We start from the raw sequence: 72,089 nt of genomic DNA on the forward strand, positions 1-72,089 counted from the left end.
GCATATGACACAACGGTAGACAAGTATATGAACTTATTATTTAAGTTTACGCAAACAAAACTATATAAAATCATATCACAACCCCTTATCACATGTTACTAGTATAGACACATTATAAATCATTCATCCTGCAACATCATTTTTCATCATTCTCATATACTTTTCCAGCAATTCCAAACAACATTACAAACCAACTATCATGCAACATGCCTATTCACAACACTTTATCATTTACCACATTCCTCATTCCACCATAATCATTTTGCAACATTTCTATACAACACATCATTCAACATACGCAATAGAATATTAGCAAACACATAGAGATCCCATGACACCCCCTAGTGACCGGTTCAAAATTGTAGGGCGAGTTCGCGACTTTAGGAGGTCTCCCAAGTCTTTGCATTAGCTCCTACAACTTCTACCCGGGTTCATTTTATTTTGACTCCCTATATTCATTAGGTTCATTGGTTTCAGGTTTCAGGATCGTCGCTCTGATACCACTTTGTGACACCCCCATACTCCAAGTGCCTTACCAGGACCACTCAGGTATAGGAACGTCACCATCTCGGTTACCCGAGGCAATGATAATCATAAGACAATAAAGAAACGTACTTTAAAAGTAAATACAGTTTAAGTAATTACATGTCCAAACCAAAACTGTTAAACTGAAATACAAGTACTCAAAAATGTCTACTAGCCAAACCTGTCACAACTATAAGGCATCGTCTAACACAGCGGAAGACTCTTCTAACAGCCACGTGATGACTCATCCCAGCTATCCCATATGCGTCATATCGTACCTGCTCAATAACTGCTCACCACTCCCGAATGTATCACCACATTTTTTAAACCAATTAAACGGGGTCAGTACTAATTACACAATACAAACCACATTGAAACAAATGCCAAACAGCTCAACAACACAACAATCCTCCAAACTCCATAATCAATCTCCACACAACTAACTACACACTAGTGTGTAGTCCTGCCAGAGTACCCATCGCAACAGATACTCCACACCGCCAGTGGGGGACCGCAGCCATACCCACCTAAGCCCCGCTCATCTCCATCGAGCGATAAACCCATGTTCATTAATGTGCACATCCCTCCTATGGCGGTTCCACAGAAGGCGAATCAAGGGCGTGAAGCCACTCCCGCAAGTGACCCCACTCAACCAGGGATGCACCCCGAAGACCACAGACAGATATAACAACAGTCAACGATATTAATCAACAATACAACCAACAATATAACCAACAACCGTCACAACCACCAACAATATACTTTAACAATAATCACAATGAAACCACCAAACACATCATGTAATTAATATTGAGTAGGGAAACCCTACCTGGAACAATAATCACCAAGATCGTCACAATCAGCTAATCAACATCGTCATTCACTGAAATTACTTCCTATCAAACATACAATCATACAATCACAATCTAACATCAACAATACTCCCCAAAACCCCCAAATCACCCAATTAAGGTTTAACCAACTTTAACAAAACAGTATAAAAATTATATGTAAAGCTTACCCTCGACACAAGGATCACAACGGTGTAAAGAACGATGAAATCTGACACCTCTAGCTCCGGGATTTGCTAATGATACGATGACAAACAAACTACGTAACTCCTTTTATCCTCACTTAGGTTTTAGAATAGATAAAAGAAACTAAGAAAAGTGATGTACAACCTTTTATACTTATCTCGCATCATTAATAAAACCCGTCAAACTCAGCCCGTAAAACTCACTTACTCGATCGAGTAGGTCACTTACTCGATCGAGTGACCCTTACTCGATCGAGTGCCAAGCTTACTCGATCGAGTACCCATCAGGCAGACTACTGTTTTGCGTAAAAACATACTTACTTGACAGAGTAAGCCCCACTCGATAGAGTACCCTAAGACATATAAAACCGTAGTATTACAGGACATACTATCCAACGACTCATTAGGCTCCATTATGAAAAGCTCATATTTTTGCATTAGCAAATCTATACGGTGCTTCCTAACAATGGAAGTACCTTCATAAGCTAGTTCAAGCCCATACCATATCTCCTTGGCCGTTGAACGTGAAGAAAACCGATCAAACTTTATAGAGGTTATGCCGTTTTGCAATAGACTTATTGCTTTAGAGTTCTTTTCGGCTTTCTTGTAGTCGGCCTCGACATAGTCGTCTTCCTTCTTCTCATAGCTAATGCCTTCTTCGGATGCGACTAGAATTTTGTGCGGTCCGTTTTGGATAATCCTCCAGCACTCCCAATCATGACCTTTTACATAGTGAGTCCTCATGTTTTTCCATAACTCATAATTCTTCCCATCAAAGACGGGACACTTGAGGTATTTGGAATCCATTTATCACGTGATAGGCAGCGGAATATAAAACGATAAGATAAAATAAGAAAAAGATAGATCAGCCTCTTTGCGGTTAGGCAATCAAGAGCACGAGGCTCTGATACCAATTGAAGAGTCTATCGATCCAAAATACTCAAGAGGGGGGTGAATTGAGGATTTAAAAACTTTTTAAAACTTTTTCGATTGTATGAATATAATTAATTATTTAAAGTTTATTGATTAAACTTTAACTAATTAACTAATGATCAAGTATGAACAAAGTAAACAAACGAACGAAAGAGAAGGAGACACATGGTTTTTGAAGTGGTTCAGTTTCACAAATCGAAACCTACGTCCACTATTCTCGATTAATAAATTTAGTACCTTTCTACGGATTACAAATTTACTAACCCAACTCGTACAACTAACTCTAACTGAAACTCAATGAATACCGTTAAATACTCGAGTGACTAACTTACGCTAATAAGAAAGTACTAATGATTCTTGCAAAGGTTCACGTTAATGAACAAGTAAGAAATCTATTGAGCACTATTATCTTATAACGATAACTTAACAAATGATTATACGAGTTTAAACACACGACCTTTTGAAAATAGCAAATCGGTTTTCTTGCTTGAAACACGCGGTTTTGCTTTGAAAGATTAAATCAATTTTATGCTTAAGGTCTCTAATTTTAAATGTTGCAAAAGCAAAGTATTTATAGGAAAGGAAGGAGCAAGGCTAATCGGTTTTCACGAAACCCTAATAGCCGAAATAGAGATATGTAAACAAATCATATCTTCTATTATTTCTTTCCTTAAAGCCTTAAAGATAATAAAGAATATTCCAAAAGATAGAATATAAATTATCCTACTATTATCTTTTCCATAAATTCTAAGATATGATAAGATTTTCCCAAATAAAAATATCTTTATCATAAATAACCATATCAAGTAAGATATAAAAGATATGTAAAGATATTCCTAGAGAATAAAATCTTTACAATAAGATCTTGTTATATCTTAGGTTACACGAAATATCATGGCTCATATGCCTCGTGATTCGTGCAAACCCTGACTCAATATTAGGTTTAAAATTTAGGTTTTAAGAGTAGCTATATTAAAATCCTAATTAGTAATATGGTCCAACTCATAAGTTGACCCAAAACAATCACTAATTAACGTTCAACATAAAACCGAACTCCGCACTAAACCGGGCTTTACTTTAATAAATACTTTTACTAAAACATTTAAAATAAACAAAAACGTTTTTCAAAAACAATTTTGAAACAATTTAAGTCGTGTAATAAAAACTCAGCATCTCAATGTTATAGTAGAAGAGCTATAACATTGAGCTCTTTTACTAGTAATGTTATAGCTGTAAAGCTATAACTTTACCAATACAAGAAATTCACTCTTAGTTATCATTACGAGATAATCACCTATACTATTCTAATCTTCATAGAAGATCTTCGAGCATAGGCTACTTCATCATCCAAGCTTGATTAATCTTTAGACGGACTTCGTCTTCTCATAATACTTGAATGAATCTCAGATAACTTTGATCTTCAATTGAGGCTTGATCACGATATACTTTCATCACAATTATTCTTTTATTGCTTGTAATAAATAAGTTTAATCTAAAAGACTTAAACAAACGATTACGCGCAACGAGTATATAAAATATAAAGTACCTTGATATCATCAAAACATAAACATATATACTATATGGTTCAACAGGAACCATCGGACAATTCCTCATTTTCAACAGTTGTTGGTTAGTGAACGGAGGGTTGGTTTCCTTGATGGTCAGGTTCATTTTCGGTACTACCACACCTCTTCTCCAAATTAGATACCCGAGTGTTCAAATCATCGATAGCCACTTACAGCTTTGAGAATATGTTGTTGATAGAGACGGAGAGCATCATTATAGCGATTTGTATGCCATCTTCAGCAATTGCATGAATTTTCTCATCGTCAGGAGAGATGAGGTAAGAGCAGTCTAGGAAAGATTCCTGACTGTGTCCAATAGGATTTTCTGGAGGGTTGTTTTTGTTGTTTGCTGAGGGAGGTAATGGTAACTCTCCCTTTTTTATCATATCAAGGATGGCGCCTTTTAGGGGGAGACACATCTCGGTGTCATGTCTGCGACCTTGGTGATATTGACAAAACAGTTTTCCATCCCATCTACGTCCTCGCTTGTTTGGTAGAGGGTTTAGAGTTGGACCAATTGGTTGGAGTTTTCCTTTGGAGATTAGCCTTTCCAAGGCTGTGGCATAAGGCATACCCAAATTAGGGAAGGACCTATGAGGTCGTCTGGTTTTGGTTGGTGGAGCACCTAAGGAATTGGCTTCAGTGGTTTTGGTAGCCCTCCAACTAGGGTTTGTTTTGTCGTTGGCAAGTAGTCGGCTTTCAAGGAGCTTAACCCTTTCCTCAATATCAGAAGAGGGAAAATTCCCGGTTATTATTTTTTCCTCAACTTGGGAAAGACGAGTGCTCAAGTCTTCCACGATAGCTAGGAGTCGAAGGACCATGTTGTTGGTTTCAGCAGAAGTCATGGCGGATGAAGATTGATCGGCTTCCTGAGTTCCTTGTTGACGATTGATGGCACCCAAGGGATTCCTATTTTAAATAATGATAGGCGTTATAACTTGTCTTGGCGGGGCATTGCACAAACAAAGGCAAGTGCGACACATATGTATAAAAGGCAGTTATGTAGTGAAGACGCGACGGTGTGACTAGGTTATGAGTTCATTAAAGATCGTGAATGACCTCTTGTGTTTGAACTCTTGGTGCACGACGTTGAATTTAGACTCGAATGTCGACTTTGGCATAGTGATGCCTAGACAGACAACTTCTGAAGAGATTTGGAGGTTTGTTGCTGGCGTAACGCCGTCAAGACATGTACAGAAACTTGACCTTTGACCCGTAATGTAAGGGAAATGCGGGTTTAAAACCCGACAGGTTTTGACTCTGCTAACGCCATTGGAGATGTCTCGACAATTAGGCGACACGACCTAGACCCGAAGGTAGGTACTGACTTCGGGAAAGACTTGACGTTATATAGATGACTTGACTTGAAATCGACTGGACTCTAATCGACTCGAGGTTGAATCAGAAAGGCTGACATTTTCGAAAATAGAAATTTTCAAAAAGATTCATTTGTCGTTTTATGGACGGCTTCCGAAGAGTAGGGATTTTTAGAAGGTCGTCCAGTTGAAAGGGTTGTCTTAGGTTTGTTTTCAAAAGACGGTTTAAGTTGAGATTGCGGCAGCTCTGAAAACAATGTGTTGTTTCCGAAGATGGTTTTTGAAATTCCGAATCATGGATTTGAAAATCGAGAATTGAAAATTTTGGAATCGTCATCACAATGGCCATGAAAACGGTTAAATTTGTTTTCAAAAGCTTTTGAAATCGTGTTAAAAGTTTGAAAACCGTTAAATTTGTTTTCAAACGGTTTGATTTTGAATTTGAAAACGGGTAAATTTGTTTTCACAGATTTGATTTTGAATTGAAATTTGAAAACGGTTAAATTTGTTTTCAAAGATTTGATTTTGAATTGAAATTTGAATACGGTTGAATTTGTTTTCAAATGATTTGAAATCTGAAAACGGTTAAATTTGTTTTCAAATGATTTGAATTTGAATTTGAAATTTGAAAACGGTTAAATTGGTTTTCAAAGATTTGATTTTGGATTGAAATTTGAAAACAATTAAATTTGTTTTCAAAGATTAAGTTTTTATTGGAAATTTGGAAACAGTTTAAATTGTTTTCAATTATTTGAAATTGGAAATTATGAGGATTGAATTCGTCATTACGACGGGTTAGAAAACCGCTTTAACCTTTGAAAGACGGTATGCAAATCAAAAAGTGTGAGAATTAAAATCGTCATTACAACGGTTTAGAAAAGCCAAATTTGATTTCGAAAACGAGATTTGAAATTTGGAAAGTTGCACGGCTTGAAATCGTCATTACGACGGTTTGAAAAAATGTTTTTGTTTGAAAACTGATTTCGAATTTAGAAAATTCGAGGGTAGAATTTGTCATTACGACGGCGTAAAAGGGCGCTTTGAGAATGCAACGGTCGGCGAGGGACCGAGGTTTGAAATGGCCATTATGACGACATAAAAGGGTATTTTGAAATGGTTTGTGAAAACCAAGGTTTGAAATCGTCATTACGACGGCACAAAACGGTGCATTTGAAATGGTTATAAAAACCGGGTTTTGAAATGGCCATCATAATGGCATAAAAAGTTGTGCAACGGTCGGCAAAAGACCGAGGTTTGAAACGGTTGTGAAAAACCAAGTTTGAAAATCGTCATTACGACGGCCTAAAAAGGTGCTTTTGAAACGGTTGTTAAAGCCGGATTTGAAAATCGTCATTACGACGACCTAGAAAGGCGTGTTGTTTGAAATGGTTGTAGAAAACCGGGTTTGAAAATCGTCATTACGACGGCCTAGAAAGGCGTCCAACGGTCGGCGAAAGACCGAGGTTTGAAATGGCCATTATAACGATGCGAAAAAGATGTTTTTGAAAGTTTGAAATGACACGGAAGGACTTATGATCACATAACACATAAGCACTCGCAATTTCATTATATTATGCTTAATGCTGACACGGGTTTTGGCTTAAAAGGGTGGGTTACACACCAAGCAATCAAACCCCGATTTTCGAGAGGGATACCAATCCAAACAAAATGTGTAAGGAGGGTGCCCTAGCCTCGTGCTCGAAGGTGATGAAAGCTCTTTGACGAAACAGAAATGTGTATCGTCAACGGTATGCTTGACTCAATCGAGATTCGAAACGCGGGGATGAGAAAACTCACGCCGACGGGATGAGCCAATTGGTCGATAAAAGTTAGGTTATGGGCCCGGACAAGGAACCCGACTTATGAGCGTAATATCAATTAATGCACTTTAACCACGACCTCGTTCGAGTTTCACCTCTAAGGATCACAAAGACACAAGTGTCCTAGTTTTCCCCAACAGAGTCGTCAATCTGTGGACATGGGCCACAAGCCGGTGTGCGGGCGCGATGCTGCCTACCGGTCCGTAGTCACGGGCCACCTGCACACCAAGCCAATCTGTGGACGTATAGCGGTCTGAAAGCTACGCTCGGTGACGTAAAAATGCTTTCGACCGGATCGCTTTAGATCGGTCGGTTTCGTCTCGGCAAAGGTCTCAAAACGATGCAGAGATTTTCGGAGTCGCCACCAAGCATTTATGGGATGCTTGGAACCCATTCGAATCCACTTTATACCTAGGTCAATCAAGGCAAAAAGCGATGTTTGACATAGGTACTAAAGATAAGGACTCGTCCCCCCTTTAGCATTCCATGCCTAAAATGACTCTCGTGCGCCCTGGATAAGGCCATCCACTATCCAAAGGTTCTGAGTAAGGGGTGAGGGTACGTATTGGGAAGCCATTTAATCGGACACCCAATCCTGCCCGCGTTAGCGGCCTCTACTGATCGATCGTGGTTGTTTAAGTGCAAGAGTTGATAAAACGGTTTAAATGCATGAATGCGCATCCAAAAGTTTAACCTAACATGTGAATGTTTGCTAACTCGGTTTGTTTATCCACATAGCATGAAATTGATGTCAAAGTTGGATTTAGATTGATTTGCATGTGAAAACATAAATTAAACATCCATTTACCAAAATCGGATTATGATGCTTAACGCGATCCATTTATTTGAAAAGTGTGTCAAATGACAAAGTGTAAAAACGTAAACTTGTCAATCTGATCCGTCATGTATTCGGATTAACCGTAATCGGGATCGTCCTAGACAAGTACCAAAATGGGACAGAACAGTGCCAAGCAGCCCCATTGGGGCGCGAGCCTATTGGCGAGGGGAAGGGCTCTGCCCAGGTTTTAAAATATGAAAACAGACGGCCTCTTGGGGCGCGAGTCAGACGATGACCCAAGGGGCGTCTCCTAGTTGTTAAAAGGTTATTTAAAACCGTTTTTCGTTATTAATGATTTGCAAGTATTTGAAATGGTAAAAACCGATTAAAAATAAGAAATAAATAAAGAGGAAAGACGATAACAAACACGGATGAGTCTGACCCGATAACCCACAAGAGGCGCGAGCCTCTTTGCATAGCAAAGGGCTTCTGTCTTGGGCCAAAACTCGGTTTTGGCTCGTCTAACCTATATTTGAATCGTGTTATGCATTGTTCATGCATATAAACTCATAAAACAGTAAAGATATGAAATAAATGAGATATTTACACCCTCAAACTTACGTTTTTGATTTTTGCGACGTAGACGACTTTAGAGACGGTTTTCTCGTAGCGACTACTCACGATCAAAGAAGTTTAAAAAAGTGCCTTAAAAAAAGATTTTGTTTCGAAAATATGTTGAAAATATGTTAATTAAAACATGTTGATTGATGAATTGAGTTGGTCAAATGGGTCGGTCGAATCCACGGCGACGGTACCAAACAAAATGTGTAAGGCTTGTGTTTCGATCGGTAGGTCGTAAACACGTGTCGATTTTGTGACTTAGGAAGTCAGGTCTAGAAGTTTAAGAGAGAGGTGAGGGGGCGGACGCTCGAGTGAGTTTTGTGGTGTATGAAGATTGGTATTTATAGAGAAATGGGGGTGGTAGCAAGTCGGTTAAGTTTGCTTGCTGGCCAAGGGCATGCCTAAAGAGGCGCGACCTACCTAGTGACTAAAAGGGGTGTACTGTCTCTTTCATAAATTTGGATTTTGCATTTATTCTAACCAATGTTTTGTTGGTTGTAATTTGTGGTCTTTGATGGTTGCTTAGCCGTGTAAGCTTGATCTTGGGTGATATTTGGGCTAGGTATTTTGTGTCCTTGACTCGGGTTTGACCCGTATAAGTCGGGATTTGAATTTCGAGTCGGTTTTTGGCCCGGTGTCGGTTTAGACTCTAATTAGGGTCATTTTAATAGAAATGACATGATAAAAAAAATCATGGCATCATTTTAGACATTCGAGATTTGAGTTGACTCGGGTTGACTCAGGTTGACTCGAGTTGCGGGTTTCTGAGTCGGTTTTGGGTCCGAAGACGGTTTTAACTTTAAATAGTGTTATTTTAATGCAAATGAAATTAGAAAACTTTTGAAATCATTTTAATACCCGATTAGTGCATTAAACCATCTCATGTATAACCAATCCACGCACGCATATCAAAAACACGTTATAGTCCGATCATCATCGGGTGATTTTTGGAAGGTGCAGATACTGGGTATCTACAGTGAGCGACTATTTTTCTTCTTCTCTTACAATTTATATGCCTACCCTCTGCTTCATGAGAGAAGAGTGGCCTGTGAGAGTCCATTTTTAAAGGTCTTGCAAGGTCGACAATTCAGCTCTATTATAAACCTCCTACAACTCGTTTGCATTTGACAGTTTTGGCTATAAGTGTTAGTTTGTTTGCATTAAACCGGTTTAAGTGGACAAATTGTAGCTAGCTCTGAGTTTTCTATTCTGTTCCATTAGTTTGCATACAGTTTGCTTGGGGACAAGCAAAGGTTTGGTTTGGGGAGGTTTGATGCGTGCATTTTATATAGTCTTTATAAGCCTTATTTGCACGCATTTCTATGCATCTTACGTAGTATTAAGCTACAAATGTCCCCCGAATTGTCTTCTTTGGTTTCTCTTGTCCTATTTGCAGGAATGAACCAAAGAAAAGCGGAATCAAGCTTAGAACATGTCCCTATTCATGCATTTAGGAGATGAGTTGAGTCGAAGCTTGGAAACTACTATTTGGTGATGCGCGTAGAAGTAAGGAAGCTAGGCGAGCAAAAGAAGAGCTTCAAATTACTAGTGCCTACTTTGAGGAGCCATATCTCGAGTTACACAACTAATATTCAAGCAATTCTAATTGGATATGAAAGCGTATCCTCTTAGCTTTCCAACTCCATGAAAATCGCTTGTTTCCGACAAGTAACGAAGAAATGGTGGTCGTTTGAAGTTCAGTGCGCGAAGTAGGAATTACACGCTGGAAACCACTCGATCGAGTACTATAGTGCTCGATCGAGTACTTTTTCTGTTCGATCGAGAGGTGCCTTTTTGGTGGTCCTCGATCGAGTACTTTTTGTGCTCGTTTGAGAGGTTTTTTCTAGGAGTTACTCGATCGAGGAATTCTAGTGTCCTCGATCGAGTACTTTTCTATCTGACGCAAGATTTTAATATCTTGTTATCGTATCTTAGGTTTAATAAATATCTCTCCTATAAATAGGAGAGACTTAATTAGGTTTGGGAGTCCCTTTTTATCTTTTTCTTCTGTTGGACGTCACTCTGCTCTTCTAATTTTCCGGATCTCGTTTTGTGTAACTTCTCTACTCTCTTCCTATTTTATTTAATTCTCTTTTGTACATCTCTTTATACCATCTTTAGTATTATTTTATCTTTCATTATTGTTTTATTTACATTTATGCTTAGCTAAATTCTTTAATGCTAGGATTAAGGGAGCCATGATAGTAAAACGATGATGCTTTAATCGGTTTAGGAGGTTTACATGTGAGGATTGTTTGATAGCAATATAATTGTAATTATTAGGTTGAATGCATGCAACTGAAGTAATTAAGCTGGTTAAATTCAGACCTAGATTGAAAGATTGGAATGAATAGACCTGTTATGGACAATAGACTATACTAATGAGGGTGAAAGCTAAGTTAGTAGTATTTTAGGGCGGATAACGGACCGAGAGGACCTTTCCTTTACCCTTCTCACATCAGACCGACTGACCTACCTTTAGCTGATTTGTGTGATATCATGGTGAACTGACATCCTAGCATCTTCCTCTCTATTTGCTCACATCTATTTCAATCCTTGCTGTTTTAATTATTTCCTCTTTTATTGCTCTTTAGTTCAGTTAAAACAACTCAAAACCCCCAAGAAACGGTTACTTAGACAAACTTAGTTTAACTTATAGAATTCTCATCTCCCTGTGGATACGATACCCGACTGCCTCTACTACATTTTATAGAGACCGATTGGTTTTATTTTTGATAGGGTTGCGACAGCCGTGTCACGAATCAGGGGGTGACTCAGAGTAACAACTTGTCATTTAGGAACCGGGGCATACGTCAAACCTCCTCTTCCAGTTGATGCAACAGAACATAAGCGGTGTTTTGTGGCCAAGGATATATCGTGTAACACCCCCATTTACTAAATAGCCTTTAGCAAGACCTTCCCTAGGGAATGAGGGCATTACCATTTCCGTTACCCGAGGCAGTACATATCATTAGACAATAAAAGAACATATTATTAAGTTATTACATATGATCCTGAAATACACTAATAACTCGACTCAAAGCTCGTTTCCTAAAAAATAAAATACAAGTGTGAAGTACAACTGTCATCGGAATTAGACGTGACTCAATGGTAACACGCGTCATGTAACTATCCCATTAGCAACTCACGACAATCATCAATACACCTGTTAAAACTCATTGTTCACCATTTGCCGGCAATATCAAATGGATCACCGCAAACAAGACAAGAGAAGAAACAGGCAACAACCACACACAAGGTCAGTAACAATAAGTACAATTAACCACAAGAACAGAGATAGAATCATATACAATAATCCACACAAGCAATACAACTCCAATCCTCCATCTCAATAACTACATAGTAACCTGTGTCAGAACCGCAGCACGGAACACCAAATGGCTCTAACCACATCAAGAAGCCTTGGTTCTCATCGCAACGAGCAACCAACCCCTGCCGATGTCCAGCTGCAGTACTGAACATCAAAATTCCCACTCACCGCAGCGAGTGGACCTAGATCCTTAATGTGCACATCCTCGAGGTGACGGGAGTCATAAGGAGCGATATCGGGTTCACAATCTCAACCACAATCTGTAATACCCCAAGAGTTGAGAGTAAAGTTCTCCCGTATTGGGAAAATATGAAGTTTGTAAAATGTTTATAAGGGATTCCACCCACCACTTAGTAACAAGGCCTTGTACTTTTGGGCTTAAGTGAGGACAAATAATGGGCCCAAAGATACACAGCCCATGTTATTGGGGTTGTGTTATGACGGTTGATAAGGCTAAAGTCGTATCACCTCAATCAAAATAATCCCAAACGGACACTAAAAATGCAGATAGTGAAGTCAGGGGTCGAACCAAAAGGAAACGTGACAAACTACTTATTACCTATGGGTAGATTCTAGAATATTGGGTCACAAAGTTGATTTATTTGGTTTGTAGTAACTAAATGACTGTAAATTAAGACGATATCAAATATATAAAACAAGTCTAGGGATTTTGGTTCACAATAAATATCAATTAAGGTATTTAGGGTTAATTAACTAACATGGACTGGCTGTTATGTAATAGGCTAGCTTTGATGCTCCCTGATGTGATAAGTAGGAACCAAGGGGCATTTATTAAAGGGAGGAGTATTCTTGAGAACATATTAATTTGTCAGGACCTTGTGAGAATGTATAATAGATCTAATACTTCTTCAAGGTGTATGTTCAAGTTGGATTTACAGAAGGCATATGATACAGTAGAATGGGGTTTTATTGATCAAATGCTTGAAGCTTTGTGTTTTCCAGATAAATTCAGACAACTAATCATGGTGTGTGTCTCAACTACATCATTTACTTTATGCTTGAATGGAGCTCAGTTTGGCTATTTTCCAGGACAGAGGGGTCTGAGGCAAGGGGATCATATTTCTCCATTACTCTTCACCATTTGTATGGAATACCTTACTAGAGTTCTTGATTATGCAGTCCAGAAATGATTTTTTAGATTTCATCCTCTTTGTGGGGATTTAAATTTGAACCATCTGTTGTTTGCTAATGATTTACTAATATTCTGTAAAGGAGATGTGAGATCCATTATGCTGATGCTGAGGGCCTTTGCCACTTTTTCTGCTACTTCAGGACTAAAGGTCAATGCCTCAAAGTCTGAAGTGGTGTTTAAAGGGGTAGATGATGATATTAAGCAAGAAATTCTTCAGATCTCAGGGTTTTGTGAAGGTGTACTGCCTATGAAGTATTTGGGTATCCCTATTCAGGCTACTAGGCTCACCAATGCTGACTGCAATATTCTGGTAGATAAGATTGTATCCAGAATTAGGGGAATTAGGGCAAGGCATCTGAGTTATGCTGGCAAAGTTACTCTGATCACCTCAGTCTATAACACATTGCACAACTATTGGGCTTCAATATTTTTAATCCCAAAAATGGTTATCAAAAGGATTGAAGTTGTCTGTAGGAACTTTTTATGGGATGGTGATGCTGAATTCCATAAGGTTCCTCTGGTGTCTTGGCAGAAGGTTTGTAGACCTAAGAAGAATGGAGGGTTGGGAATTCTAGAAGCAGGGGTGTGGAATATGGCTAGTGTAGGTAAACTGGTGAACTGGCTCTTTACTAAGGCTGACAGGCTTTGGGTTCAGTAGGTGGATCATATTTATATGAAAGGGTATGATTGGTACTCTTATGAGCCTCCTCCTGATTCCAATTGGAATTGGAGGAACATCTGCAAAATTAAAGATTGTCTAAAACAGGGATATCAGAATGACCTCTGGACTGCTGACCCAGGAGGATATTCTCGTAAAGTAGGGGTATCAATGGTTACAAGGAGTGCACCCACCTGTACCATGGTACCAGGAAGTTTGGGATAGTTGGTGTATTCCCAAGCACTCATTCATTGGGTGGTTAGTTTATCAGGAAGCTTTGAACACTAGGGAGAAATTGTTCAGAGTTGGTGTTAGTTCAATTGATGCTTGTGTTCTATGTGAAAGGGATGTTGAGACTCATCTACATCTATTTACTGAATGTGTTTTCTCTACAAAAGTCTTGACTGGAGTAGAGGAGTGGTTACATCTGAGGTTAGATGCAAGAGATGTTAGGAGTTATTCTAAGTTGCAACTGAAGGTGAGGAGTATGGTGAGGATGGCCAGCTGGTATATGATTTGGCAAGCTCGGAATAGGTGTAGATTGGAGATGCAGTTATGTCATCCGAGGAAGATAGCTTCAGAAGTTCAGCAACTGGTTCACTCCAGAATTCAACAACTGTGTCATGGTCCTATTTCAAGAAGAGATGCTAATTGGTTATTGTTACTTGACATTAGAGTACAGTAACTGATTAGAATGGAATTATTGTAACTAAAATGTACTGAATGCTTATCTTTTGATCTATGAAATATATAAAGCTCACATTCTACCAAAAAAAAACTAACATGGACTGACTATCTAAGGCTATATGTCTTGTCGGTACTATATATCCTTTAGATCTGCACTTAGCATGCAGTCGCTATGACTAAGTCGTTCTACCCAATTATTGTAAGCCTTTCTTAGCATTAATCCGGCCGGCATAATACTAATTCGCGACACTAAATAATTAACCCCGGTCGGTAATTAATCAATTAGATTGATAAATAAATAATAGGCGATAGTCGATCTAAGTAGCTAATAAATTCATTAACCCTAATTAATATTCATCGATCCCCTTCAACCCTAGATGGAGAATTAGCTACGCATAACAATAGAAAGAGCGATAAAAATAATTAAAGAAAACATAAGAATAGAGATTAGAAATACCAAACAATGATTAATTGGAAGATTCAAGGTATGAACGATCTTGCAAGCAATAATATAAAAGAGTTTTTAGAGAGGGAAGCTAAACTAAACTAAACTAGGGATTTAGAATAGTGAAAAGCATAACCTAATTATTGTGTAGGAGTTTCCTATTTATACTATTACATAATAATTAATTAAACCGATTTAAGGAAAGTTTCATAAAAACTGCGTCAAACTAGATACTCGATCGAGTATTGACACAATCGATCGAGTGACTTCAACAACTTCAGCTTCTTCGTGTCTTCTTCTCTTCTTGTTTTCGTCTTGCCAACTCCGCGGTGCTCCATTTTACTCTTTTGCTCCACAAATGCATCCAATCTGCATTAAAACACCAAAAGGCGGAAGTATCGACATTTCTAATATAAACGACATATAATTAACATATTATAACACAAAACCGTCTCAAAAGCAACTAAGGGGAGGCATAAATGTGTATATAATTACGACTCATCAACGGTGGCGGGTCGGGTTGTTATAAATGGTATCAGAGCAACCCTGCGACCATTTGGTGAGCCTGTGGTCACGAGTACTCGGGTCACCCACCTAGCAGGGGAGGAATCTGGGGCTTGGCTGCGGTCAAGTTCGAGGCACAACGAGGACGTTGTGTTCTTTAAGTGAGGGAGTTTGTAACACCCCAAGAGTTGAGAGTAAAGTTGTCCCATATCGGAAAAATATGGAGTTTGTGATATGTTTATAAGGGATTCCACCCACCACTTAGTAACAAGGTCTTGTACTTTTGGGCTTAAGTGAGGACAAATAATGGGCCCAAAGGTACACATCCCATCTTATTGGGGTTGTGCTACGACGGTGGCGGGTCGGGTTGTTATACAATCTCCACCACCACCATTAGAATAACAACCACAAACACAAATGATAATCACACAAACACAATACAACATCTGTCTCACAATTAATCATACAAATGTACTAAGTAGGTAAACCCTACCTTTAGCGAATCCACTTGCTATCGTAGTCAATCACATAATCGCATTGTTAATAATACTGACATCGTCACCTACATCAATCAGCTAGACTCTATTACAATCAACCAATATCATTACATCTCATACTAAAGATAACCGCAACGACTTACCATCTATTACAAGAACTAGACAACGACGAAAGCCACGCCCCGTGGACTGTAATCTGTAGCGTGGCTAGGCGCTTTACACTCAATTATGGCTGAGAAATTGCTAGGCTAAATGGTGAAACACAATTGCAAGATTATAAGGACAAATAACATCATAGAGTCCCTCTTTTGTCCCCTAAAGATGCCAAGACAATTAAAGAGCAATGGACACTCCTACAAGCAGTCAATAGGACGTCCAAAAAATGCCAAGAGCTGTCCTATTTTGTCATATGTTTAGTTGTTAGGTGTAAAAATTCAACTTGTACTTTTGTCCATTTTCTCTTTTAATTGTAGCCATTAGATTCACTTTTAGGTGGAGGGCCAAGATGTATTGAGAGTCTCTATTTAAAGAGCTCATATCCTTATATAATTTTCATATTTGGAGAATGAATATATGAGGTTTTATAAACCTTTGTTAGCTCTTTGCTTAGTGCTTGAGCAACCTCCATGGCTTAGTGCTTGGAGATGTCGAGTGATCGTCTTTGCTATGTGCTGGGCGACACAAGGCCTTGTTCATTTGCTTAATGCTTTGAACAAGACCACCCTCTATCTATTGGCTTTGTGCTTTGGAAGAGTATTATCTTTTACATTTTATGTTACAAAAAAAATCAGAAAATCCTCCCACAAAAGTAGGCCCAAAACCGAGAACAAACACACACATAAAACAGCCCGTTGAGAGGCTTGTAGGTGCGGGTTTGAGGAAACAAAAGATGGTCCTTTTCTTTTTGTCGCAAGCAATCGTCATTCATTTCTCGTTGCTTGTGTGAATGAGAAAGCCATGGCGATTGGAATCGTCTCATCCTTAGGCCTGTTTTAGGCTTCCTTTTATCTCGTTTTTTGTATAGGCAACGATCCTTTACACCGTTGCATTTGTTGTTATTTGTGGCCTATTTATCTTGTGTTTTGCTGCTATTTGTGCTCCGTCTCGGGCCTGTTTTCGTGCTCCTCACAAAACAGCCCGTTTTGGGCGTCCTCGGTGAAAATTACGCTCCACCCTGACTCGTCAATTTCGTGCCCAAGCTCTTGTCCTTTAGGTCTTGAGTATTAGTATAGGTAAATGAAAGACAATAAAGGAAATGGGAAGGAAACTGTCTTTTAGGGTTGTAGAAATGAAAGAAATGATGTAAGCCTAGACTCACGATCTTAAATATAAAACCGTTGAATCGCCACACTCGGTCGAGTGCAATACCATACTCGACCGAGTGACCGTCACTCGACCGAGTACCACCAGTACTCGACCAAGTGACACCTGGTAGCCGAATAAACACCGTTAGTCACCCAAAATAGGTCCATACAAACCCCCACCATGGGCTTCCTAGAAAATGAGGGTCATTCCTAAGGTATTCTAAAAAGGCGGGTATTACAGATCGTTCCTTTTTATGCGTTCTAGTTTCATATTTAGTGCATATTTATTACTGTTGAACTTTAATCCGAGATAGTATTCAAGGTACTATAATGAACAAGGTATAAGCACAATATAAGCGAGACATTCTCATTTTTTATCCGCTAAAAGTAAACTCAGACTCCAAGCAAAAAAAAAGGCATAGATAAAATGAGAGAGAAGGTAAGAGAAAGGTGACAGATGTTGGATGTGTTGTAGGTGAAGCTACTTAAGGGCCTGTTTGGCTAAGGATTTTAAGTGCTTTTCTAATTGTAAAAGTAGAAGGTGGGCAAACCCTATAATTTAGCACAAATACTATCCTACAACTAGTTGTATAGTAGCATTGTACAACCACCTCAAAGTTGTTGAGCTCTTACACAAGGTTGTTGAGCTATTTTACAAGTTATTGAACTATTTTACAAAGTTATTGAGCTTAATAATTATTCTGTTAAGCTCAATAACTTTGTATCATAGCTCGCTAATTTTGTTAGTAGAGCTCGATAACTTTATAACAAAGCTCAACTACATTAAAAAAGTTGTATATACAACCAGCTGTATAATACATTAACTGATAATTTAGGGAGATGTAAAACTAGTTTTGAAAAGTCAGAAGTTAAAAAAAAGCCACTAAAAGTAGAAGCACCAAATTGATGCTTCTGCTTCCACTTCTCTAAAAAAAACTCTTGGATTCCACATTAATTTGTTGAGAAACAATTTCTACAAAAGTTAGGCCAAACAACCACAACTTTTTCAAAAAGTAATTTATGAAAAAACTCCTTCTATGAAGTAAAAGCTCTTTTACATAAACTTGGCCAGACAACACCTAATAGTTGTAAGGGGATGTTCGACGAGAAGGCGATAAATATGCGAAATACAAAAAAAAGGGTGCGATAGACAAATAAAGTAGATGTATGCAGATTTTACGAGACATACAAAATGTATCTAATTGACCTTGGTTTTATACCTCTTTATTTCACTAAACGTAAACCAACTTGTTTGGATCTCACCGACCAAATTTATTCCCCAAGAGTTCAAGACCATTTGAATTAAGCTAAAACACAACTCACAAAGAGTTAAATCTTAAAAATCAACAAACCAAATTTATAACATCCACTTCGTGTATATTATCAAACCAATATGAGGTAATAAGGCAAATTTCTGGTAAATTTCTATTTTTTTTCTTACTTAATGTTACATAATGTAAATTTCGCATAAATTACAATTTATTCGACTGACCAGTAAAACTATTAACAAATTTACTAGACTGACTAGTAAATTTTAATAAATTCACTTGAATACCTAACTCGGTAACTCATTATTCAACGTTAATATGAGCTTTAATATTATGAATTTAAATGAAACGACTTTAAAACTCATGCAGGAGAATTTTACCGCCTCATGATTACTTGTGTTTTTGTTGACCGTAGACAACCCGGTTATCACCTCAGGGAAAAAAAAGGAAAAAAAAAAAAAAAAAAAAAAGAGTTCTGCGAGGTTCAATCTCAATTCTCACGGAGTCGTTTGGTTACACACGGGAACTTACAATGCCTAGGAAGTGTCATATCACATGATTTTAGAATTCATGTGAATTAGAAAATGTTGTTTGGTTACATGTAGGCATTGTAATTCATGTAGGCATTACCACTTACCTAGGGGGATCTAGGTAAGCAACTTCCTCCATTATGGAGGAATTGGAATTCATGGGAAGTTCCAATTCATGTGAATTGGGATAACCAAACAACCTACCCATTTTGCAATTCACATGAATTAAAGTTTCTGTGTAATTTAGTGGGCAACCAAACGACCCTCAATTTTCATAAAAACATCAAATGGAGTCAGCAAATGCAAGACTATCCAATATTCAAAAACATCTAAACCCTCAACCCTGTTCATCTAATCACTCCCAAGGTATATTATACTTGATTACCCTACTTAATTTTCAATAATTTTGTTGGGTTTTGTTCTATTTTGCTTAATTAATTTTGTGCCCATCATATTTGCTTCATTAATTTGCACAATTTTATGATTAGTTGTATCTTTTATGATTAGTTGTATCTGTAATTTGCGGGAACCCTTGAGGCACTGGGATAATGTTGGTCTATCTTGTATGCGTGGTTGTGATGGTTTCATGCGCTTATGAACATTGGGTTCAATGTAGGGTGGGTTGATCAAAATAAGCCCCGAGGTGTCTGATGCATTGTTCCTTGCTGCTGCTGTTGTTGCTCTTGAATCTACCATTATTTGCCACGGTATATCAATTTTTAGCATAAACTTATATATGGCCTTGATTTTGCTTACTAGTTAGTCTAATTGGGCTTTGGGATTTGCTTAAGTGTAGTCTAATTGAATGGGATCGCGGGTTGTTTTTGTATTGATGTGTAATTATCAAGAGCTGTGGAATCTTAATTCTGGAAGAAATGGAATTTGCAAAACCGAACTAGGTTATATTTTATACGGAGTATAAAGGAAGTAGGGGTGAGCTCTAAAACTGAAATTTAAGTTAGTGTTCAACTGCACAGTGTGAGCCTAGCACCCGTGTAAATGGAAGGGAATAGGGATATGAGGGCTGCAAGGAACCGTCATTGAAAGGCGATAGTAGAATGATGTATTTAACATTTATGAATGAGGAGCGTCCAAGTTAAGAATTTAGGAATTTAGGATTAATCTTGGTTGTTACATGGAATAGTACACTTATAAGTACTTCAGACAGATGAATCGGATGTGATTGAGGATCCAAGAATATGAGGCTTCTGTAAAATTGTTCTATACTTGACTTCAAGATATTGCTACAATGGAGTAATGGTCAAAGGATTGTCTTGAATTGTTTTCTAAACAACAGTAGTGCTAGTCTCTATTACTTTGAGAAGAGAGCATACAAACGAAAAAATAGGAGTCGAAAAGGTCAAAAGGAAATATACTGACGAGTTTTGCCAAAGTGTCAAGGCTTTCGTGTGTTTATTGAGAAGGACTTAAGGTTTGTCAAGTGTCCGGCCAACAACAAGAAGAAGAAGACTGTGACGGAATGATTTGAGATGAAAGACGGCTTTGTCCGAATGACAGAGTTATTCATAATGTACTATGGGTTTCGATGATGGGCTTGTGTATTATATCTGCTGGGAAATGATGCACTTTTATAGTCATTTTCCCTTAAATCATTCATTCCATTGTTTTTTGGCATTTAGGAATGCCTTATCCTCAGAAGTTGGAAACTGCCAAGGAGATTGAAGGAATCGTAAGAGAAAATGGAGCTGTTCCGGCAACCATTGCCATACTGGATGGAATCCCACACATAGGTGCTCAAATTCTTTCCCTTTGAAGTTTGACCTATTATAATAGGATTACTATTGTTAACTTTGGACATTTTGATTTCTTCGGTGTTATTTTTTAGAACTTCTTTTGATGTCATACTGACTTCTGAAATCATGAGCATCTGTGATCAGAGATCATTAACAATCATGTATGTTCGTCATGAATGATGAAATTGTGACTTCATATTAAATTAAACCTGGACAATACTTCCAAGTCCATTGCTTGTTCTCCTAATGACCTTCCTATTTCAATGGCTAGGTCTTGACATCGAGGAGTTGGAGTGGCTTGCGAAGTTTGGAGCCCAAATCCGAAAAACTGCTCGTCGCGACATTGCCGCTGTTGTAAGTGATCATAATTATTTGGCTTTCACCATTATGCTTACCTTCTCATCTTTGTGTTCTGTCTATATTTTGTTCCAAAGCATGCTTTTATAAATGAAAATGAAGATCACTGTAAAGCCTCCGCCTCCCCAAAGAAAGTTGTGTAATGGACTAATGGTTTGCTTGTAGTTTATGGCCACTTTTCTCTCATAGTAGGTTTTTTTTAACTCCAAAACTTAAAGTAGAGATTTAGCTATAAGAATATAGTTTTAAACTTCGGTAAATCGGTGTCTATGATCGAAGTGATATTGAATTCATATATACTGTATTACTGTTCTACTATTTTGGGAGTAGGGTTTGGGATCATGGAATCTATTTGCAAACTCGTCTGTTTTCTTCATTGCAACTATTTTCTATGTATGAAGAGTGCCTTTGGGTTGTTATCTGTCCTGATTTTGGATGATATGGTACCTTTAATAATACTGAATCGACCACGATGCTATTCTGAAAACTTATGATAATACTTGTTTGAAAAAGCACATAAACAAACTCAAAGTTACGATGAGATCAAAAATCATCTGTAATGATGTTTGATGAGGCTTCCTTTTATGCTATTTGTACTCCAAATACCAATTTCATTCATTGCTCAAATATATAAAACGAATTTATACGCCTACAGGCTATAATAGTTTAGAAGCATAAGCCTGTTTGATGTCTGTCTATCAGACTCAACAGTTAACCTTATATGCCTTCAACGGCTTATTTTTAAGTATAGATTAGATAATATATCATATAACAAACTGAACCTAGACTTCATGCTTAAGCACGTTCACACCTGATCCTCCTTGCCAGCTGGATATCCTTAGGCATAATTGTGACGCGCTTAGCATGAATGGCACAAAGATTGGTGTCTTCGAACAAACCAACAAGGAAAGCCTCAGCAGCTTCTTGAAGGGCTAAGACGGCATGGGTCTGGAAGCGAAGATCAGACTTGAAGTCTTGAGCAACTTCACGAACAAGTCTTTGGAAGGGGAGTTTCCTGATCAACAGCTCAGTACTCTTTTGATACTTTCGAATTTCACGGAGTGCAACAGTACCTGGTCTGTATCGATGGGGCTTCTTCACTCCACCGATGTTGGGGACCGTCTTACGTGTTACCTTGTAGGCCAGCTTCTTAGGGGCCTTCAGCAGGGTTGATTTGCGGGCGGTTTGTTTGGTGCGAGCCATGCTAGTATTTTTTTGAATGAATGAAGGAAGGAAGGAAGGATTGAATGACTAACTGAATGAATGAATGAATGAATGGAGGAGGGGTAGGAGGCTATTTATAGTGAAACCTAGCTTGAATATGAATCTGTCTTCAAAAACCTAGTTGTAGTCAAAATCTTGTTTCCTGAGTAATAGAGATGTGGAAATCTTCTAGATGTTCCTATTTATTTTAAAATAATATATATTTTGATCATGTGAGAGTAATTTAGCAAAATATCTTTTTTTTCTTCAGTAAGAAGGGATGTTGTGGACTTGTGGGCCTCTTAATTCTGAACCTTCCAATTTCCCCTTTTGGGTTGATCCTATGAAACTTGTCAGTTGCCTTTACTGTAAAACCAGTTTTACTTAGACAGTGAAGTGAGCCCATATATGTTTGTAGTGTAAGAACACTATGGACCTTTAAGCCAGTAACAATTGACCATTATTGTTTCTTATGATTCTTTTTATTTAGTGAACCATTTTATATCAGCAGTGACCATTTTCAGCTTTTAGTGACCCGTTTACATCAGCTGTGAATTTGTTTCTTGTTTATGTAGTGTAAGACCGTCTCTTAAGACTCTTACGACTACTTTCATGTTAAACGGCCACACTACGGACGCCCCCTCGTCTGTCTCCTTCCTTCACTGGAGTGACCACACTACCCACACACCTAACTCTCTTTCTCCACCACAACCAACACCACCTAATACCCTACAACTAACCTCCACTACTTAACACCACCATACCACATCACTGGAATTCCCACCTGCCTTCACTGCTCAGCCTTACCAGACTCATTACTAACCGTAGTGTTAAATCTCAGTTTTGGATCACGGTGTGTCGTTGGGGCTGTCACTGCCTAATCATGCTTAATACGGCCTATATTGTCTTAGAATGTGGTGATGGTAAATTGGTAATCTTCAAAGCCAAAACAAAAAGGTCACGTTTTGATGTCAGGGCCTTGATTTAATGCCATGCAATACCAACACCTTGAAACTTGACACATTACCAGCCTCCACTACTCAATCCCACTGCCATCCTCCACCACTCGACGCATGTGATCATAGATGACTACTTAACCCCATCAATCGACCATCCTTGCATAAACAAGTTTGTGAGGGGAGTTTGGAAGGTAGATCAGGGGAGGTTAAAAGAGGAAGGAGGTGGAGGAGGTCGAATAGTTGAGGATCGTGGTGAGGTGATGGAAGGAAAGAAGAAATGATGATATAAAGGAAGAAAGAAGGGAAGACTGGGAAAGCAAAGAATAGGGTGGGGGTTGAGGAGGTCGTCGGTGAGTTTGACCTTATCTTGCAAGACCGGGAAAGCAAAGAAAGCATTACTTTTTTTTTTTGAGGTAAGAGAGAAAGCATTTCTATCACTACTATTTATTGCTAATAATTTTCTTGGAAGGATGTGGGTAGTTGCAACCATTACTTTCGCACAAAGGAACTCTAAGGGTAAAATAATTACACGATGGTCTGCACATAATGACACAAGTTAGTTGCGTGGCAACCAATGGCCCATGAAAGCATATTAGTAATATTACTACTTCCATTTTAAAAACTCTTCGTCTGGATATGCTGGAAAATGGAAATAGTTTATCTGTTTGTCTTGAGTTGTTAGGCCCAAGCAGTAAGTTATAGACAGCCACCTACACACGAGATCAAGCGTTTGATTGTGGACAACTTCTCTAAATCATATCCATCAGCGTAACTGTAGGTGACACATTTAATTTTATGTCCAACTTAGGTGTGAACGTGATAATATTTTGAGTTGTCCATGAAATTCCCAATGCTAGAGCTGAGATTGGCGAATACCGTTAGATCCAACAAACATGTATTAGATTTCTATAGAGTAAGGACAATTGTGTTTTAGAATGGAGATGCTACACATGTAGAGGCAAGTCCTATTTGTGTTAGAATCTACAAGACTACAAATTTATATATTGTACTGTCTGTTTTATTTGCGATTCTTATTTTGTAAAGTAGGAACTCGGTAATGCGATCAATGCAATATTCATTATGGGTTATTCGAAACAGTTTCTCTGTGTTTTCTACACCGAATTCAGCCATTAAAAAAATGAGCTGCAAACATCCGACTACCTGATGTTTTTTACCTGATTGTTTCATTTAGGTTGTATTCTTTCAAACTTTCTCCTCTTTATCATATATAATAGTTTGACCGGTGCCTTCATTATTCTGCGATTAAGGGTGTTCAAAATAGCCTTTTTTTTATTTAATTATTCACTTTTTGAGAAGCTGCTTGTAGCACATGACTACGGCTTTGTTTGGTAAAATTATCTGAAACCTAAAAAAGTAACTGAAACCTGAAAAGGTAACTGATAAGGTAGCTGAAAATTAGAAACTGATAAGATAACTGATTATGTAAAGTGCTTGGCAAAGTAGCTGGAAAGGTTGCTGATTTTTGGGAAGATGACGTAAAAGGATATGATAACTATTTAATATTATAGACTGAAGGGGTAAAAAATGGAAGTTAACTTATTTCAGGTACCTTATTTCTCAAATGCTTCGCTGGATGTGTGGCCACATAAGAAAGGATAGGCTGAGTAACGAAGTGGTCCGAGAGAAAGTAGGTGTTGCTTCAATTAAAGATAAGATGAGGGAAAACCGTTTACGATGGTTTGGCCATGTACGGCGGAGAGCACCTGCTGCACCGGTGAGGAGAATTGAGAGTTGGGGAGTGGATAATGTAGTTAGGGGAAAGAGAAGACCGAAACAAACATGGATAAGGGTGATTGAAAACGATATGACAGCCCGGATGAGAGGGTTTCTGGAATCCACTCAGAGTATGGCGAGCAAGAGCGTATTGTGGAGAGAACTAATCCACGTTGAAGATTTAGTTTGAATTTTAGATATTTACTTATCTTTCCTCATCTTTGCTTGAATATTTATTTTTATTTTTATTTTTTTTAAAAAAGACGGCTTATACTCTATTTTTGTTTTACAAATCCGTTTTGTCGCTTTAACCTTTGAACCTGGTTTTCACGCTTTTTTTTTTTATTTTTTTTTTTATTTTAGTTTTTACAAACACACTTGTTTTGTTTACCATTTATCTATTTTTTTTCCCTTTGTTTATTTACCTTTGACTGTATTGGCAGATTCAAACCTATACGGATTCAGATGATGATTCATGTTAGCCGATCCCAACCTATGTTGGGACTAAGTAGGGTGTAAACGAGTGAAATTTGAGCCGAGCTCGGCTTGAAGTTTTTAGCTCGAGCTCGGCTCGAAGCTCGTCGAGCCTAAAAACTCGAGCTCGTTTTGTCTTTATATTATTTCACTTTTTCGCTTTTTAAATCTAACTAAATATAAATATTTTTAAAAAACAAATAAGATTATAAAATACTAAAAACTACTCCCTCCTATCCACTCTTTTCTTCCCTATTTCCTAAAACGGATTATTCAGGTTTTCTTCCCCTTTCCTTTTTTAGAAAGTTTTTATTAATATTATACTCTTACCTCTTTCCACTCACCAAACCCCACTATATACTTTATTAATATTTAATTCTAATTATTCCTACCTCTCCAATAACCAAACCCCACCCATCACCTTTATTAATATTTAATCATAATTATTCATACCTCTCTCCAATTACCAAACCCCACTCATATATTTATCAATATTATACTCCCCACCCTTAATCCCCGTGCCCACTTCAAATGGGAAAAAAACAATGGATAGGAGGGAGTATTATGTTATAATATACTCATAAATGGCTAAATAACATATAATTTAAAATAACATTAATATTAAATTATATAAATTATACAAAAAAAAATATAAACGAGCTTCCGAGCCCGAGCTCGGCCTTGGCTCGTATTTAGCCAAGCTCGGCTCGAGCTCGAGTTCGTTTTGACCGAGCACGAGCCGAGCTTTGACTTTGACTTTGACTGAGCGATTCCGAGGACTTGTCGAGCCGGCTCAGATCATTTACAACCCTAGGACTAAGGCTTTGTTGTTGTTGTTGCTTATTTGTTAAATAAGGTAATTGCCAACCACTTACAAAAAAAATAAGGTAGCTGAAATTTTGGTCAAATAAGGTACTTTGGTCAAATAAGCTACCTGAAGTGTCTTGCCAAACAGAGCCTACAACTGTTTCTGAAGGGGACTTACTAATGCTTGGACAGTTACCAATTCTTGGACATTTTGAGAACATATCTTAAAAAGCGATTGTATTCGTTATGTGGTTCTAGTTTTGCACTTTGTTCAAAGCCAATTTTTATCTCACAATTTCTCCAGGTTGCTGCAGGAGCCAAATGGTGCTACAACTGTTTCAGCGACAATGTTTTTTGCTTCAATGGTATGGCCTTGAAGAAGCTCAGAGCTCATTGATGTTATGGATGTCTATGCCAAGTCTCACTTCAAGCTATTGGGTTAACTATTATCAGTGACATTTCAGGTTGGCATTTCAGTCTTTGTGACTGGAGGAATCGGAGGAGTACACAGGCATGGTGAACAAAGTAATTTGACTTTTTTCTAATGACGTGAATAAATGTGATGTATTCGTTCCTTTTCTGAGAAGTGTTTCGGTGTCAAGTTGTCTTCAACAGTTCATCTTCTAATACCCTCGGTTGTCATCGTATACAAATAATACAATCCTACGGGCACTGGGACTTTAATATCAGATATGTTAAAATTCAGTGGTGCCAATACCAAATAGTGTTTGAATTTCATAAATGAATTGAGTGTAGTTATGTGTGATGGAAACCGCAATCCACTCATCTTCCGACTATAAATCTGCTCACAAGTTTCTTGTTTTGAAAAGGCTCCTTCTTTTGCTTTTAATGGTAACCACGATTAAAATTTCTCAAATATAGAATTGTAGGTTTACTATAGCGAGATGGTGAGATCTCCTATTCACATGCATCTACATGGATGAGATCAGGCTTATGAACAGAATGAGCAAAAGCTGTTTTAATGGTGCATTGGTGCTATGGCTGTGTCCACATGTCGATAGTGAGGAATGATATTGTTGGGTCTTTCATCATAAAACTGCAGCGTCTATGAGCAGAGTGCATTGGTCTGTTAGTAGTAAATAATATCCCTCGTGTTTATTATTTGTTGGTTTGGCATTTTTCTTGCAGCTATGGATGTGTCATCTGATCTAATCGAGCTAGGGAAGAATCCTTTTGCAGTCGTATCCGCTGGTGCTAAATCAATACTTGACATACCTAGAACACTTGAGTATCTGGTATTGAATGCATGAAATATTTTGCATGTTATTTCATTTATATAATTATATTTTGCATGTTATTTCATTTATATCAGTCTCTAGACATGTAATCTGTATCCTTTTACTATTTACTGCAGGTGACTCATGGAGTGTGTGTTGCTGGATATAGGACCAATGAGTTTCCTGCCTTCTTTACTGAAACAAGCGGTTGCAAGGTACTCTCCGATGTCCTTATATTAAAGTTCTGCTAGAAACGTTAAGGATCTTTCTTTTGGTTCATCATAGGAAAGTCCGGGGAATCGGGGATCAATATATAGCTACATTTATGAATATCTTTTATGTATAAGACCTTACAAAAAAGCGAAAAACCAACTTTTATGTATTAGACTTTACAAAAAAATCAATTTGTCATCTAATAGGTCATATGCCAATTTGTCTCACACGTTTTAGTATTGAAAATCCCAAAGTTGATATAACCATGGGCCCAATTTATACAGAATGGTTAATAATGAAGGCCCATTCCATTGTTAGAAAAGTTGAGCGGGTCTTTTAGTTGATTTATTCTTTTAGTTAAAGGGGGACGACCAAGTACACTCTCTAGTCTCTACGCCTTTTGTATCTTGAAATAATGAAGTGTCAACGCATTTTACATGCATTGTTTTTTTTATCACGGATCATCTAGGATCAACCTTTGTGGGTAGGGATTTTTACGTCTGACCCCATCTTACCATACCACATGTGTCGTCCATTGAGGCATTGGGGTAATGTTGACGTGTATACTCATGTTAAGTTTATATATGTGACTAAAGTATCTTGGACGATGAAGATATTCATCAAAACAGCTGTTCAAAACCATGTTTGTTTGGTAATTGAAAATCTTGCATGACATTGGTACAATTTGATAATCAGGGAGGCAGTGGCGGAGCCAGGATTTTAAGTCAGCGGGGGCAAAAAATTCCAACGGGGGCGAAAGGCTAATATTACAAGGGGGGCTCGAAAAAATTCGAAAAATTTAACTAAAAATTTCGAAATTTTCAAACACCAACGGGGGTGAGCGCCCTGCAAGCCCCCCCCCCCCCCCCCTCCTCGCTCCACCACTGCAGGGAGGTAGAAAGGAAGGGAAGAGGACTAGAGGAGATAATTCATTTTGGCTCTTTCCTTCTGTGAAATATGGATAATGCTACTTGACTGTTCTGATGAACTGCAGGTTCCTTGTCGACTTAACTCCCCACAAGATGCTGCTCGGTTAATAGGTGCTTGACAAATTAGGTTTCATTTGGTTTATATACTATAAAAATGTTCAATGCCTAGGAAGTGGTTTGTCATATGCGAAGTAATTTTCTATTTACTATGAAGTGGAAAAAATTGTTTGGTTGAAGTTGAACAAAAGAATTGAAATTCCTACAAGAATACATGCTTACTTAGCGGCTAGGTAAACAACTTCCTCTATTTTAGTGGAATTTGAATTCCTAGGTAATTAGTTACTATTCATGTATTCGTGTCAATGAACAACACATTCTTTTTGCAAATCTTTAATAATTCTTCCCTAACATCCGCATACTGGTTCATGAAAACATTGGTATTAAAATCCATCTTTGTTATATATTTACAGAAGCCAACATGAAGCTTGAACTTGGAACTGGCATACTCATTGCAGTTCCCATCCCTAAAGAACACTCTGCCTCTGGAACTTTCGTCGAGTCTGCAATCCAGCGAGCTTTAAAGGAAGCAAGGTAATTACTCATTTTGGCTATAAGACAATATTGCTGATTATAAATAAAGCTTGCAGCCACCATGCTTATTGTTTTATTTTTGTCTTACAGGGAGAAGAATATAACAGGCAGTGCTGAAACCCCTTTCTTACTTTCGAGAGTGAATGAATTAACTGGAGGAGCTTCATTAGCTTCTAGTATCCTATGATACTTAAAAAAGTTGCAACCTTCTCATTTCTTCTCCCTATTTTTTCTTGTCCATTTTTTTTCTTTACTCTCAAGGGTCTCTATTTTTTAGTGCAAGGGGAATGGCAATCACAATAACGATTCTGTCTTCGGAAGTCTCGAATAATATTGAATCACTTTACCAGTTTATCAGGTAGGAATGTAGGATGATTGATATTTGCATTTATTTAAGTGTCATTGCGCCAAACTTGTATGATGTGAATCTATTTCAACTGCTCTTCAGACTTCAGTTGATATTTTCTTTCTAAAAATCCAATCAATTTTTTTAAAAATGTTTTTACTACGACCTTCAATAAAGTACTCCGTAGTACTTTTCATTTTTCTACAAAAAAAGATGGAACTTTTTCAGAGCTGAATCTGTCAATTCGTGTACTATTATGCAGCTTTTTATTCGAGTCTCTAACCTGTGTGTAATTCTCAGTTTGTGTACTTCCCTTCACCTATTTATAGACATTGCTCTTGTGAAGAATAATGCCATTATTGGCTCTAAGATTGCCGTTCGTCTGGCTCAGTTAGGAGGATATGGCGGTGACGACAAATCTTGATATTATCTACACTCGAGGCGCTATGTTGCCTTAGCAATAAGCATACATACATCTATCAAGGTAAATGTTGCTATCTCAAGCTATTATTTGAACTTTTCTAAATTGTATGTTGAATTGTCGGATGTGTCGTGGTGTTGCCGACTTGCCGTTGGCTATTTTGTGAATCAAAATCACATTTTTTGCCTAGATTGATGTATTGAAGCATCGTGGAGTGTTGTGCCAGAATGTTAGACTGCGACAAATAAACAATAAACCAAAGTGAAGTGTCGAAGTACCCAAGGCATCAGTCAATCACACTTTTACCTTTGGGGATGTTTTAACGAGGAAGGAATAAATTCATGTAAATCACATGTGATTTGGTTTTTATCTGCTTGTAGTGGTTGGTGTCAATAAGAATCTCTTTCGCTAGCATCCTTGATGAGATGTAAATTTTAGCTATTAAATGTCAAATATGGTGAAAGGTTTTTAGTGTCTAAGGACCAATGTTCAGAAGCAAAGGAATTTATTTTATTTATTCATTTCTTTGCTTATACATCTTAGAGGCGTCTCTAACATTTCAAATATGGCGATACACCAGTGGGTAGTGTATTACAGAGTATAGTACTCGTATATACGATTTGGCTAGAACTAAGAGAGTAAGAGCCCCTTGTTTAAGTAATTCTGTCATTTGTAATTTTGTATCACTGCTTGAGCTGATTTTGGACTGGCATCTTCTCAATTTCACAAAATGATAAAATGTGACTAGTAAGTCGATCTAATGATTCGTCTGAAGACCCTCCTTCCGTGATACATTGTTCTGCTTTCAATTTCAAAGCTGCTGCTCTTTTCCTCATATTGTCACCTTCCTTTTCAACCATCAGTCGTCTGATCGTTTTTTCTATATCTTCCCTGTTCAGTCCTTTCTCCAGCTGCAACGCAATCTTTAAAACATCACTTAAGTGTCTAGCATTCATCTTTTGATCGCCGAAGAATGGAAGGCAAATCATAGGCACTCCTTCACAAATACTCTCAATCGTTGAATTCCACCCACAGTGAGTCCAAAACCCGCCTACAGCCGGATGGGCCAATACCTCTTTTTGAGGGGCCCACGCGACGATATGGCTCCTTTCATTAACAATCTTTAAGAAAGCGTCTGAAAATAAAGCATCGTCTGTGCCAAACCCATCTATCAACCTAGGCCGAACTGCCCACAAGAATGGTTGCTCGCTATTGGCTATTCCCCATGCCACCTCTAAAAACTGTTCCTTGCTAATTGCTGCAAGAGTTCCAAAACTCACATAAAGTACAGAATTGGGTGCTTGGGTATTAAGCCAAGTGATGGAAGTCTGTTCTGGAGTAATGATACTATCCAAATTAGTTGGAGCGTATTTGTGTAGTGGACCTATTGGAAAGATTGGAATAGAACGAAGAGTTGAACGAACTCTGTCTAGTATAGATCCTTCAAGTTCCTTGAATGTGTTGCAGATGATTCCCTGACAGTAGCTTCTGGTTTCTTTTGCCATTATAGCTATTGGCTCATGATATTCTTCTGATGGAAGGTCTTTCACTTTCAGGGGTGGAACCTCTGCCACTACTGCTTCTTGTTCAAATTCTGGTAGAGAACCACAAAAGGAGAACCATAAACAACTATCGGAGATGTTGTGAAATGTTAAAAGCATTGTGAGAACGGTTCTTTAGTGTCGAAATATAAAGTACTCCGTAATTGTGAAAATGGGAGGGGTGAAAGTGTGAAACTAATCATAAATTAAGTTAACTGAAGAAGATGAGCATGCCTTTTTTTTTTCCTTCTTCCATGTCATAAATAAAATTCTACGGTAAGGATACTTGCTTGTTTGTTAATTAATAACATAATACCTTGAAAGTAGCCTTTCTCACGAAGAAGTGATAAAGAGTCATAAAGAATAACAGCCAACAAGCCACCAGTTCGTAAGCCAAGCCTCGGTAAATTGAATTCATCAGCAATACTCCCTACAAACTCCCACAAAGGGTCTGCAATAAGGCAAGCAACCGCTTCCTTGTTAATGGAAGCATCCTCTAATATGCGTGACAAACAATCCCGAAATACCCCCGAACAAGTCTTGTTTAATAATGCTATTGTTTTTAGAGAACCCGTTGACCAGGGAGCTGCGTCTTTTGACATGGGATCTTCAATGTAGTAAAATTCAAAGTTTGGGTATTCTGTTTGGTTGAGAGCGTTAAACCGTGTTTGAATTATCGTGATTGAGAAGCCTTTTGAATGAAGGGCATTTCCAAGATTGAGCATTGGGGTTAAATGGCCAATATATGGCTGAGGAAATAATATTACTCTACAAGATATCTTGTTCTCTTGCTTCATCTCCATTTGTGTTATGTTGTAGGTTACTTAGTCTCGGATTATTGTCTCTCTTTTAATGTAGAGTTCGAGGAAGATATCAGCCAAGAGGCTTTTCCGTAAATGAAATAGCTCCTTGTCTACTTTTTTTAATTAGTTGTGCATTGTTGTTAGTTTCGGGAAATTTGACATATTTACATTGAAAAAAAGGCTCTTCTGTAAATGAAATATCTCCTTGTGTACTTTTGTTTATTAGTTATGCATCGTTGTTAGTTTCGGGAAATTTGACATATTTACATTTGGAAAAGGTGTGTAATTTTGGTGATTTAGTGATGTTTTACTTGCCGTGGTGTTGGTGTTGAAAATCAGTTCAGCTTATATATGGACTTGAATGATCCAAGGGGTCGCCGGGTCGGGTCCTCTGTCGGACTCTCGGCATAACTAAGCTCCTCCACCGTGTTTATTAGTTTAATCCGTAGTTAGAAGGTGGTGAACGTGGTTTTATGGGAAACCCATGTTATTATATTCATTTGGTGATCAAAGACATTCTATTATGGTCATAATGTGTTCAGTAGTGTAATGTAGTGTCTGTTTGTTTTGCATTCATGTTTGTATTGCCCATAGATTTCATGGACTAGATTTTTTCGAGTACGGATTCTCAGTCCCATTTCCGTGTCTCATCACGTGTTTCAAACTCTCTTTATGACACATCAGTACATCACCCCTAATCGTGAAAAAGATTGAAAATTATATCAAGGGATCCAGGCTTAATTTGTGAGAGAAACGACGCTAATCTTGAGTTCTCTTGTTTTTGGCATTCTCAAAATTGATTACTTGGCACGGTAAAAAAAAAAGGACGTGCTAAATCTCGCATACCATTTTACTAAATCCCGCACATTTTTTCCCTTATTCCAATTATACCCCTCTCATTTCTCATATCCACCAAAACACAAATATGAAAAACCTAAAAGATACACACCATTTCATTCTCCCCTCCAATCAAACCGACACCCCTCATTGCACCGGCCACCCTCCCCACCCCTACCTGCCCGGCCACCCCTCCCGGCGCCGAGGGCACCATGTACACCGGCAGAATAGATGAACAACGTGCACGAACACCGTACTTCGGCAATGGTGGTTGACGGCGATGAATCTTAATGATGTTAATTAAAATTAGAAATAATGGCCTCCTCCATACTAAATCTCAATGCACAGTTACATATTTACAAACCATATTCAATTCGGTATATATCATTGCATCCAAAATAAGAGAGCTTGGATTTGTAGCAACTTGGAATGAATGGTATTAGCATATACTAGTGCCCCATTGCTCCATCATCAATTGAATCGAGAAAGTATTTGCAATTACTTGAATGGTCATTAGTTGGTTTTAATTTAATTGGCAAATCAATTTTGATAAATAAAATCATGATTAACTCTTTGATTTAATCCAAACCCTAATTATTTAAAAAGAAAAAAACCTTTTCTTTTAGAAAATTTTTGAGTAAATCAATTAAAAGATGGTATTGATGAAATTTGTAGATAAAACGAAGAAATTACATGTGGTATGTGTTAATTAAGATTCATAATTGTCGAGTTTTTAATGAATTAGTCAGGTTTGTGAGAAAGAGAAGAAGATTATTTTTTTTAGTTCTTTTTTATGGTGAAGGGTAGTTATGGAATATTATGATAAAATGTGTAGGATTTAGCAAAAGGGTGTGTGGGATTTAGCAGTTGCGAAAAAAAATTGATTACTTGCCGTACTTATATAGAAGTAATTATAATTCATTATTTTTTTAAATGAAATGTAATATTTGTATTAAATAGATTCTTAAATCATATTTGCCATTTAATTATTTAAAATTTTAGTAACTATTATTTCACCATTTTACATCGTTTAGATTCATATGTAACATGAACATGTCGGGTCCTTTTCGACCCTAAATTAAAGTATCTGACAAAATTTACCCGACCCAAATGACTTGACCCGAACCCGAATTGAGGACCTGAAATCCGAATTGAGGAAACGGAATTGTTATTCACAAATAACTCGAAAACAACCTCCCCGAAAATAACCCGAACCCGAAACAACCTTACCTGACCCGAATTCTTCCAAACCCGACAATCTGAACTCGAATTGACCCGACCCAAAACTGGCCCAATTGACCTGATTTTCAGGTTAAGTTATTTCGTGTTCAAGTTAATGGGCTTTTAGGTTTAGAGGTCTCTTTACCCTAGAAAAATTGAGTCGAGCCGGGTCAGGTTTAGAAGTAAAGACAGTGGTTTAATTTCTAGCTATATTTATTGTTTTTGTTTCTAATTTGCATTTTTTTTTGGGATAAGGCAAGAAAACTATATTGATCTTTTAGAGTAAGACCAACCTATCTCATCCTTTCGAATGAGTGAGGTACGTTGAAGTCACCGGCTTGCAAACCATCTTGAAAGTGTTGGATATGAATGTTCAATAAAAGCCATAAAATCAGCAACTATGTTGGCTTCACGAAAACAATGTTTAATTATCACTTTATCGAAGAAATGAAGATCTAATTTTACATCCTTGATAATACTATAACTTTTCCAAAGAATTTGCAAAGTACCACGAATTTAGCTCATAACACATAAATTATCACCTTCCACAATTAACTTTGAGATTCATAAGTATTTAGCTGCTAGAATACTATTAGATCCGCAACTTTTTGCTCCTAACAAAACGATTTTACCATTATGATCTCTTATATAATATCCTAAAGCAGCTTTATTCCCATTTATTTTCGATCCGTCAAAATTTAGCTTTAAAAACCCATTTCTAGATTTTTGCCACCGAATTTCTTCCTTACTAGTAGTGCTTTTAGCAGACTCATCTTTCTCGGGATTTTTGAGATTTTTATGCCTAGTCTCATTCCATATCTCTATGCTATTACCGCCTAAGAGATTAAGTTATTTGCTGGAATAGAAATGAGCATTATTAAAGATAATGTCATTTCTATAAAACCATGCATTCCACAAATAAAAATAATCTTAATGAAATCAACTTTTGGAATTAAGCCTTTGAGATAATTGAGTTTCATTAGAAACCTTTGACTTGAAATATTATCATAAATTGCAAAAAAAATTGTTAAAGCTAATAATGTTCATGTCTTGAATAACTGAACCAATCAAGGGACATTTGAAAAAGATATGGTCTCTATTTCAATAGGATGATTGCATAAAACACAATGAGGTGGGACATTTATATGACTTTTAAGAAGCCTACCTTTCGTAGGGAGGCCGTCAACACAAGTTTTCCAAAGAAAAAATTTTAACTTTGGAGGAATATTCAATTTCCAAATCCAATAAAATTCACATTTATCAAAACTTTGATTGAACAAACCTTGAGCTAACCATGTTGTTTTGGTAGAAAGTTTTCTATCCACAGAGAACCCCCAAATGAGAGTATCTGGAATATCATTATGCAATTGTGGAATATTAGCTATTTGATTAACAGTATCGTTATTCACTAACTCGGATAACTTACTAACATCCCATTGTTTATCAGGGGTTATGAAATCTGTAACCAAAAGATTAAGATCGCGGGTATTAATATTGCTGGTAAGAGGATATAAAAAGACTCAATTATCAGACCAAAAATTAATATTGCTACCATTACTTACCTGTTATCTTAACCCTTTTCTAAATAAAGTCCGGAGGCTCATAAGTTTACGCCATTGCCAAAAAGAGGCTGAATTAGGTTTATAATCATGAACAATTTAAATATTTTTTGTTATCATTTTAACCTTGTTCCGCCCTTTTTGATCTTGAAACACTTTGTCCACCAGCCTAGTGTAAGTTGTGCCAGCGTTTTTCAAACCGAACGGCATCATTTTATACATGTATGTGCCATGTATGGTGATGAATGCGCACTTAGGCATGTCTTCTTCGGCCATGAATACCTGATGGTACCCTGAGAAGGCGTCTAGCAGGCTTAGCATAGTGTAGCCTGCCGTTGCGTCTATTAAGCTATCTATTCGAGGCAAGGGATAACAATCTTTAGGGCATGCTTTATTAAGGTTTGTAAAATCAACACACATCCTCCACCCCCCTGATGACTTCTTTACCATTACAACATTTGCTAGCCACTCAGGGTAAGTATAAGGCATGATAAAGCCCGCCTCTAATAGTTTGTCTACCTCGGCCTTGATGGCCTCATCTTTCTCGGCCGAGGAGTTCCTCATCTTCTGCTTGACAGGGCGAGCGTTGGAGAGTACGTTCAGCTTGTGAACGATCACCTCTCGGCTCACGCCTGGCATCTCGGCGGCTGAGTACGCGAAGACGTCTTTGTTCTTTCTCGCAGTCCAAGAGGTCGGCTCGATTTTGGCTCCGGCCGACACCGGCGATTACGGTGCCCCGGGTCAATTTCTATTTGTTCGGTCTCGGCCCCCTCGACCATGTTGACGTTGTTGGTGCTCATCGGATCACCCTCCTGTCGTAAGGATGGGCTCTTCCCCTTCTCGTATTTCTTCGCCACTTTGAGGGATTGCATGTTACACCCTCCGCGGATATTTGGACATTGACAATTTCGTCCCTCTCGTCCTTTGAGACGAGCTTTTGGCCTCCCCGGTCCGAGACATACATCAATGTCGTGGCCCGGATGGACATTACAAAGATCGGCCTCGCTCAAAGTAATCCGGCCTATTAGAACATTGTAGGCAGACGTACCATCAATGACCACGAACTCGGACCAAACATTCTTGGCCGCATCGGCTTGGCCAAACATCACCGGCAGTTATTGACCCCAGGGGGACTAGGCCGCCCAGCAGAAGTCAGTATAGTGGGTTAGTGCGGGGGCTCGGGTCCTCAATCTTGACCGAGATTGAGGAAGCATTCCCGAACATGATGTTCGTGTAGGCGCCGTATCAATTAGGCACCTCTTAACCAAGTGGTTGGATATGTCCGGGTGGACCACCGGCGGGCCGGTTGTGCGAGTGGGCTACGACTCCTTCGTAGTCTTTCTTTCCGATGGTTAAATCGGGGACGGTGGAAGCGGGGATCGTTGTGGTGGGCACAAAGTTGATGGCTTGGTAAAGCTCATTTAGGTGCCGTTTGTGCCCATTAGCCGACCCTCCGTTCTCGTTTCCTCCGATAACCACCTGGATCACTCCCATCCCCGGAATATCGATTTCTGTTCGCCCCCGTCGGAGCTCGTTTCGGGGCCCCGCCTACGTACTTTGCCGAGAGCCCCTTTCGGATCAGCTCCTCGATGGCGTTCTTCAGATGCCGACAGTCGTCGGTCTTATGGCCGGGCTGGCCGTGGTAATCGCAAAATTGGCTTGCGTCGCCCTCCGCCCTTGTCTTGGGGGGTCTTACCCACTTCTGCCCTTCATTCTTGCTCAGGGCAAAGACCTCGGCCGGTGATTTGACCAGGGGGGTGAGACCGTGGTACCGCTTCTGGGTGTATGGTCCCGAACTCCCCCCGGCGCCCGCCGAGCTCTGTTTCCTGTTAGATCTTTCAGGCCGTGAACTATTCATGTCACGGCGACCTTCATCAGTATTCTCCCGGCGGCTCCTCCTTTCTTGGTGCCCAGCTTCACTGTGGCCTACCCAGGTCTTGTGGTAATCCTCCACCTTTACGGCTTGGTCCGCCATCTTTCTGGCGGAGTCCAGGTTTAGGACCTCGCACTTTATCAGCTCATTTTTGAGCTCGCCTTTCGGGAGGCCTTTCTTCAGTGCGAAGGCCGCCAGTTCGGTGTTCAGCTCCCGGATCTGCTGAGCTTTTGCGTCGAACCTCTTCACATAGCTTCGTAGAAACTCGTCCTCCCCCTGTCGGATAGTGAGGAGATACGATGTCTCCACTGCCCTTCTCCTGTTGCAGGCGTACTGGGCTATGAAGTTATCCCTTAGGTCGGCGTAGCAGTATACCGAACCATTAGGCAGCCCCTTGTACCAACTCTGGGCCATCCCATGCAGGGTTGTTGGGAAGACTCGGCACCATACCTCATCGGGCTGTTCCCATACCGACATGTAAGACTCGAAAGCCTCGGCATGGTCGGTTGGGTCGCTATCCCCTTTGTATGATAAGTACGGCAGCTTCAGTTTGGTCGGCACAGAGACTCCGAGGACATAGGCACTGAGGGGCTGTCTGACCATGTGTCGAACGACACGTGGCGATCGGCTCCTCGCACCCCTAGTCCGGCTTCTCTCCTCGTGGCGGGAAGGGCTTCTCGTTGCCCGACTTTGGATAGTCGGACTTCTTTCTTCATTTCTTCGGGGCGGGCCTCGTTGTTGCCGCGGCGACGCTGTTGAGACGCAAATCTGACTGCCCCGGCCAATCCAGGGGTGGCAGAGGAAGCGATCAATATGTCTATAGATACGGAAAGCAGTCAAAACGTAAACTCGGTTGCCTCGGCCAAAGCCGGGAGTGACGAGGGAAACGCGACTTGCCCGCAGCAGTTGTTACTCGCCACAACGACCAACATGCTTAGGAACGTATAAGTACGGTTGAGAAACGCAAATCGGACGCCTCGACCAGGCCGAGAGTGAAAGAGGAAGCGATCAACACATCTACAGATACGAACGCTGTCGCGCCGTAACCCCGATTGCCTCGGCCAGACCGAGAGTGACGGGGACACAACGACCGATACGCTAACATGTTCACAACGGCGGTTGGGAAGCGCAAATCTGACGCCTCGGCTAAGGCCGAGAGTGAAGGAGGAAGCGACCGACACGCCAACATGTTTAAAGACGTTTAAGTACAATTGAGATGTGCATCCTAACTGCCTCGTCTAGGCCGAAGGTAAAAACAAAAAGCACTCAATATGTTAAAAACGCAAGGAGACAACTCAGACGAAAATGAGATAAAGACCTCGGCCAAGCCAGAGGCAAAATAAACAAACTCTTTTTAAAAATGTTCACAAATAATACAAGAAAGAAGTCGACGGCCGTCCCCATAAGGATAGCCTAAACACTACCTACCAAAGTTCAACAAAAAAAAAGGAAAGGTACAGCAAAAGGTTACAGACATGAGAATTGAAAGCGCCAAAAAAGATGGCAGGGAGGAAAGGCTCAATAGTTGGCCCCCGAACAGCTGAAACTGTCTGAAGGGCCGGGTGAATCCGGTGACGACCGCCCGTCTCCCTATGCCTGTTTCTGCTCACCATCAGCAGCAGTAACGGCATCACCATCAGTGGGCGACCCAGAAGCCGACTTGGCAGCTTCAGCTGCCTTTGCCCTCTCAGCTTCCTCCCTGGCCGCCTTCACCTTTTCAGCATGGGCCGCCACCCGGAACAAACCTATATACATTCCTTATCCATAAGCATTTAGCTACCCAATTACAAATCATAATATGTTAATATTATTCGTAGTTTATTTTTGTAGTACGATTTTTACTCATTACAGCACTTTTTGTACCAAACTTTCCATTTATCTACCCTTGACTAAAAAACATCAAGCTAATTCTCTCTACTTTCTCTATACTAGTCATTAGTCCGCACCCTAACGGCGCGGTGTTCTATTCGGTTTCGTTATTGTTCATCTCCGATTATGTTAATGTGAATGAGTGATAACACCTGTTTATTTATGTCGAATATCGTATATGACACATCACATTTATGTGTTTGCTTATGGGAATTAATTGGTATGTATTTTATTCTCAAACATTCCCTCCAAATATTTCATTATAATCACTTTTCTTCATATTATTACTCCTTCCCTCCTCCTCTTACTCATCATACTTCTGGCCCTTCTCTCTTTACCCTTGTTACTCTTTCTCCTCCTCTTTAATTTTTTTTTTCTCTCCTTCTCCTTGTTACCCCGCTTTGTCTCTCCATTTTCTATCCAATGTTCTTGCGTCCTCAATCACCTCCCCCTTTTCATCCTCATATTGATCCTTCTTCCTTTTCCCTTTCCTTATCTCCTATACCTTTCATGTCATCCTCCTCTAATTTATTCTCGATTTCCCTTTTTCTCCTTTTGCTCTCATATTATCCATCCTCTTATTTTTCCTCGTACTACTCTTTCATACATTTCCCCCTTTTTCCACCATCTCCTATTTTCCTCTCCCTAACTCGTATTTTTCCCCTTCGTCTCTTTCTCGACCTTCATCCCTTTATCCTCTTCCCCATCCACATTCTCCATCTTCCTCTTCTCCTTCTATTTGTCCCCCTTCCTCCTTCTCTTCGCACCATTCTTTTTCATAGCCCTTCATTCTCTTCTTTCTCATTCTCTTTTCTCGTTAACGTTGTCGCCTTCACACCATCACCCTCCTTGTGCCCTTTCTTACCCCTCACCCACCCACCCACCCACCTCCCTTCTATTTCCATGTCTCAATGAAATCCCCTATGCTTCTTCCAAGAAAATGACATTGTGATTAAGATTGTCTCTATTAACTGATACGTTAATGAAAATGAGGTTCGACAAGTTTAATAAATTATATTTTTCGAGTTGAGATTTCTTATTTTTTTTTTTAGTTTCTCATTATAATCACTTCTCTTTCTATTGTTACTCTTCTCATTTCTCCTCATACTCCCCGCCCTTCTCCTCTTAGCCACTTTCTACTCCTACTTCTCCTCTTCTTTTCCATCCCATCCCCCTTCGACGTCCTCGCATACCCCTTTTTATCCTCGTGATCCTTCTCCTTCTCTTTGCCCTTCCTCCTCCCATACCCCTTCCTTACCCCCATTGTCCTCTTACATATTTTCTATTTCCTCTTCTCTTCCACTTCCTCTCATAATACTCCTTATCCCATTTTTTCTCGAACTACGTACTAATCCTAATCGTTCCCTTCCTCTTTCTCCTTCTCATCCCTTCCTCTTTCCCTTTCCTCTTATCACCCGTGTCCTTTCCATTTTTCCTGTTTTATCCTCTTTCCCCTTATTCTCTTTCTCATCCCCCATATCTTTTCCTTTGGTAACGTGTGTTGGGTACCACGGTCATACAACAATGCACCCCACCCTTTATTAAGCAATCTTTTCCTATAGTATTCAACTTTGCCGCAGACCGTGGAAAGAACTAACTTCAATTTTTATTGTAAACTTTTTTTCTTATAATTTAGTGTCACTATTTCCTTATATATTACAAAGATGTCTCGGTTTCTGATATACTTGTGGGGGTCATTTTTCCTTACAGCAACATTACTTTAGTGCCTCGAGCAACATTGTCAGTAATCCGAACAAGTGTAAGCTGCAAGGGACCAAAATCATAGAATGTCACCATGATCATTCTCTAACCTATAATCCTACATTTCTCGTAGCTTATTGCAGTTTCACTACACATGATACGTCATATACCCTCCCACTTTTATTCTCAAAATCATCTCAGAACCTTTATCCATCATAGCACAGTACCAGTACACTACATAAGAAAACTTTGAAGTAAATCATAAGAAATTCTTTGAACACTGGATGATAGAAGTTCAAATCATACACATTAACTACATCTGAAAACCAGTGTGTTGACCGATGTAGTCTTGTAAATAAGTATTCTTTCCGTCACACTCACTTGTTTACGTCACACTACTAATGTGCCTACCTTTTTTTTAATGAGGAACATTTTGATTCAAGGTAAACAAAAAATTGAACGGGATTAGTACATCAATCCATAAAAAACTTGCTAAACCAATGTAACCTGGCCCTTTATTTGGCTTCTCTGACATCAGAAAATGAAGATTTAGTTGAAAGAGTGTAGATAATATGAGGTAATTATATGATATATGAATACTATACAAATAACCATACTAACTTTATTCTAATACTCACATGTTAGCCAGCGTCCCAGATATTTTGACATACCTCACGTGACAAGTAGCTAGAACACTAGCCCGTTATAAGATGGACCTAACCTTGTGTAGGAACATCAATCTTATCAGCCTAACAATCAACAAATAAACAACTGGAACCTTAAATCACACTTGAAAACGACACTAATAATCAGTTGGTTTCACGATCTACCAAAGCACCAAACTTTTAAACCGGAAATAATGAACCAAATAGCCTTACTTTGACTGTTGTCCTAATTTTGCGGCAATTCTATCAATAACATCAATCAAAGGAACGCTAAATACAAACACAAACACTAAAGTTTCTGCATCCAAATTTGATGATGGATTTATGAAGTTACAACAAAACAAATATAAAAATAATCAAAAGTAGTTCCTAAATAGAACATTAAAATCAAAACAAAATGACTTAAATCTGATAGCCGATTCCATCACTGTTGTAATCCTAATCATTGTTGTCATCACCATCATCATCAACATTGACATTGTTAAAGTATACGTTTTATGCTACCTCTTTGTACATATGAAGTATGTAGAATATACATTGTATTTATGGAGTCCCTTTGTATTTTAGCCTTATACATTGTATCTTTCTTTTGTACATACTATAAATATGCGAATACCATTATCTCCCCATTCAAGGGGTCTCATTATACTTTGTATCATGGAGAGGTGGCAATCGAGACAATCAACCTGGATTTAGGCCGGGTCAAATCGGGTCAAGATACCCTTTCGGTCGAACCGGGTTCGAATTCGGATCGGGCCATTTCGGGTCAAATGATGTATCAGGTCGGGTCACTATCGAGGCTTACTATTTTATCGCATTTCATCAATTTTTTACCATTAAAAATAATTTTTTACCATTTCGTATTTCGACTATTATTTGATTTTATTACTCCATTATTAAGCATACGTATTAAATTAGACACTAAATCGTTTTCAATTTGGTCATTATAAAACTTAATAATTATCGGGTTATCAATTTAATCGGGTCAATATCGGGTTGGGTATGAATCGGGTTCGGGTTACTAATTATAGGGGCATGTCGGGTTACAGGTCGGGTCGGGTTACAGGTCTATTGTCCTAAATTCTCAGATTCTATCGGGTCGTGTTTGCTCGAGTTCGGGTCGGGTCAGAGATGCAAGTCCTAATCATGGTACCGGAAATAGGTAGATCCTTACTCATTTCATAAAGAGGGCTGTAAAACGTCGTCGACGTTTTATAACAAATCGTCGACGCTTTTCATAAAAAAGACGCCTCCTACCCTTCCTCTTCCTCTCTCTACCCAATTCTCTCCCAAGCAAAAAACACTAAAAAAAAAAAAAAAAAAAAAAAAAAAAAATGATGTTCTAACTCGACATCAACAACACTACACGAAAAATCGACATCAACAAAACAACAATTCAATGTCAAACAATGAGCAATCCACATCAAATGCTAACAACGAATCTGAGGTACGTAATTACACAATCTATTTTCATTTCAATCGATTTAGTATGATAATTGAATTAGATGTTAAGTTGATATATTGAATTACATGTTAAGTCTTCATAGAATTAGGATGAATGTAACAAACACGCCCAAACCCGTCGAAAATAGTTGTAGTCGTCAATTAGGACGTAGAAAATCAAAGTCCCTCATGGAGAGGGACGTGTAGATTCAAAGTCCCCCATGGACTGGGACGTGAAAACTAAACGTCCATCATGGACAGAGACGTAAACATTCAAAGTCCGTCATGGAGAGGGACTTTGAATTTCAATGTCCACCATGGATAGACTTTGAAACTCAAAGTCCATCATGGGGAGGGACGTTGAAGATTCACGTCCATGCATGGTTTGGACGTTGATTCTTCACGTCTGTCATGGTGAGGGACTTTGAGTTTCAAAGTCCGCTCCTGGTTCAGACTATGAAATTGTTTTTTTCTTCATTTTATTTACTTTTTTTCGTAAGTTTAGTAATTTTATCATATTTTAGCATGTAATCATTATTAATTTTGTGTTTTAACAGGATTCATTTGAGGAATTTGGTGGAAACGATGTTAATTACAACCACCTATTTGAGACGGTTACATGTTTTGCGAGTCGGGATGAGGCGTTTGAGTGGGCTCAAAAAATAGCTTTTGATAACGGGTTTGCCTTAATAAAAGCATCAAATGGGGCCAAAAATCGTAAACAACCCGAGTTGCTAGGCTCTTACTTTCGTTGTTCAAGGTACGGCCGAACTAGAAAGAAGATCGATCCCGATATTCCCGAGAAGCCTAAGAAGAAAGGGACACCTAAGTGTGAGTGTTTGTTTCGGGTTCGAGCCGTTGTAACCGGGCTAATGATATAAATGGAAAGGAGTTGATTGTTTGGAACATTTTGATCTCAGAGAAAGGTGGATATCACAACCACGAAGTAACAAAGTACAAAGACGGTCATAGGCATTTTCTTGGTTTGAATGCCGAAGAGAAAGAGTTCGTGAGGCAACAAATCCGGCGTCGATTCCCCGAAAGATATTAAAAATGGTATTCATCAAAGAACTCCCGATAAACCCCAACCTACAAGCATCCAAATTTATAGTGCGGTTAACAAGTTTCGGCGTGAAGTTAGAGGAACACGCAATACCGCTCGACAAATGTTGGTCGTAGCCGTTCTTCGCTAATTATGTGGAATGGCACAAAAAGATTCCGAGACAAAGGAGCTTACTCATGTTTTTATGGCTCATCCGGAAGCGGTTAAACTGTTCCGTGCTTATCCACATGTGGTTCTTATTGACTCGACATACAAGACAAATAAATACAAAATTGCTCTTGTTGAGGTTGTTGGTGTAACACCGTGTGGTTCTTCCTTCTTAATTGCTACGGTGCTCCTTCCGTCAGAGTCGGAAGACGATTATGGGTGGATGTTGTTGAGATTAGGGGAGCTACTAAGTTGTACGGGTTCATCTATTTTCGCCTTTGTCACCGATCGGGAGATGGGTTTGATCGCCGCTCTTGAGTCCCTTCATCCGAGCACTCCTCACCTTTTGTGTCGTTGACACATTAACCGTGCTATGGAGAAACAAGCACTCTCAAAGCAGAATTTGATGTGGTACAAAGATATCATTTTGCACAATCCAGAAAGCGGTTGGGACCGCGTGATCAATGCATCCACCATTGATGAGTTTAGGAGCGCTTGGGAATGTATTAGTGAAAAGTGGGAAGAGATGGCGCTTTATGTGATCGATACATGGGGTAAATACGGGAAGAAGTTCGTGAACGCTATACAAACCAATACTTTCATCTAAACACGGCAACTTCCCGAGTAGAGTCCGCCCATTCACTTTTAAAAGCTTGGTTGAAGAGTAATAACCTAAACCTTGACACTATGTGGTTCCGTATTCATTCCATGCTTGAAGCGCAACACTCGAAGATTAGATATGAGCTGGAGGTTTCGAGGAGTAGGCCGCGAAATGGAGATCGTGTATTTTCATTGTTGCAAGGAAATGTGTCTATCAATGCCATTGAGATAATGGAAGCAGAGATTAAGAGAGGGATAGAGCTCGGGAATGTGTTGGAAGAGCATTGTGGATGTGTGCTAAGGGTTACTCATGGATTACCTTGTGCTTGTGCATTGATCCAGTTGCAAAGAACGGGTAAGAGGGTCCATCTCGAAGATGTTCACGCTTTTTGGAGGACCTTGGAGTACGACAATGTTGGTGTACCACCCAAGACCGATGATGATGAGTTGGAGAAGCTGTTTGAAGAAGCTAGAGCTTGTGACCCGGCGAAGAAACGGGTAATCATTGAGAAATTGCGAGATGGTCTTCACCCGGAAGACGAGGAAGTTAAACCACCTCATGTTAGAGAAAACCCCAAAGGGAGACCGAGGGGTTCTACTACCCGGAACAAGTCGGGATTTGAGCACGCAAGGAAGAAGGCTCATCATCATCGATCTAATTGTTCAAAATTTACCAATTCTAATTGAGCGTCTTGAATCAGTGGTTCCCAGTGCCACTGTATGGCACATGCTTGAAGAGCCTCCAATTGGTAGCCTTTGTATAATTTTAGCCGGAAACCGAGAAGATGTGCTAACTCCAGCAGTTAGAGATGAGGTTGTCTCTGATGAAGCATTAATCGAGAAGATGTGGGAGTTTCGCAGGTTAAGAAGCGATGTCTTTACATATTTTGAGCGTATCCTCACCGTGATCGATTACCCAAGACTATCAGACTTATGTGCTGGTAGAGTGTCGGGGCAAGGAATTCTTTATCTCTACTTGAATGATTTGTTGACTGAATATATGTCTACCCAACCTGAAGAAATTGAGGTTCAAGATCATGAAGAAGATAAGGAATCGTCATCTTCATCATCGGAAAATAATTAAGTTCGATAGTTATTTAATTATGTTATGTTTTAAATAATAATCGTTTATGACATGGGTTTGAGTTTGGGGTTTAGGGTTTGGGTTTGGGGTTTAGGGTTTGGGTTTAGGGTTTGGGGTTTAGGGTTTAGGGTTTGGGGTTTGGGGTTTAGGGTTTGGGGTTTGGGGTTTAGCGTATGATATGTTTTAATTATGTTTTATCTTATTAAGTGTTGTGTATGTATCATGTCTGTTAAATTGTATCGTGTTTTAATCAAGTGTTGGATTGCGTTTTAATTAAAGTTGTATTTTAATTAAGTTTTAAGTACTTTTGTTCATTTCAATGCATAACATTAAAAACACTAAAAATGTTCACACAATGAAAATATTCATACATAACGAAAGAGAATAAAAATATCCATACGCAACACAAATAAAAATATCCGTACATAAAAATAAAAATCTACACTACGGGGTAAGCTCATCATCATCATCACCATCCCCAGCATCATCCTCGGCATGGTCCTCGGCTCTGAAGAACGGCTCCATCTCATCCACCAATCTCCGCGCATATTGCCACTTCCTCTCCTTGGTAGGTCAGTTTCTATAAATACGTGAGAAATGACGACTAAGAGCTCGGGATACCTCGGGCTCCTCGCTCATAGGAAGAGAGCGAAACTGAGTACGGCGTGCAGGGGGGTAGAAGTGTGGGTCAGAAATCTTCCTATACCAAGACATGTATCGCGTATCACACTGAAAAGGCATCAAAGCCCGGTCAAACCGCTCTCTCAAAACTATCTCGACATCACTCAAACCCCACTCCAAATCAGGAGAATCACCATAAGACAACCTATAGCCCAAGGCGGCTTAGCGGGACGATAGTCAACGATCGGGAACCGCATAGAGTTCGGGATAACTCGAACATACCCGTCGACGGAGACACCTATCAGCCGATACGGCTCTACTATATCCAAAACCTAATCAACCCCGAGTAGAGAGAAATACCGCAAGTCCCGTGAGGACTAACACCATAAGGGAGCCACGTCACGTGCTCCGCCCTAAGCCCGTCCAACCTCTCGCCTGTCGTGCCGCTCTAACAACCGAACATCTCCCCTAAACCTAGGAAGCCGTGACCAAGCCTCGACAAGTGGTCTCCCCTCGACATAATATCCGGAGTGTGGTCGGAACATGGGAAAGTACTCATATATCCAAGCCTGAAGTAACGGTAGACAACCGCTAACACCCTGACCCTCCCTACGCGAAGTCATCCCCAACTGTCGATACAAGTAGGCCAATGTCGCGGCCCCCAAAGCATACGTGCCGATATCACTCAACTGATCAAACAACGGCAACATACGGGCAATAACCCTATCACTAGACTTGTCCGTAAACAAAGTTTGTCCTACCAATACCATCATGTAAGCCCTGAGCGAGTCATGTTGGTTACCCGTCTCCGCAAGCTCTATCAACTTCTTAACCATCAGTCCACCACCCTTGTACAACGATGGTTTCACCTCTTTCAGAGGCAATCCAAATAAAGCGGCCACCTTCCCCTTCATACCGATCTCCTCCCTCGTAGGACCGTCCTCCATAACCCTCATGCCATCCACCCGTATCCCAAGGATCTTCTCAACATCATGCAACAAAATAGTAATCTCACCAAACGGCATATGAAAAGTGTTGGTGTCGGGCTGCCACCTCTCTACAAAAGCGCTAATGAGGTTCTCGTCCAAACTGGTCATCAAAGAATGCCTCAAATGACCAAGGCCACTCCTACTAACTCTCTCCATAACACCGTCACGGACATTTATCTTACTTATCTTCTCTAAAGCACTCGGTCTCTCGTAACACGTGATCCACGATCTCATTCCCTGACCGGTCCAACTACCATAAGCTACGTGGCCACCAAAGCTACGTAGGACGCTAAGGACACTCGGACCACCCTCAACCGGACCCGTAAGACGCCAAGAATTATCCTGAGTCTTTGTCTTCTTCCTCCCCGTGCTACTAGATGAACCGTCACCAAGCGGCACATATCGACCTCTACCATCCCGTACCACCTTCTTAGGTGGTAGTACGGCGGCCTCCTCGTCAAGAAAACGAGAGTCATCGTCCTCCTCTTCCTCCTCCTCCTCCTCCTCCTCTTCCTCCTCCTCATCATCATCATCTTGCTCAACCACATGGTCAAAATGCTCTTCCTCCTCAACATCAGAATCGGCTAATGGCTGCCTAAAAAACGCACTCGGTAAATCCATCTCGGTCATAACGGGCTCGGGAGTAGCGTCGGGAGTAGGGTCAACAGAAGGGCGTATTTCGATGCCCTTACCCCTACCCCTACCCCGACCACGACGAGGAGCTAACGGTAAAGGGATACGCCGCTTAGAGCTCGTTACTCTTCGATCTTTCGTACGACCTAGTGAAGTCATAATGTAATCTTCGCTGTTCGACATCTGCATTTACGAGATTAAAAAGTTAGTTAAATAAAATAAAAACAAGTTTTCATAAAAAAATAACATAAAATTAACAACTTCTAATAAAAAATAAATATAAATTTAACGATTATAAGTAATATACACAACTTCTAAAACAAGAAAAATAAAAATTGCACATTAAAATAAAAATTATTAACTTTAAATACAAAATAAATACAAATTACACATTTAAATACAAAATTAACAACTTTTAATTTAAAAAAAATATAAATTACACATTAAAATTACTTTAAATACAAATAAATTCAAAATAACACAAAACTAACAACTTCTAATAAAAATTAAATATAAATTTAACCATTATAAATAAAATACACAACTTCTAAAACAAGAAAAATAAAAATTGCACATTAAAATTGAAAATATACAGTTTAAACGAAATAAAAAGGTCTTAACCATGGATGGACATTGAAATTCAAAGTCCGACCATGGCTAGGACATTGAATTTCAACGTCCATCACCATGTAGGACGTTGAAACTCAACGTCCATTGCCTTCCCAGCCGCTGGAATTCAACGTTCCTCCAATGCCAACGTTGAAACCCAACGTCCATGGCCATTCAAGACGTGCACATTCAACGTCCTTACCATGCTTGGACGTTGAATTGCAGCGTCCATAACCACCCCAGACGCATGGTTTCAACGTCCCTCCCCCTTCTGGACGGATGCTTTCAACGTCCCTCCATTGACAACAACAACAACTCGACACCAACAACAAACAACAACAACAAACAGCAACAACAAACAACAAACAACAACAGCAAATCGACAACAACAACAACAAACAACAACAACAAACAACAAAACAACAACAACTACATCGACAACAACAACAAATCAATCGAAAAGAACAAAACAACAATAACAAAATTGAAACGAGAAATTTAAACAAAGACAAACATTACTAGCTTATATGTCGTGGGGGAGTTGAAACAAGGATGAATTTAATCAAATTAAACATCTAAAACTAAACTAATTGAAAAAAAAAGCCGACTTACTTGACTCAAACAAGGAGGTGTTGCCGTGGGGGGTTGTTGGCGCTGATATGTCGTCTCTGGTGTTGCTGCGGTGGTGGTGGAGGTGTTGCGGTGGGGGAGTTGTTGGCGGAGGTCGTGGTGTGGTGGTGGTGTGGTGGGCGGGAGGTATAGGGACGTTGAGAGTGAAAGAGAGAAAAGGGAGGAGTGAATGTGAGAGAATAAGGGTATGTTTGTCTTTTTTTTTTAAAACGTCGACGATTCGTTATAAAACGTCGGCGACGTTTTGCAACCGGGTTTCATAAAATCTATCCCCAAACTCTCGTCTCTCATTCCCTGTTTACTAACATTACCCTTTTGCCCAAAACTCACCTTCCCGCCAAATACAATGTCCATCCTCCTAATTATTCAATCTCCCTCCTCCTAATTAATTACCATCTCCTTTTTTCCCATCTTTTCCCCCACTTTTCGTCCTGCAATCCCCTATACTACATCTCTCTTTTTCTAATTAAATCTCCCTTTTCTAATTAATTACCTTTTTCCAGATTGATACTATTTTTAGTCTGTCACCATGTCGCCGGATCGATTTGTTTACCAGTTTATCAGCGTGTCGTATCCAATAACTCAACAAATCAGGACCGAGCTAGCACAAAGAACCAGTACCGATCATCAATGTCGTCCCTCTCATTTCATGCCATGGTTGTCTCCAGCTATGCATATCCAAAACAACGAGGTTCGCGGAATTTGGCACAGCTTTTAAAACCCGGAAACCAATTTAAAAACAACCAGGTGTAACCGTTCTAATAATGCGGCAACCAGATTTAAACATCCGAGTTTGTGGCCGCCATGCAAGGTAATGAGGGGAGGTGATAGGAAATGTTTGAGAGGAGGTGAGAGCGGGAGAGGTGAGAGCATGTGCGCTGTGTATGGCTTAGAAGAGGACACGATGGCCCTGCTGACCCAAAAAAATACTCATACAGTCGTTTGGTTCAGTGCGTAGGAATGGAATGGATTGGAATGAGAAACCATAGTAGTATGGGATTCTAATTCCATTCCTTTAAAAATGTGTTTGGTTCATTTTAATAATATGCATGAAGGAATGGAGTTGGAATCCAAGGAGAAGAGGTGGGTAGGGGATTCCAAGGAGTTGGGGTGAGTTAGAATCCATTGGGTATCTAACTCCATTCCAAAATCACCCAACCAAACATTTGAATGGACTCAATCCATTTCATTCAATTCCAAAGTAGCCAACCAAACACCCCCTAATTACATTAGAGGGCCACGATCAGGGAGTTGCCAAAACGGACGGTCAAGATAAGCTACTATTCCTATGGAGAGTTATTATTCTTAAGGGAAACACTATTCCTAAGCTACAGTAAATGGAACTTCATATATTTTATAGGAAAAAAGGAAACATTATTCCTAAGCTACAGTAAATGGAACTTCATATATTTTATAGGAAAAAGGATTGTTGAAACGTTAAATTTTCTTCAACCTCCTTAGAATTCTTCAATTATTAATTATTATTAATGATTATTCGACTGACGAACTTGTATTTAATTCGTTAATGATATATTTCAATAATTAATTTGACCTTACATATAATTTTGTTCCTTTTTTTAATTAGGGTTTATTTCTAAACTAATTAAGGGTTTAAGTGTGGTACGGTGGATTTGTTGGTGGTGGTTTATGGCCAGTCATCGACGGCGTGGTTCAAATCACTAGGGGTCTACCGATGTTAGTTGAAGCAGTGTTACGACGGCAGTGTTGGACGGTGACGATTGGCCGATGAGTAATCTTGTAGTAGTTACCGCATAGTTGTATGAAACAATCAAAAAAGGCGAAAACCTATTAAGCAATAACCTAACTTTGAATGAATAAATATGATTTGCTAAACTCCTCCACCGCCATTTGAACACCAAGTTTGATTGTTTCATGATTTCAAGATTTACATCAATACGTAATACATATTAAATGAGAAAAAGTGATAAAAGAAGTCAGCACAGTACAACGTAATACAGACCACCGATCGTTGATTCCTTATCATCACGCCACACTAACCCACCAACCATCGTCCAACCAACGCAACCCCGACCCCACAATAGCAATCCCACCGGCCACCGGCGGCCTGTTACCGCCAGCTGTCCGGCCAGTACCCGGTAGGCGAACCATCTCCCCTAGTGTTTTGTTCATTAACCATAAGGTGGTGAAATTAGAGGATTATGGGTAAGTGAAATTAGAGAAAATAGATTAGAGAGAAACTAGAGAGACAAAATGGGTGGAGAAATGAGAGGGGTATAATTGTCAATGGTGTACTATGATGAGTAAAATGTGTATTACGAAAATCAGGACCCATATTATTTTATGCTGATCCTACTAAAATTAGCTAATTAGGAAAACTAATAGGCCCACCACTTCAACTACATTACGTGTTGCAAGTCTTATGTCACACAACTCACGAGTCATGGCTACGTCAACTACACAAGGACACAACTAGCTAGTCGATAATAGCGGTACTATAGTCCAATCGTATGTAAATCCACTGGCGCAGTATATTAAGAAGGTCGTGGATTTATGACCTCCCTAAAAAAACAATTAAAATAAGATTTTGAGTACTACGGAGTATTTGGAATTTTTTGGATAATTAGGGTAATTAGCGAACTAATTAGGGATTTGGATCGGTTTGAAATTATTTTGGCCCAATGGGTCCACGTCATCACTTTTTATTTTATTTTCCAATTTTTCTACAAACCGCTAAATAACATGGCGACTTCACCCAATTTTGATCTTCCAAATTCCCAGTATACTTACTGAAGTTTAACAAAATGGGGAAGGGTTAAAGCCGCTGAGGAAGCTGGCGGCTTCACCTGTTGTAGTAATACAAATATTAGCTGTAAGCTACTGGAATGAGAGATTTGGGTATGTTGATAGGAAAAGACGCTGGGGAAGTTGACGACTCTACACAATTTTCACATCCATTAGTCACAAAATTTTTAACAATTAGAAAATGGGAAATGGGCAAAGCCGATGGGAAAGCTGGCGGCTATGCCTGTTATATAAAAAAAATGATGAATACTCATGACTCTCTCTCTTATACCGACCAAACCAAAAAAAAAAATACCAAATTAAAACACAAACCCTAAGTGCTCAAAAATCCCAATTTCTCACTCAATTTCTACGAAATTTCTTTCAATTAATTACTCTCCATCAACCTAATTCATCCTATATTCATCTAAGGTACTAATATTCTATTGTGATTTAGCATTGTTGTTTAATTTGAGTTGATTTTGTGCTTAATTTATTAATTTCGTTTTAGCTTAGTTTAGAACTTTACTTGTTCAAATTAGTAGTTTGCTTTGTCAAATTAATAGTTTACTATAATTTCTTACAATGGAGATAAATAATTACCCATTGACTTGTTGGTGGAATGGTGAAATAGTGCTAAATGGTGAAGATATTATTTACAAGGATGGTTGTGAAAGTTTTGTTATTGTTAATAGTAATATTAGTCTTAATGAGCCCAAGAGTGAAATATATGAGTCTTTAGAGGTAGATAAAACAAAATATGAGCTTAATATCAAAATGAAATTCCCAAGTGTAAGAGGTTACAAAGTACTATCCTTGAGTAATGATCGCATTTTGAAAGCTATGTGGGCAAGTGTGTGTCAATCGAAAGCCGCATCGATGGATTTGTTTATTGAGTTGATGCCTCTTGAACAAGCTCTTGAAATAACTCAAATAACTTTACAATCCTCTAATTTGTCATTCACAAATATGCATAGTCAAGTTGAGGATCCAAATTGGTATGTGTCTTTGTCAACTAATTATGTTGATGAAGCGCCCATTGATGGTAATATTTTTGGAGATGAGATTGAAGATGAGGATGCAATATTCTTTGTGAGTGATGACGATGATGATGCTAGGGTGGAGAAACCACCATCACTTTGAAAGATGTAAATATTTTGTTGGGTCTAAATAAAGGTCGGTGGATTACCTATAACTGATAAAAGTGATTACTTTTGGCCTCAGTTATTGGAGCATTACTTAGGTATTAGGCCACCTACTAGTGCATTTAAAGGTAATGTTTTGAAACTATCTTGGTTAAAAGAAAATTTTCAAGGCCTACCACAAGGGGCAACCGAGCCACAACTTCATTCATATGTAAGAGCGTATTTGTTATATTTGATTGGTACAGTGCTCTTTCTGGATAAAAGCGGTAATAGAATACAATTAATATACTTTCCCCTTTTGATAAAATTGGAAAGATTAAATGAATATAGTTGGGGGAGTGCCACACTTGCTTGTTTGTATAGAAACTTGTGTTCGGCTTCTAAGAGAGGGGCTCAAGAAATTGGTGGTTGTCTTGTTCTATTACAACTTTGGTGTTGGGAACGTCTCTCTATTGATCGACCTACCATCATGACATTAACAATAGGAGAGGAAGTGGGTGTTGAATACCCCCTTGGTTCGCAAGTGGTGGTGGGTGTTGACCCTCTTGGTTGTAGGTGGCTAAGGGTAGACCACACATACAAGGATCACTTAATTGGATTATTTGCATGTAGGCATGCACTTGATACCATGACCGACACCATGTTCACTTGGGAACCCTATACTAGGGAGGTCCTTTCCCTTCTCCCCTCCATTTGTACCGAAGTTCCTTTTGAGTGGATTTCAAATGCACCACTCATTTGCTTTGAGGCCGTTATGTGGCATTTTCCTAATAGGGTTGTTAGGCAATTTGGTTGGCATCCAGCGATGCCCCCTATGTGCAAGACATCCAAGAAATTGCATAAAATTGTTCGCCGGGGAATGCCACCGATTATGCGGAAATTCATAAACTAAGCATTGAGAAGTGGAATAACCGCAAAATAAGAGTGACTCCTCGTGGTGTTCCTTACAAGTTACAATGGTTACCTTGACTATAATGACGAATACCTAAAATGGTATCGTTCCATCACGTGTCTAGTCATTAGCAACCTCGGTGCACAACAACAAGGAAAAACAATATATGAGAAGAAACATAATTTCTATCCGAATGCGGCGAACAATATGGTACTTGTAAGTATTTCCATCACGCGTCTAGTCATTAATACAATACTAGTTTTAACCTGTGCAAAAATTGCACGGTTTTGCTTAGTAAACAATTGATATCATCATAATTTTACAAAATAGATAAATAGTCAAATTTAAATACATAAAATTATAATTTAAAAATACCAATTACGTACATGCAATTAGTATAAAGATACAAATATACAATGTATGTGAAGAAGCTAATAACATTATAAATTTTGGAAATTTTCGTTATAAACTACGTCAGATATTATAAACTTTTGTCCCTTTCACCTACATAAGATGATATTGACCCGTTTTACACTTAGACGAATAACATCATCTTAAAAAAACCAAACAGCTACTAAAAACCTGTGTTATAAGTTCTTATTTAAGATAACCTAATTCAAAAACTTATAGAAAATAATGGTCTAAATAATTCGAAACACACATGAAATATTTATTATCAATTTTTAAATTCATAGAACACCTTTGATAACACAATCTCTCTATTTTGAACTAAAGACTAAAACCCTAGGTCAAAATCCCAACACTAATCCACTCATCTTACAGTGCCGCTTTGGCTTCCATTTTCTATCTTCAAAATCATAATAAGAAAATCAAATAGACAAATCTTATATCAATAAGAAACCAAAAATCAGTCCTTAAATGAATACCTCAATATTTCGAGATATATTCTCTCCTCATATGATGACATTTACAAATTAAAATCAATTATGAACATCGAGCTTTTAGTATCTTCAACTATTGATTTTTTAATCCTTACTTCTCCTTTTCATTGCATGCAATATTTTTATAAGCTAAATTATTTTTTCGCTAATTTTCAATTATTTTTCTAATTTTTTGTGGATATTTATAATTGTTTATTTTTTTCTACTATTTTTTAGTTCAAATAGCATATGCATAATTTCTAACTGAAGCTCCAATATTTAAAGATCTACGACCATCCTGTTGTTTATTTTTACCCTTTTTTTAATTATGATTCTAGTAAAACAAAATCTTACTAGAACTGAAAATATTCTCTAAATTTTCTAGATTTTTTTTGTGTATTATAATTTTTAAATAAGAACAATACTCGGTAATATCTTTTTTGTTTTTTACTCCATACTCTAATAATCTAGATCAGCTTTATTTATGTATTTTTACATTATGATTATATATGAATATTTACTTCCATTTTTGTATTTTTTGGACTTATAATTTTTTTTTAAAAATGGACTGATAGTTATTTGTAACTATATTCAATTTGTAATTTTTTTTATGTTCAGATTGTGATTGTAAATAACTCCACATAATGTATATAACTAGTTTTGTCACTCGTGCCTTGTACGTGATATATAAGTATATTTTCTTAGAATTTTGACGTTTATTTTTAAACGTAAAATTGAACACCAATGTTTAAGTTTGAGTATATAAATGTATAACAAATTCTTGCACAAATTACGATATATAGTACAAGACAATTACGTATTTTTAGAAAAATATAAATAGTTTGAATTACGAAAACGATATTTTTTTTATTTGTCAATTACCAAAACAAATATGAGACCATGAAATCAATTATCGTTATTTGAATAAAATTGTTATCCAAAATTTGGAAAATAATATTTTAAATTATTGCCTAATAATAAGTTGATAATTCAGGTCACACTAACTCGTCATGTCACATTAAAATTTGTCATGTCATGTGTAGTAAGTTACGTGGCTTTTTGTTAATGCTAGGTGACATTTAGTTGTTGTATACATGGCATTTTAAGTTTCTCTTTTAGTAAGATTGTATAGATTAACTCGCCATGTCACATTAAAATTTGTCATGTCATGTGTAGGAAGTGATGTGGCTTTTTGTTAATGTTAGATGGCATTTAGTCGATGTATACGTGGCATTTTAAGTTCTCCTTTTAATAAGATTGTATAGATAATGTATGGTTAACTTCATTTATCAAGCACCGTGGAAATTGTTAATTGTTATATCTTTGAGAAAGAAATAAAGGCTTCCTAAATAAGGATACCATGTGAAGGAGAAACAAATGGATTTTCCTTTCCTAAAATCAAGCAACCAATAGGAAGCCTATAAATGTTTTATCTTTTATAGATAGGGGATGATAGTTGTTTAGTATTAGCTTAATTTCCTTTGGTACTAATTTTTGAAAATATAAAACATTTGTCATTAATACAATATGATAGTTGTTTAGTATTAGTTTAATTTTAACAACCATTTACCTTGTTAAATTTTGCAGATGGAGGGTCATGTTTACAACTATAACCATGCTACTACTATGTTTAGTAACATTTTGGATGATGTTTCAATAACGCATATTCAAATGTTGCAAGAGATGCAATCATCAATGTCACTTGAATGCTTGCAACGCACGGGACAGGGGCATCTAATCCAACCCAATGCGACTGAACATCCAAGCCCTCCACACCAAGAGGCTCCTAGATATCATTTACGTCACTTGGACCGTAGACTTAATCCGATCCGTGAGGAGGACACGCCTACCGGTTCAAGTTCAAGATCAAGCCCGAAGAAAGGTCGCTCGAGAATGGGCTAATGTGTCAAAATGTTAGATGAAACTGCTTAATATGTATGAACTTTGGTTTTATTTCCAAGTATGACTTTAGTTAAAGGGTTTAAAAAAAAAATTCTTCCAAACACCACCTTTAAAAAAAAAAGTTTGTAAAACACAACCTTTAATAAATTTTTTGTTGTCAAACACGACTTTTTGGCCGAAGGACTTAACATTTTGTAATGGGGTAACTTTCAGTCGATGTTTGACATAGCAAACGATGTCGGTTTGAGGTGTTTTTGGACTCATTGGAAAGGTGGAAATACAAGCTTTCTAGGGGTTATCAATACGATGGTCAAAGGCGGCCTTATGTGGGGTCTATTGATGTGTAAAATAAGGCTGGTCGGAGAGATTAGCGGGTGGTCGGGGATTTTTAGTGGGTCTTTTAAAAAGGTTATGATGCTTTGTTTGGCTTGAAAATTGATATGTAGATAGCGGGGAGTGTAATGTAGGCCGTAGTTGTGTTGTTTTTTGTGGTTGTTGGTTGTAAGTGCTGGTTTGAGGTGAGTGAATTGACCCACAAAAAAGAAATCCTATTTTGAATGTTTTTTACCTTCAAATTAACTCCCCTCGAACCACCACTTGTAACCAACAACCACCACAAACAACACAACTAAGACCTACCCTGCACTCCCCGCTACCTATATACCAAATTTCAGACCAAACAAAGCATCATAACCTCTTTAAAAGACCCACTAAAAATCCTCGACCACTCGCTAATCTCTCCGACCAGTCTTACTTTACACAACAATAGACCCCACATAAGATCGCTTTTGACCATCGTGTTGATAACCCATGGAAAGCTTGTATTTTCACCTTTCCAACGAGTCCAAGAACACCTCAAACCGACATCGTTTGCTATCCCAAACATCGATTGAAGGTTACCCCATTGCAAAATGCTAAGTCCTTCAGCCAAAAAGTCGTGTTTGACAACAAAAAATTTATTAAAGGTTGTGTTTTACAAACTTTTTTTTTAAAGGTGGTATTTGGAAGAAATGTTTTTTTAAAGGTTGTGTTTGACAAAAAACCCTTAGTTAAATTAGATGGAATTGTTGTATAAACTTTGTTTTTTATTTGGTTATGAATGAGATTGGTGAACATTTCCGGATTTAAAGCACGTGTTTGGAGTGTGTATGTTTGGCTGTGTGTATGGCATTGTGTGAATGTTTGGTCGGGTGTGTTTACAGCTGATGGATTTGCAGCTGCTGTATTTACAACTGCTGTGTTTGGGCCGCTATGTTTGCAGGTTTTTTTTTTTTTAAGTTTTTAGGCAAAAACGCCAGGTTTCCCAATGGCTTTACCCATTCAATGTATCAAAATCTGAGTAAGCTGCCCAGATCCCCATCGGTTTCCTTTGTTCAGAGCTTATGTTAAACTCTAGTTGATCCAAAAATGACGATGCCAAAATGAAGATAAGGCTAAACATGGTAGCTCACGCAAAACGAGGACGCGGACTAGCTCAAGTTCAGCTCAGAGTCTAGTAATTAATGTCGTCATCTCAATTAATATTATTAGTATTAGAAGTATTATTATTTAGGAATAAGCAATTTAAAATTGCAGCTGGTTATTTTATCTATTTCCTAATTATCGAATAAGAAATATAGGGCAATTGTATTAGCTTTAGGATAATCGAGTTTAGGTAAGTTTCAGCGTGTTTTAAGTTGGTTTTGGCTTTTTTAGCAAGTCGGTCTATTAGTATAAATAGGGAGTCAAATGTACTGTTTTAGATATCAAAGATTGAGTTATTGAATAAAAACAGTGAGTTTTTCGGTTACAGTTGTAAACATCGGTTCGACAAGTTCGTTCCAAAATTGTTATTGTTTGACGCGTTTTCAAGCATTAACCTGAGTTATAATCTATAGGTCTTGATTATAGCTCACCCGTGTTCGAGTTATAGGTCTAACCCGAGCAAATATCCCATTATTTCGATTTCTAGACAGATTTCGAAGCAAATATCCTATTTTCATCATTGTTCGTTATTTTATAAAACCGCTTCCGCGCAATTTTCGTATCACTAGTAGCTACTGGAACACATTAAGTTTGCGAAAGCTGTGTAAAGCCGCCAGGTTACATAGCGGTTTTTCTGATTTAGTGGTAAAAAAGGGTGAAGCCGCCAGGTTACATGGCGGTTTTGCTGGCTTAGTCTTATTACAAGGCTCTAGTAGCCACTGGAAATTTGGGTGGGGGGGTTGAACTTTAGTGAAAATAAGTGAAACCGTCATGTTAGTTAGCGGCTTTGTAGAAAAACTGGAAAAAAATTAAAAAGTGATAACATGGCTATTGGACCAAAATAATTTCAAACCGACCTCAAATCTCTAATTAGTTCGCTAATTAACCCCGATTATCCAAAAAATTGGAGTATTTGCTTATCGTCTTTTGTTGCTCTTACCAGTCATCCAAATGACTAAATTTTGACGATAACATTTTCACATTCGAACTACTATGGCTAATGGCTTCCTGATATGCTTAAACCCTAATTTCCTTATCTCAAATTCCCCCTTTTTTTCCCAGTTTTTTTGTTCCTTTTATTGATGAACTCTACTAACATTTAATTGTCATACAATGTGCACAAAGGACGCCCTTTTCCCAGCTAGGGTTTATCAACCCTTTCCAATTAATATCATCAATCTCAGCAATTCACGAATTTCCCCAATTATAATCAGAAAACACTTGGGTGAGTTCAATTCTTCAAGAAAAATTAGGGTTGAAGTTAATTCCAACCGTCGAAGAAGACCCACATTTTCATGCAAATCAAGTAATTTAGGGGGAAATACAAGTAATTCAGATGATTTTATAACTAGGGTTTTGAAGGAAAACCCTAGTCAAGTAGAACCCAGATTTAAGATTGGGGAAAATGTTTATACATTGACAGAAAAAGAGAAGTTGAACAAAAGATTTGATTCTGGGTTTTTCGAGGTGTTGAAGAAATTGAATTTGAATTTGAAGGGCATTGTGAAGAAAAATGCGGTTTCTGATGGTAAAAAAATGGAGGGAAATGTGTATTTGAAGGATATTTTGAGGAATTATAAAGGGAAGTTGTATGTGCCTGAGCAATTGTTTGGAACTACTCTGTCTGAAGAAGAGGAATTCGATCGAAATTTCGAGGCTTTACCGAAAATGAGCTACGAGGAGTTTGTTAAGTTCATGAGGACTGGTAAGGTTAAGTTGTTGACATTTAAGGAGGAAAGTGGGATGATTTCTGGAAATGGTGTTGGTGATTTTATTGTTGAGCTTAAAGAAACTCCTGGGGATAAAAGCTTGCATCTTTCGAAATGGTGTGAGTTTTTTTTGTTGTTGATTGTTTAGAGGTTGAGGATATGTTTAATGATGATATTAATGTGTTGTGATTTTTTTGGCAGGGCAATGAGGTTGGAAGCTAATCAGGCACAGTTGATTTTAGCAGATTACACTGGTCCTTTGTATGAGATTGAGACACGAATGACGGTAATTTCGTCTTTCTGATTGTGATGCGAGAGTGAGAGCTGAGTTTGTTGATGTTTGGTTTAGTTTAGTTGTGTGAATTGTCTATTACATTGTTCATTGTAACTTAATTGTTGGATGGTTTTTTATTTTCATGTAGAAGCTTCATAATCCTTATGAGTATCAGTGTTGTTACTCCTAGGATATATTTGATAGATACTGGTTTCATAACTAATGCACTGACAAGACAAATCTTATAGTACTATAAATAAGAGCATGTACTATGACGAAAAAATGGAGAACACTGATTTTGATCTTTATGGACACTTTCCACTCTCTTTTTTGGGGATCCGCCTTTTTTAAATTTATTACAACTGATACAAAAAAATTAAAAAAACTTGCTCTCACTTTTCCAGTTTCTATGACCCACTTTTAATGGAGAGCTTGCTCGAGGTTCTTGGGGAAGAGGACATCGAGAATTGCTCTCCAATTTGATCCATGGAGGCCATAGGAGAGTTAGCAATTGTAGGGAGTAAAACACAATATTGTGCTCTCAACATGGAGAGCACTTGGAGAGCTTATACTTTACATGCTCTAATCACCTTCTTTGGATACATTTGGAAACTAGTACTAGTATGTAAGACTTGCTTTCTGTGCACATAAACTGGCATTGTTTACTGCTCGCTTGGAATGGGAGTAATTATACTGAAGTAATAGAAGCTAAAACAAGAAGAAATGGAACGAGATTGGTAGTTTGTGGTGGTTGTGGAGGGTGGAAAGGAGAGTTGAGGGAGGAACTATTACCTCCATATGGAGGTAATGCATTACTTTGGGGGGAGAGAGACTATTACACTATCTTCCCCCATTTCTATCTCCAACCTCCATCACTTATCTCCATTTTTTAGTTCATTTAGGGTGTGTTTGGATTGAGGGATTTTGAGGGAAAAGAAAGGGAGGGAGAGTAGGGTATTTAAAATCCCTTGTTTGGATAACAAATAGGGATGAAGAGAAATGGAGGGGGAGAGAAATGGAGGGATCTAATTTCCCTCCTCCAAGCCTAATCAAAATCTCTCCACAATAGGCAAGATTTGGAGGAAAATTGTATTCAAACACCCACACTCCATTCCCCCTCCCCTTCCCTTCTCTCCCTTTCCCTTCCCTCCTCCCCCCTCCCTTCCCTTTCTTTCCACTTTTGCTATCCAAACACACCCTTAGGGTGTGTTTGGATTGAGAGATTTGGAGGGAAAAGAAAGGGAGGGAGAATAGGGGATTTAAAATCTTTTGTTTGGATAGCAAATAAGGGTGGAGGGAAATGGAGGGGGAGAGATTTGGAGGGATCCATTTTCCCTCCTTCAAGCCTAATCAAAATCTCTCCACAATAGGCAAGATTTAGAAGGAAATTGTATCCAAACACCCACATCCCATTTGCCCTCCCCTTCCCTTGCCCCCCTTTCTCTTCCCTCCTCCCCCCTCCCCTCCCTTTCCCTCCACTTTTGCTATCCAAACACACCCTTACTCCAGTAACAATTACTCCCATTCCAAGCAAGAATTTACAGTTCTAAGACGTAGGCCACACGAAATTTATTCTGGAATCTTCGGAGTTTCAACTGTTGTTCGTGTAATTTTGCAGTCATCAGTCGGAAAGTTTCCGGAATATCCTAATCCCGTTGCATCCTCAATATCAAGTAGAATTATGGTGGAATTTGGAATGGTTACAATAGTTCTGACAGCTGCTGCCTTGATTGTTGGAAGTTTCCTAGCTTCAGCTGTTTTTGCGGCCACTAGTTTTGTTTTTGTTGCCACAGTATACATTGTCTGGCCTGTGGTCAAACCGTTTCTGAAAATCTTTCTGGGCGTCATATTTGGTATCTTGGAGAGGATGTGGGACAATCTTGCTGATAGCTTTAGTGATGGCGGGGTATTTTCCAAGATATCCCAGATTTATACTTTTGGCGGTGTAGCTTCCAGTATCGAGATGCTCAAACCAATCTTGATAGTGCTTGTGACTATGGTTCTCCTTGTTCGTTTTACTCTCTCAAGAAGACCAAAAAATTTCAGGAAGTGGGTACGACACCACCTCTCCCGACTCTTTCAGCATGGAGATCCTTTCTCTTGGCATGTAAAGTATGTCTTCTAATTTTTGGTGTGTCTTTCATGTAGGATATATGGCAAGGTATTGACTTTTCGCAATCCAAACCACAAGCACGTGTTGATGTAAGTTGGATTGGAAGAATATACATTTTATGCTTTGTTCTTAAGGCTTAGATTGGACATCTCACAGCATTCTTACAGGGTTCGACTGGAGTTACTTTTGGTGATGTGGCTGGTATTGAAGAAGCAGTTGAAGAACTTCAAGAGGTAAATATGCAACTTCGACTGTAAAGTTGTAGATAATGGTTTTGGACATTTGTTTTGCATCAATTCTTTTTTGGTGCGAGTAGCATATTTTCTGGAACAATGTGTAGACCTGAAATGAATCTGCTCGATATATCTTCAACTGAAGTGATGTGATTCGTTCTGTTTTGATGCTTAGGCGCATGGTTTTCATGAGACTATTGATAGAGTACAATTCCTAGTGGAGCGTATGCCTTTTTTTCGTAGGGTGTAGTAAGTTTTCTAAACATTTTGAGTGTGCAAATGCCACCCCCTTCTGTTCACTGTTGCTGTGTAAAAACTCTAGCTACTATACCATCAAGACTCAAGCCACTTTATACTCGTATTCTCCTTGTAAGCCGCTTCTTCTCCTGAGATGAAGCTCTGGTTCCTTCTATTGGTTGCCAGGTTTAGTTAGAGTCATTTATGCTGTTTTTTTTTTCTTTTTTTCTTTTTTGTTGCAGCTGGTGAACTATTTGAAGAATCCGGATCTTTTTGATAAAATTGGGATAAAACCTCCACATGGAGTTCTTCTGGAAGGACCACCTGGCTGTGGAAAGGTAATATTTAAGGGCTTGTTTGGATTGATGAATTTGCAGGGAAAGGAAGGACATGGGGATCAAGGGATATAAAAGCCCTTGTTTGGTTAGCAAATAAGGGTGGAGGGAAATGAAGGCAGAGGAATTTGGAGGGATACATTTTCCCTCCTCCAAGTCAAACTAAAATCCCTTCACCATAGGAAAGATTTGGAGGGAAATTGTATCCAAACAACGATCCTCCATTCCACCTCCCCTTCTCTCCCCTCCTTTCCTTTCCCCTATCTCCCTCTCCTCCCTTTTCCTCATGTTTTGCTATCCAAACAAACCCTAAATGATTGCTCGAGGTGCATCATATGTTTCTCAGTCAACTAAGCAATATGACTTAAACCTCATCTCTTGCAGACTTTGGTTGCTAAAGCCATAGCTGGAGAAGCCGGCGTTCCATTTTACCAGATGGCTGGTTCAGAATTTGTTGAAGTGCTTGTTGGTGTTGGCTCTGCTCGTATCAGAGATTTATTTAAGAGAGCCAAGGTGAAAATCATAATCACTCCCAATATTTCTGTAATGATCTTTCGGGATAAAGTTGTAAATCTTCTCGAGACTTGGTCTTTCATCATCATGATACTGGGATTGTCTTATATATCTATGTCATGTGTTTGCTCTTTCAGCAACACACAGTGATTCATAGCAGCTTGTAGATGCTCATTTCTGACTTTCAAGTTTCAATCCCCTTTATCAGGATTTCTTAGAATTTTGTTGCACGTGTATGATGGGTTGTCCAATACTCTCATTTTTTGTCCTTGGACAGGAATAAAACAATGGCAGTAGACAACCGTGCCATTTATTATCCAAATAAATTTGCTATCCAATAACTTAGTATTGCCTTTGCTTACTGAGCAGGTGAATAAGCCATCAGTCATATTCATCGATGAAATTGATGCATTAGCTACACGGTACATATTTTATCATCACTTGTTTCATTGAATAATTTATGATTATATATTTATGAGAGGTAATGTGTTATCTCTTGATCTGGTGGATACTCAGGCGTCAAGGAATATTCAGTGATTCAACTGACAACTTGTACAATGCAGCAACCCAAGAAAGAGAAACTACTTTGAATCAGCTTTTGATTGAACTCGATGGCTTTGATACTGGAAAGGGTGTCATATTTCTAGGCGCCACAAATCGAATGGATTTGTTGGATCCTGCACTTCTTAGGCCTGGTCGTTTTGATAGAAAGGTTGGCGTTCACAATTTAATTAGCTTGATGTATCATTGCGATTGCTTTCATAGTTCTACTTTCAGTTAAGCTCCCGTGTTCATAGCAGCGTGTTTTTAGTTGGTGATGAAAAGAAAATTTGCGAGATAGAGGACTATTACCATGGAAATTTCAATTAAGCCATTCATGTATTCTGTTCATAGAACTCATTCCATCCTTCATTTTTTAAGCTTTGGACCGAATTGAAGTTACCTGAGGCAACTGGCTTCACCAAAAGGATTACTTGAGTAATTGTGCAGATTATGTGGGGGACTGAGGAAGGATAAAGTAGTTTATTTTTTTTTTCCAACTTAGAATTTGTATTGACATATTGAGATGCTGGTTCTAATTTCTTGAGCTTCTTGTGTAGATTAGGGTAAGACCCCCCAACGCCAAAGGAAGATTGGCTATACTTAAAGTCCATGCACAGAAAGTGAAACTGTCACCATCTGTGGATTTGTCGTCCTATGCAAATGACTTACCTGGTAAGAGATTTGTCTCGTCATGTTATCTTTTGACCTTATCAAAGCATACATGCTTATTTGGAGCAATTTCTACGTGCAAAGTTGCCTAACTGTATTCTGGTGAAAGTGACCCTCATTTAGTCGCTTAAGTCACATGCATGCGCGTAGGATGTATTTACCATGACCACAAAAAAACTTCTTATATCTGCTAAAAGTGCTTTGTTTTTGTCCAGGATGGACAGGTGCTAGATTAGCTCAGCTGTTACAAGAGGCTGCTTTGGTAGCTGCCAGGAAAGGACATGAAGAGGTTGAGCAATTTGACATTGATGATGCAGTTGATCGATTGACAGTTGGACCAAAACGTGTGGGCATTGAGCTAGGGAACCAGGGACAATGTCGCAGGGCTACAACTGAAGTTGGCACTGCTATAACATCTCATTTATTGAGAAGAATTGAGAACGCAAAAGTGGAATGCTGTGATCGCGTGTCCATCACCCCACGAGGCCAGGTTACCTTTCTTCCCCCTCAAAATGCTTTTGAGTGACATTTGTTTGAAAAAGAAGGCAGATCAAATATGCTACATTCCTGTCTCACCCTCGAAATGTGATGCTTGGTAGGCATCATAGACATGTCAATTTTTGTTAGTTGACTAAACCTGTGATTGTACTTTTTCTTCACAGTTATGAAGAAGAGACTTAGTTGTTTCACTTGATAGTTGTGCAACGTTATTTTATTCATCATAGTGACACGTGGTGAATGGTGTATGCAGATGTTATCCCAAGTTGTATATCATCGTCTTGATGACGAGTCATACCTGTTTGAGAGGCGGCCTCAGCTGCTGCATCGTCTACAGGTTCCAACTTCTGGATTGCTACTAAATTTAATCTATTTGCCATAAACTACTTTTTTGGTTGACTTTTCTGTTCTGGAAAGGTTTTCCTTGGCGGGAGAGCTGCTGAGGAAGTTATTTATGGACGTGATACATCGGTGGCTTCAGTTAACTATCTTGCTGATGCAACCTGGCTTGCTAGGAAAATTACTACTATGTAAGCTCGTCTCTTTATCTATTATTATTGTTCGTGTCCTACCTGTTTGCCTCCAGCTATTGAGTTGCTCTCTTTGGCTTGTCTGTCAGATGGAATCTGGAAAACCCTATGGTTATACATGGAGAGCCACCTCCATGGAGAAAGAACCCTAAATTTGTGGGTCCACGACTGGACTTTGAAGGATCGTTGTATGATGACCATGACCTTATCGAACCACCGATTAATTTTAATTTGGATGATCAAGTTGCTAAGAGGACTGAAGAATTGTTACGGGAGATGTATGCGAAGACTCTCTCACTACTTAAACAGCACCATGCAGCCTTGCTCAAAACTGTTAAGGTATGTTGTACTCAGTTTATTTCTTTGGAATCTTAACGGACATGGCCTGCTGTAGCAGTTACAGTAAACAGCAATTGTTTTTCTGCTTACAACAACAACATCAGATCCTTAATCCCAAAATGATTTGGGGTCGGCTGACATGAATCATCCTTTAGAACCGTCCATGGGTGATCGCACACCTCAAAAAGCGAATAGAAAAGGGAAAAATGAAAAACAAAAGAGAGCGAAATGTAATACAAAGTCAAGGTAAACTTACAGGTTTTAAAATCGAATTCCGGATTTTTTTTATAAAAACTTAAAATTAAAATCGAGAATAGAGATTAAACGATTTTGAAAACCGAAATAGAATTAAGGATCCGGAATACCTTAAAAGTAAACCTACTCCCTCCAATCCTATCCAAACTATCCACTCACTTTTTAAAGTCAACCTTGTTAAATTTTGACATCGATTATATTTAACCAAATATTTAAAATTTATACGTAAAATTGACATATTTACGTTTGTTATAAAAAGAGGTTTCGGAAAATTATAATTTCGACAAACGGAAATAATATATACATGAAGAAAAACGTGGTCAAAGTGTCGTCTCGTAGACCGTGAAAAGTCAAATGGGTAGTTTGGATTGGATTGGAGGGAGTATATAAGAAAGTGGTTGGTAAAAAAAAAGTGTAATAAGGAGAGAAGAACAAATAATTTTTTTTTTAAAAATTAAATAAAAATACTAAATATGTCAAAAAAAACCTCAAATACTAAAAATCCACATGTATCCTTTGATTTGGCGCCACTTTTACCTTTTCCCTAATCACCTCATTCCTTAATCGATCTTTCCTTGTATGTCCGCACATCCACCTCAACATACGCATCTCCGCCACTCATTCTTTTGAATGTGACAATGTTTCACGGCCCAACACTCGGAACCGTAAAGTAAGGCAGGCCTAATTGCCGTACGATAAAATTTCCCCTTTAATCTTTGGGGCATATCTTTATCGCATAAAAACCCTGAAGCACTCTTCCATTTCAACCATCCCGCTTTAATTCTGTAAGCCACATCTCCGTCTAACTCCCCATCTTTTTGAATAATAAATCCTAGATATCTGAAGAAATCTGACCCCTCAACAACATTCCCATCGAAAATAATACTCCGTCTAACTCCCCATCTTTTCTGCTTACATCCATACTTTTTAACGAGGACATATTATTGGCTTTTTGTTCTCCGAACTTGTAAGTTGGGGCTGATCTATCACGGCCTAAATAGCTAACCCACTTTTTTTTTTTAAACAATTTTACTACATCTAGGCAAAAGTGAAGAGAAACAGCTAGCTGTTCTTTTCCGTCTATTTTTTTTTTTTTTTTTTGTAAAGGGTGTGGGGCTAGACCCACCCTACGACTGTCATACTATATGGCATAAGACTATGCTTCTTAATGGTTATTTGCTTCTGAAATTGTCATCGGTCATAATATGGCCTTGGCAAGAGAGATTCCACCATCTGGATCAGGGGTTCATGGATCCAAACTCGAGACCTCTTTCCCCATCCCTACTCTCATACTATGAGAAAAGAGGCCTCTTATCCAAAGCCTAAGTTTTACTTGAGGTCTAACCAATGCTTTATATTATGTAGTTTATACTCTCAACTCTTAACTCTCAAGCGTGTCTATATTTTTTTCCCTATATATCATTTATTTCGTATGGCAAAGAAGCGGTCAATTGTTCCTTGCTCTCCTTCATTCCACCAAAGGGATTCTTCGTACTCTGAAAAATGAAATGGAACATATCAAGAGTCAAGTTTCATTTTTTGAAGCTATATATATGGGGTCATATGCGTCATCCAAACCGAAACTTGACTATTCTTCTTTTTTTTTGTAGCTAAGATTACGCATGATAGTTTGAGAGCGTGATTATCCACTTTTCATTATGTATGTGTGTCGCATCTAGGCTGTCTTTTTGTATATGGTCGTCTCCCCCATCTCGGTTTTTTGTCGATAGGCACCACCTCTATGATATCTTTTGTGCATGGGTCAAGTGTCAACCCCTTGGTGTCCCTTAATTAATATTGTTTTCTTATTTATCAAAATAAAATAAAAAATGAAATGGAACAAATTGGTCAGGTTATACCAAACGTGGATTAGTTTGAACTAATATCACATCATTTCAGGTTTTATTGAACCAAAAGGAGATTAGTGGAGCAGAAATAGACTATATCCTAGACAATTACCCTGCAGAAACACCAGTGAGCCTTCTTTTGGAGGAAGAACATCCCAGTAGCCTTCCACTCTTCAGTGAGGGCCGAGGTCGTAAGCTTGAGCATGCCTTGGCTACTTCAACAAGTGGTGAAATGGTATGATGTCAAGTGTAAAGAGACATTATTCGACCACCCTAAAGCTGCAAATAGTGGAACAAAGATCATAGCCAGTCATGAAAAGATCACACTTTTTTTTTTTTACCGGTGAGACCATGTCAGGTGAATTTATAGATTGCGGGACGGAGCTCCGTGTGTATCAATGGACGAACAACGGGTAGGAAAAAAAAACACAATTCTGCCCTAAAGGTTTAAATAGTTAATTGGAAAGTTTTGTAACGTTGTAGGATGCAAGGGTACAAGGTGCATTTCTTCATTAGGATAGGATGGTAGCTTATGAAATGTAACGGCAGAAGTCGATACAGGTTTGTTACCCAATGGTGTATGTTTGTGGGTCTCTTGTAGAAAAGTACAGCCATTCATGAAGACCGTTCCTCACTCGAGATGCATTTTTATCATCGAGAGGTCAATAAAGCTGTTTACTTGATGGCCAATTTGGTGAATTCGTGTTTTTTTTTTTTGCTGTGGACTTGTAACCATTGTCCTTCACTTTTTTCAGCCATCTGAAGAATGTTTGAAACTCGCATTTGTATTAGTTTTTTGATCCGTGAGCGTTTAAGCAGCCCTTATTCAAATTTAACTGCAGTTATTCACATATATACTGTTTTATCACAATACAATATATGTTGCGCTCTTTTCAATATGTTTAGCAATGGCTGCATCTCTTGCTCAATGCTCAATTGATGGTTCGAGATCTGATCAAGTCAAATCGAGATATGAACAAGTTGAGTTGAGTTTGGTCCAACTCGATTTAAGAACTTGTGAACACCTATCATCTGATTTCCACTTGTACACATTCGTGTTTTTATTTGTCGCTTTGACAATGAACATTTTTAAGAGTATGAGGCTGTTGTGTGTGCAAAGTCAAGTCCCAACTCATTTATAAAATCAGATAAAACATTAGCTGAGTTACATACAAATATACATTCCTCTTATTTAAATTTTCATCGTAATTTTTCAGGCTCACGACAGTCACGACTCATGGATCAACTACAGCACCACATGAATAATGCTCCTTACCAAGAAAAAGAATAAATAATAAAAGGATCAAAAGAATAAATTTTGGTTAAACACTAAATTACACGGGAATTTTAATTCATGTGAATTGTAAAATGGGTAGGTTGTATGATTACCCAAATTAACATAAATTAGAACTTCCCATAAATTTTAATTCCTCCATAATGGAGGAAGTTGCTTACCTACATGTAACCAAACAACATTTTCTAATTCACATTAATTCTAAAATTCATATGATATGGCACTTCCTAAGCATTGCAAGTTACCGTATATAACCAAACGACTCCAAGAGCACAAATTCCTTGAAAATAAGACAAATAATAACATAATTATAGGCACTAAAACATTTGTAAGCCACTTAACCCCAAATTAGTCGCAGTAATTAGAAACCATTAAAACTCCCTATCATTTTGGAGATATTTAAGCCAAAAAAAGAAACTAACTCGTAACAAATCTTTCCTTGTTTAGTTCATCTTCATTTCTCTTAACACCCTTTTCTTTCCTCTCAATTTTACCCACCCTACTGTAAAAAAATATAAGCTAGTGAAAGTGTAGGAAAAGTACATATGAAAAATGAAGAAGGGTCAAAGTGTTGGGTTAAATGTGAATAAATGTAGTAGCAGTAAAAATGTTATAAATAGTAACTGCTCAAAGATTAATAATAATAACCTTGGTGATAAAAGAAGCAATAATAGTAGTAGCTTCTATGAGCTTTGTCTTTCCTTCCTTTGGTGCTTTGTTTTCTTGTTTTACTGTGAAGTTTGTCTCAGTGATGGCCATGGAGGTATTTTTTATTTTATTTATGGTTTTTCTAACATGTAAATCTCGAAGCAATTTTTATTTCGGGTCATTTAGAAACAGCCTCCCAGAGTCCCAGTGTTGCTAACATAGGGTACACAATTTTGATTCTCGCCCGTCCAAATCATTTGTTTACTTTTTTTTTTTTTTTTTTTTTTTTACAATTCTTTGTGAGCAATATTTTAATCAAAGGTAAGCAAATGATTGGGACGAAGGAAGTATATGTTAATCATTAAAGATGATGAGTAATTTCAAATCAAATCAATTGTCTTTTCAATTCCTGACATTTTGTGGTAAATTTATTTTTAGTATCACGAGTGGAAGTATTTATTGTTAAGTCTTGCTTGTGACGACACTATCCGTCACAAGCTGAAGACGGATAATGTCCCTCTCACAATAAGGCAAGTGGGAGAGAAATGGAGCATCCTATGGATAGGGGCACTATCCGTCTTCAGCTTGTGACGGATAGTGCCTGTCTTCACTGAGAATTTGTGTTATTGTTAATGTTCTTAACTCTATATTGTATGATAATATGTGATTTGTTTAGTAATGGATTATGTGTATGATTTTTTCATTATTTTTGTTCAATGATGCTATTAATATGTAATGAAATGAATAATTCCTTGTGATTGTGATTGCTACTTCGCAATAAAGACAGGCGCAACCATTCAGTGAGTCATTTTACTTTATTCCGTCATATCTAGAAAGAAAGAATGATGAGTCTTTGGCTCCGGTAGAAATGGGAATTGTATGAGCTAAAAAATTATTTTGGGAACAAATTTTAAATTGGTTAGTTCAGAATTCAAATGAAGCCATTTTCTGATTCTTTACTGATGGATTTTCATACTTGTTTTCCAGAGGCTCACCAGTATTCTAAATTTACAGGCGGTCCGTCCCATACTGAGCTGGGAAACAATGGAAATATACCTGTTGGTAGCATCGGTTTAAGCAACTACACAGAGAGCATGTATTTAAACGTCAACATAACCAT

General features: G+C 38.4%; 5 protein-coding genes across 8 annotated transcripts in view; 3 read left to right on the top strand and 2 right to left on the bottom strand.

The window, feature by feature from the left end:
* Positions 1–19,241: 19,241 nt before the first annotated feature.
* LOC141651838 (pseudouridine-5'-phosphate glycosidase-like) lies at positions 19,242–31,864 on the top strand. Its single transcript, XM_074459533.1, has 15 exons — positions 19,242–19,340; positions 19,586–19,678; positions 20,612–20,722; positions 20,997–21,079; positions 24,811–24,840; positions 25,422–25,455; positions 26,518–26,624; positions 26,724–26,784; positions 27,409–27,515; positions 27,635–27,712; positions 28,705–28,750; positions 29,110–29,230; positions 29,321–29,406; positions 29,906–30,060; positions 31,554–31,864. Exons 1-14 carry the CDS (start codon positions 19,259–19,261, stop codon positions 29,998–30,000), a joined length of 1,134 nt encoding a protein of 377 aa, XP_074315634.1. The 5' UTR covers positions 19,242–19,258; the 3' UTR covers positions 30,001–30,060; positions 31,554–31,864.
* LOC141653663 (histone H3.3-like) lies at positions 21,600–24,804 on the bottom strand. Its single transcript, XM_074461491.1, has one exon. The coding sequence runs from the start codon at positions 22,283–22,285 to the stop codon at positions 21,878–21,880; it is 408 nt and encodes a 135-aa protein (XP_074317592.1). The 5' UTR covers positions 22,286–24,804; the 3' UTR covers positions 21,600–21,877.
* Positions 30,486–32,375, bottom strand: LOC141653662 (UDP-glycosyltransferase 76B1-like). Its single transcript, XM_074461490.1, has 2 exons — positions 31,855–32,375; positions 30,486–31,591 (listed from the first exon to the last, which is right to left on the bottom strand). Exons 1-2 carry the CDS (start codon positions 32,339–32,341, stop codon positions 30,681–30,683), a joined length of 1,398 nt encoding a protein of 465 aa, XP_074317591.1. The 5' UTR covers positions 32,342–32,375; the 3' UTR covers positions 30,486–30,680.
* A 27,406-nt stretch (positions 32,376–59,781) lies between these two features.
* On the top strand, positions 59,782–69,717 carry LOC141653667 (putative inactive ATP-dependent zinc metalloprotease FTSHI 1, chloroplastic). Its single transcript, XM_074461499.1, has 15 exons — positions 59,782–60,758; positions 60,843–60,927; positions 62,534–62,968; positions 63,064–63,117; positions 63,196–63,261; positions 63,741–63,836; positions 64,218–64,346; positions 64,716–64,768; positions 64,863–65,058; positions 65,447–65,561; positions 65,774–66,048; positions 66,310–66,393; positions 66,474–66,586; positions 66,676–66,925; positions 69,080–69,717. The coding sequence occupies exons 1-15, from the start codon at positions 60,046–60,048 to the stop codon at positions 69,266–69,268; spliced, it is 2,853 nt and encodes a 950-aa protein (XP_074317600.1). The 5' UTR covers positions 59,782–60,045; the 3' UTR covers positions 69,269–69,717.
* Positions 69,718–70,750: 1,033 nt separating this feature from the next.
* LOC141653664 (SUN domain-containing protein 5) overlaps positions 70,751–72,089 on the top strand; it is a 3,729-nt gene continuing 2,390 nt past the window's right edge. Inside the window, exons 1-2 of one of the 4 annotated variants that reach the window (XM_074461492.1) lie at positions 70,751–71,084; positions 71,957–72,089. The exon at positions 71,957–72,089 is cut by the window's right edge and continues 1,162 nt beyond it. In XM_074461492.1, the coding sequence (XP_074317593.1) occupies positions 70,874–71,084; positions 71,957–72,089 (344 nt within the window). In that variant the 5' untranslated portion in view covers positions 70,751–70,873. Of the gene's footprint in view, positions 71,085–71,278; positions 71,392–71,956 lie in introns of those variants that run through there. The other 3 variants (XM_074461493.1, XM_074461494.1, XM_074461495.1) reach the window with 3 other exon arrangements.

Source organism: Silene latifolia, chromosome 4 (genome assembly GCF_048544455.1).
Source record: "Silene latifolia isolate original U9 population chromosome 4, ASM4854445v1, whole genome shotgun sequence".
NCBI lineage: Eukaryota > Viridiplantae > Streptophyta > Magnoliopsida > Caryophyllales > Caryophyllaceae > Silene > Silene latifolia.

Bases quoted from the DNA above. Each gene is read 5' to 3' on its own strand.
- LOC141651838 (XM_074459533.1), top strand. From the start codon at position 19,259: ATGGAGTCAGCAAATGCAAGACTATCCAATATTCAAAAACATCTAAAC. The intron at 19,341-19,585 runs TATTATACTTGA...TGGGTTCAATGT, and splicing joins ATCTAATCACTCCCAAGGTA to AGGGTGGGTTGATCAAAATA. The intron at 26,785-27,408 runs GTAATTTGACTT...TTTTTCTTGCAG, and splicing joins ACACAGGCATGGTGAACAAA to CTATGGATGTGTCATCTGAT.
- LOC141653663 (XM_074461491.1), bottom strand. From the start codon at position 22,285: ATGGCTCGCACCAAACAAACCGCCCGCAAATCAACCCTGCTGAAGGCC.
- LOC141653662 (XM_074461490.1), bottom strand. From the start codon at position 32,341: ATGGAGATGAAGCAAGAGAACAAGATATCTTGTAGAGTAATATTATTT. The intron at 31,592-31,854 runs GTATTATGTTAT...GTTCTCTACCAG, and splicing joins TGAGAAAGGCTACTTTCAAG to AATTTGAACAAGAAGCAGTA.
- LOC141653667 (XM_074461499.1), top strand. From the start codon at position 60,046: ATGTGCACAAAGGACGCCCTTTTCCCAGCTAGGGTTTATCAACCCTTT. The intron at 63,262-63,740 runs GTAAATATGCAA...TTTTTGTTGCAG, and splicing joins CAGTTGAAGAACTTCAAGAG to CTGGTGAACTATTTGAAGAA. The intron at 66,926-69,079 runs GTATGTTGTACT...ACATCATTTCAG, and splicing joins CCTTGCTCAAAACTGTTAAG to GTTTTATTGAACCAAAAGGA.